The 72089-nt window shown below is 39.2% G+C and overlaps 6 protein-coding genes across 6 annotated transcripts; 2 read left to right on the top strand and 4 right to left on the bottom strand.

The window, feature by feature from the left end:
* Positions 1-665: 665 nt before the first annotated feature.
* LOC135467012 (forkhead box protein A2-like) lies at positions 666-2087 on the bottom strand. The gene is made up of 3 exons (XM_064744765.1): positions 1657-2087; positions 1148-1457; positions 666-986 (listed from the first exon to the last, which is right to left on the bottom strand). Exons 1-3 carry the CDS (start codon positions 2085-2087, stop codon positions 666-668), a joined length of 1062 nt encoding a protein of 353 aa, XP_064600835.1.
* An 8883-nt stretch (positions 2088-10970) lies between these two features.
* On the bottom strand, positions 10971-12395 carry LOC135467013 (forkhead box protein N2-like). Its single transcript, XM_064744766.1, has 2 exons — positions 11965-12395; positions 10971-11763 (listed from the first exon to the last, which is right to left on the bottom strand). Exons 1-2 carry the CDS (start codon positions 12393-12395, stop codon positions 10971-10973), a joined length of 1224 nt encoding a protein of 407 aa, XP_064600836.1.
* Positions 12396-19862: 7467 nt separating this feature from the next.
* Positions 19863-31092, top strand: LOC135467014 (photoreceptor outer segment membrane glycoprotein 2-like). The gene is made up of 4 exons (XM_064744767.1): positions 19863-20425; positions 20897-21125; positions 22192-22474; positions 30929-31092. The coding sequence occupies exons 1-4, from the start codon at positions 19863-19865 to the stop codon at positions 31090-31092; spliced, it is 1239 nt and encodes a 412-aa protein (XP_064600837.1).
* Positions 31093-38026: 6934 nt separating this feature from the next.
* On the bottom strand, positions 38027-39431 carry LOC135467015 (forkhead box protein N4-like). Its single transcript, XM_064744768.1, has 2 exons — positions 39001-39431; positions 38027-38819 (listed from the first exon to the last, which is right to left on the bottom strand). The coding sequence occupies exons 1-2, from the start codon at positions 39429-39431 to the stop codon at positions 38027-38029; spliced, it is 1224 nt and encodes a 407-aa protein (XP_064600838.1).
* A 9204-nt stretch (positions 39432-48635) lies between these two features.
* On the top strand, positions 48636-49375 carry LOC135467016 (forkhead box protein N2-like). Its single transcript, XM_064744769.1, has 2 exons — positions 48636-49024; positions 49300-49375. The coding sequence occupies exons 1-2, from the start codon at positions 48636-48638 to the stop codon at positions 49373-49375; spliced, it is 465 nt and encodes a 154-aa protein (XP_064600839.1).
* Positions 49376-53351: 3976 nt separating this feature from the next.
* Positions 53352-62972, bottom strand: LOC135469222 (uncharacterized). Its single transcript, XM_064747802.1, has 6 exons — positions 62816-62972; positions 59260-59320; positions 58455-58629; positions 56321-56541; positions 55186-55464; positions 53352-54073 (listed from the first exon to the last, which is right to left on the bottom strand). Exons 1-6 carry the CDS (start codon positions 62819-62821, stop codon positions 53721-53723), a joined length of 1095 nt encoding a protein of 364 aa, XP_064603872.1. The 5' UTR covers positions 62822-62972; the 3' UTR covers positions 53352-53720.
* Between the last annotated feature and the right edge of the window lie 9117 nt (positions 62973-72089).

Here is a 72089-nt window from a genome sequence, read left to right on the forward strand (position 1 = left end):
ACGTCATAACATTGTGACGTAAACTGTGACGTTACCACTAATATGGAAAGAATTCACATCGTGGTAAAACAAGGTTCTCTACCCAGCTGTTTGTTTATCGCGTGTCTAGTAACGTTTGTGTTGATAGTATTGTACACGCCATATGAAAACAAAGAATGAGATTTCTAACTGCTTATAATTTTATCAGGACGAATGAGCGAATGTTTCCGTTAGAATAGTTAGGATAAGTTGTGGTTTTTTTGTTTTTTTTTTAGTTTTTACATTAATGTGAAAATGGCCAACAGGGTAATTCTGCATTATACCAGAAATACCTTTACAAACTGTGTGATGATTACCGGATGTTTAGTTATTCCGTTCTGCGACTGTGACCTTTTAATGGACATCAAGCCATTTTAAAGGAAAAAACTTCCACATAAACGCATTGGTCTAAAAGTCTTTAAAGAGCAACAAAATTGACAGGGATATAGAAAACAGTAAAAAAGAAATACAACAATATAGCTAGAAATACAGTAGTGCAGGCAGAGCCACAAAACTCAAACAAATCTTATTTAGAAGAAAAAAAAACACACAAAACTGTCCTGTTGATCAGCATCACCATGGAAGCTCATCTAAAAATAATTTATAGCTATGTAGCACTTTAAAATGTGTTTTAGCACTGATCCTACTTATAAAGACAAATATGAATTCACACTGTTTTCAGAAATGTCCGATGTCCCTGGATGGTTGATGTATGCCATGTCTATCTGGGCACGTTGATGTGGATAAAATGACGGCTCGCTGATGGCGAGGTTATCAGAAAAGGCATGGTTCGTGCATGTGGTGATGTCACTCGGTGCGATGACATCATCAAACGTGAGTCTCAGTGGTGGAATTTCCGGAAGATCAGGAATATTGTACATACACTCCGGAGACAATTCCGGTAGGTCGCTTGAATTCTCATTGGTTCTAAATAGGAGAACCTGGTCTGGTGAATAGGGGGCGTAACTCTACACGACAATTGACTATGCATATGAAAATCGGGACTTAATAATTCTTCTAAAGTGTTGTAACCGCTGCTGTCAGACCCACACACTGAGGTGTCACTTGTGGTGTCACTATACAGACTTGATGAATCTGCAGTCATCGCACATCGAGTTAGAGGACTAACTCTGGCTGAGCTACTGTGCCCGTAGTCCTTCAGCCCAGAATCAGTATTGAAATGAACTGAGGTGTCCTCTAGATTGCACATCTGAAGCTGGAACAGTTTAGCCGGAGACGGACTGGTGTCGGGGATGTTCTGGAAAGCCTCCATTCTGTGAGTCAAGGATAACACACAGCCTTCCCATAATCCATTGGCGTTGACTTGTTGGAATCCTGACCGTAATGCGTTGGATCCGGAGAACTTGTTAGTCGGTCGGTAATCTCCTCGGGCAAAGGTCAGCAAGCTCTTTGGGGTAATGCCCCACAGAAAAGCAGATCTGAAATAAGTCAAGCAATAATCATTAATAAGATGAAAAAAAACACTAGCACGTATTAAACTGAAATTTTTAAAATCAATGTATTATTGTCTACAACTCTAAGACAAATTTGGATTAAATGTTAAAATTACAGTTATTTATTTTTGTTGTCTTTCAATGATCCCCACTTGAACCTTCTGGAAAAAAGCACATATCTTACCTGTTAAGGACACCGTTGCGTGGTTTTTGGTTCTTTCGTCCTATCTTGGTGAAGCACTTGGTTTTGGACAAACTATGGCGGATGGCATTTTTCCAATGTTGTTTACTTGTCGCTTTAAAATAGCAGAAGCCAGTCTCGATGTAGCGGTAGATTTCAGTGATGGGCAGACAGAAGTTGGGAGATCTCATTATCGCCAGGAAGATGAGTTCCGTGTAGGTAAAGTTTGGTTTCCGGCTGCCATCCTGAGTGTCGAGTCCTTCGTAGATTCTGACAAAGTTATCCAGCACACTGCGCAGGTCATCTTGGCTGACAGACGGAACGGGCGTTTTCTGAATAGAGGCTAGTCTAGAGACCTTCCGGTATTTCAGTAAATTCTCCACCATGTCGGTATCTGTGTGGAAACTTTCACTGAACTTTCTCTTGTAAGCCATTATAGCAAGTTTAGTAGTGGAGAGAGAACCGATGCTTTGGGATGGATCTTATTTCCAGCCAGAGATCTGAAATGTACTGAGGTATAAACTGGACCTCGTATATATAGTGCATAACTGTAATCTGAGTGATCCCTTTCTAACATGACAAATGACAGAGACAGTTGTAAGAACATTTCGTCCACTGTCACTCAATGTCACATATTATCAAGCCTCCAGTGAAAGTAGGATTACATTCTTACCCTATGAACCCTGACCTCTAATCCCTCCCTAGTCCCGACTGGATATTTAATCAATCAGTTTACCGGAACTGACAGCCGTATGATTTCGCATAACAAAAGTACGAAGGTATTCCATATAATCATTGCGTTTAAATCACCTGATGTTCAACAAAAAGCCTCATTGATTTCACACTGGACAGTACTACTTTGCTTAATGAAACAAGGACATTAAAAGCATTTATGCTGGGGTGGAGATAATTATTAAAATGTCTCGCTTCTTTTTGACATCCCTTACGTAAGGTGAATGATGTTGGATGAAATTAATAAAACGAAAAAGCGCATATATATGCAAAATACAGAAAAGTGTGTATTATTCATTTCTTTCTTGTGTAACAGAGTAAGCAAACACCCACAATCTGATATCTGAGTATCGACTAATAAAACGAAATAGTCTAGCTGAGTATTAACACAGTCTCTGAGAAGAATTAGAATGGTCTCGGCTTAAGCTGTACCAGCCAAACAATCTTCTATGATTTTGAGCAAGGTTTGTCGACATTTAGATCATCTTTGCAAGTGGGGAGAACGGTGTTAAGTAGTCTATAATTATTGGTGAGGTGTTGAGCAAAAACGGAGGAGATTATAGAGGATTATCACAAAATACCTCATGTGGATGAGCAACAGAAGAATCGTAGAGAAGTTCCGTTTCTAATAACTCATCGGATCATTGTTTTGTTTTGCTCTTCACAAAACAATGTCTAAGCCAGAGTGAGACATGACTGACATGCTTACTCTGTTGTTGAATATCAGCTACTAAAACACGTTTATGCTGTGGAATGTAAATTTTACAAAGTAACTCGTTTTTCTACATCCGTAATGGAAGATTGATGGTGTGTCTTTAAAATCAGTGAACACAAACAACGCATACAACCCATCGTACATATTCAGTAAAATAATACATTCCATTTTCCATTGGATGACAATGTTTTGCATAATGAAAATACGTTACCAATGCCTTGATGTGAAATAGATTATTTTTATAAAAGCGTGTCAGTCTTTTTTTACATCTGCAAAGGAAGAAGGATTGTGTTTTTCTAAAACTGAGGAACATAAATGACGCAATGACGACTGCACACACAAAGCAGTCAGTAAAGGTATAGCCTTAGTACTTTTTTGTATTATTTATCAATTTATAATCTACTTGCTCGTGTATAACATGTCCAACCGTTTACATGTTGATGTCTAACTCCTACCTGAGAGGAAATATTCTGATAGATGTGTGACCACGTGTCTATCTGATCATTTTTAGGAAAATTGACGTTGAAGGATGGAATTTCGCATTACATGAATTGTATACCGCCATCTTTAACTTAAATGATCATTGCTTAAGACGTAAACCAAATGAATGGGACTATTTGACCTCGGCAAACTTTGCCATTTAAGTGATGAGAAAGGGTTAAATGGCCCATCATTGCTAGTAAGGAAAGAGCATGATAGGGGACTATCTCTTACTTATAGAGGGATAACGCCTGACGGCTAAAAGTAACAGAAGGATGGCAGTGAATCATCGTTGGAGATAATTGATCTAATTATTGTACCCTTGTGAACACGCACAGTTGGATTATTCTGTTTTTCTGTTAAATGAAAACCAGGTGTGAACATGTTTGACAAATGAGGTATCGTTTGTTTGAGTTTGACAATGTTGAAGTTCTTGAAGATGGTGATCTTGCTAGTGTCCAGACAGACAAAAGTCCAATGAAATCTCGTCATATATACTTAAATGACTGTTTTATTATCTATATGATCATTTATTATACAGATACTGTCATAAATTGTCTCATGATCATTGATTTTAAAATGTAAAAATGCACTACGATTTGCTCTCAACAGCTGCTAAAGAGAAGTGTAATGTTGGATGTAGTGGCTAGGTTTGGGAAGTTTTAAAAAACAAACAAAAATTATACGTGTTGGCGACTTGAGGGTGGCCCGAGCAATTCCTATCAAGTAAAGTTTTACGTCTAGCTATGGTGCTGTAAAATAGTGTCTTGCTTCATTATTGTAGGATGATATTAATTTTAACTTTCTGGGTTATTCTGGACAAAGTAAAAATGACATTTTTATAGAAAATGTCTTCAATTTAGTCCTTTGTGCACGGATGAAAAGTGACAAAGCCTTAACATCTTAACTGGATACAATATTGTAAAGGTATCTGAGTATTACTGTAAAATTTCGGTTCTAGCTGGGATACAATATGTGCTATACTATCTCGGGTTTAAGCAAATAAAGGGGAATCTCTTTATTTCTGAAATAATGGCCAACTTATAAACTTTCAAAAAATGTCATTCTCAGTATTTTGCAAATTTTTATTTTGACGCAATAAGTTTTAGTTCGATTGGAATTACGAAAGTTAATATATACTCGAAAATAAATGAGCATTGGCAAGTATGCACGTTGAAGGCCGCTCAGCAAAGTTCGTGTAATGTGAACGCTACTTTTCATTCCTTGGTTAAAGAGTCATGAGGATACAGGAAAGCTGAATATGTGTAACAAATGTATGACATCCAGTTGACCTGTTGAATAACTACACTGATTATAATTGTTCATATACGTGTCCTTCAGTGACAGTTCGGAACACGCTCCACCCTAAAATTTATGAAAGAAACGCCGCTTTTCGCTGCTAAGAATTCAGTATGCTATTATGGGTCAAAGGGCCATCCATTTCTTTCTGAAGAAATAAGTATCACGGAAATCAATCCTCTAAACGTGATAAGGTTGAGTGGTCGGAGTAATCATATGCAGAAAAAAGAATCTCGAGCAACAGTGGTAATGACGTCATAATATTGTGACGTTGCCACTAATATAAAAAAAGAACTCTCATCGTGGTAAAACAAGTTCTCTACTCAGTTGTTTGTTTATCGCGTGCGTAATAACGTTTGTGTTGATAGTATTGTACACACCGTATGAAAACAAAGAATGAGAATTCTAACTGCTTATAATTTTATCAGGACGAAAGAGCGAATGTTTCCGTTAGATTAGTAGGGCAAGTTGTTTTTGTTTTTGTTTCTTTTCAGTTTTTACATAATTTAAAAATGGCGGTCATGGTAATTCTGCATTATGCCAGAAATACCTTTACAGACTATTTGATGGTTATTGGATGTGTGGTTATTCCGTTCTGCGACTGTTAGCTTTCAATGGACATCATGCCATTTTAAAGGAAATAGCTTCCATAAAAACGCATTGGCCTTAAAGTCAGGACAGAAAATAGAAAATAAAATGGGTTATGACCTACTAGTTGCTTTAAAGAGCCACAGAATTACAGGGATATAGAAAACAGTAAAAAAGAAATACAACAGTATAGCTAGAAATACAGTAGTGCAGGCAGAGCCACAAAACTCAAACATTTATTATTTAGAAGAAAAAAATCACAAAACTGTCCTGTTGATCAGCATCACCATGGAAGTTCATCTAAAAATAATTTATAGCTATGTAGCACTTTAAAATTTGTTTCAGCACTGATCCTACTTATAAAGACAAATATGAATTCACACTGTCTTCAGAAATGTCCGATGTCCCTGGATGGTTGATGTATGCCATGTCTATCTGGGCACGTTGATGTGGATAAAATGACGGCTCGCTGATGGCGAGCATGCATGTGGTGATGTCACTCGGTGCGATGACATCATCAAACGTGAGTCTCAGTGGTGGAATTTCCGGAAGATCAGGAATATTGTACATACACTCCGGAGACAATTCCGGTAGGTCGCTTGAATTCTCATTGGTTTCTAAATAGGAGAACCTGGTCTGGTGAATAGGGGGCGTAACTCTACACGACAATTGACTATGCATATGAAAATCGGGACTTAATAATTCTCCTAAAGTGTCGTAACCGCTGCTGTCAGACGCACACACCGAGGTGTCACTTGTGGTGTCACTATACGGGCTTGATGAATCTGCAGTCATCGCACACCGAGTTAAAGGACTAACTCTGGCTAAGCTACTGTGCGCGTAGTCCTTCAGCCCAGATTCAGTGTTGAAATGAACTGAGGTGTCCTCTAGATTGCACATCTGAAGCTGGAACAGTTTAGCCGGAGACGGACTGGTGTCGAGGATGTTCTGGAAAGCCTCCATTCTGTGAGTCAAGGATAACACACAGCCTTCCCATAATCCATTGGCGTTGACTTGTTGGAATCCTGACCGTAATGTGTTGGATCCGGAGAACTTGTTAGCCGGTCGGTAATCTCCTCGGGCAAAGGTCAGCAAGCTCTTTGGGGTAATGCCCCACAGAAAAGCAGATCTGAAATAAGTCAAGCAATAATCATTAATAAGATGAAAAAAAACACTAGCACGTATTGAACTGCAATTTTTAAAATCAATGTATTATTGTCTACAACTCTAAGACAAATTTGGATTAAATGTTAAGGTTATAGTTATCTATTTTTGTTCTCTTTCAATGAGCCCCACTTGAACCTTCTGGAAAAAAGCACATATCTTACCTGTTAAGGACACCGTTGCGTGGTTTTTGGTCCTGTAATCCGATCTTGGTGAAGCACTTGGTTTTGGACAAACTATGGCGGATGGCATTTTTCCAATGTTGTTTACCGGTCTCTTTAAAATAGCAGAAGCGAGTCTCGATGTAGCGGTAGATTTCAGTGATGGGCAGACAGAAGTTGGGAGATCTCATTATCGCCAGGAAGATGAGTTCCGTGTAGGTAAAGTTTGGTTTTCGGCTGACATCCTGAAGGTCGAGTCCTTCGTAGGTTCTGACAAAGTTATCTAGCACACTGCGCAGGTCATCTTGGCTGACAGACGGAACGGGCGTTTTCTGAATAGAGGCTAGTCTAGAGACCTTCCGGTATTTCAGTAAATTCTCCACCATGTCGGTATCTGTGTGGAAACTTTGACTGAACTTTCTCTTGTAAGCCATTATAGCAAGTTTAGTAGTGGAGAGAGAACCGATGCTTTGGGATGGATCTTATTTCCAGCCAGAGATCTGAAATGTATTGAGGTATAAACTGGGCCTCAGTATATATACTGCATCACTGTAATCTGAGTGATCCCTTTCTAACATGACAAATGACAGAGACAGTTGTAAGAACATCTCGTCCACTGTGACTCAATGTCACATATTATCAAGCCTCCAGTGAAAGTAGGATTACATTCTTGCCCTATGAACCCTGACCTCTAATCCCTCCCCAGTCCCCACTGGATATTTAATCTATCAGTTTACCGGAACTGACAGCCGTATGATTTCGCATAACAAAAGTACGAAGGTATTCGATATGATCAGGGACGTTTAACTCACCTGATGTTCAACAAAAAGCCTCATTGATTTCACACTGGACAATACTATTTTCCTTAATAAAACAAGGATATTAAAAGCATTTACGCTGTGATGGAGATAATTATTAAAATGTCTCGCTTCTTTTCGTCATCCGTAACGTAAGGTGAATGATGTTGGATGAAATTAATAAAACGAAAAAGCGCATATATATGCAAAATACAGTAAAGTTTTGTCAGAGCTGTGTATTATTCATTTGTTTCTTGTGTAACAGACTAAGCAAACACCCACAATCTGATATCTGAGTATCGACTAATAAAACGAAATAGTCTGGCTGAGTATTAACACAGTCTCTGAGAAGAATTAGAATGGTCTCCGCTTAAGCTGTACCAGCCAAACAATCTTCTATGATTTTGAGCAAGGTTTGTCGACATTTAGATCATCTTTGTAAGTGGGAAGAACGGGGTTAAGTAGCCTATAATTATTGGTGAGGTGTTGAGCAAAAACGGTGGAGATTATAGAGGATTATCACAAAATACCTCATGTGGATGAGCAACAGAAGAATCGTAGAGAAGTTCCGTTTCTAATAACTCATCGGATCATTGTTTTGTTTTGCTCTTCACAAAACAATGTCTGAACCAGAGTGAGACATGAGTGACATGCTTACTCTGTTGTTGAATATCAGCTACTAAAGCACGTTTATGCTGTGGAATGTGAATTTTACAAACTAACTCGTTTTTCGACATCCGTAATGGAAGACTAATGGCGTGTCTTTGAAATCAGTGAACACAAACAACGCATACAACCCATCGTACATATTCAGTAAAATAATACATTCCATTTTCCATTGGATGACAGTGTTTTGCGTAATGAAAATACGTTACCAATATTTCGATGTGAAATAGATTATTTTTTATAAAAGCGTGTCAGTCTTTTTCTACATCTGCAAAGGAAAGAGGATTGTGTTTTTCTAAAACTGAGGAACATAAATGACGCAATGACGACTGCACACACAAAGAAGTCAGTAAAGGTATAGCCTTAGTACTTTCTTGTATTATTTATCACTTTATAATCCACTTACTCGTGTATAACGTGTTCAACCGTTTACATGTTGATGTCTAACTCTTACCTGAGAGGAAATATTCTGATAGATGTGGGATCACGTGTCTATCTGATCATTTTTAGGAAAATTGACGTTAAAGGATGGAATTTCGCATTACATGAATTGTATACCGCCATCTTTAACTTGAATGATCATTGCTTAAGACGTAAACCAAATGAACGGAACTATTTGACCTCGGCAAACTTTGTCACTTAAGTGATGAGAAAGGGTTAAATGGCTCATCATTGCTAGGAAGGAAAGAGCATGATAGGGGATTATCTCTTACTTATAGAGGGATATCGCCTGAATGTTAAAAGTAACAGAAGGATGGCAGTGAATCATCGTTGGAGATAATTGATTTAATTATTGTACCTTTGTCAATACGCACAGTTGGATTATTCTGTTTTTCTGTTAAATGAAAACTAGGTGTGAACATGTATGACAAATGAGGTATCGTTTGTTTGAGTTTGACTATGTTGAAGTTTTGAAGATGGTGATCTTGCCAGTGACCAGACAGACAAAAGTCCAATGAAATCTCGTCAGAGATACTTAAATGACTGTTTTATTATTATATGATCATTTATTATAGAGATACAGTCATAAATTGTCTCATGATCATTGATTTTAAAATGTAAAAATGCACTACGGTTTGCTCTCAATAGCTGTTAAAGAGAAGTGTAATGTTGGATGTAGTGGCTAGGATTGGGAAGTTTTAAAAAACAAACAAAAATTATACGTGTTGGCGACTTGAGGGTGGCCCGAGCAATTCCTATCAAGTAAAATTTTACTTCTAGCTATAGTGTTGTAAAATAGTGTCTTGCTTCATTATTGTAGGATGATATTAATGTTAACTTTCTGGGCTATTCTGGACAAAGTAAAAATGACATTTTTATAGAAAATGTCTTCAATTTAGTCCTTTGTGCACGGATGAAAAGTGACAAAGCTTTAACATCTTAACTCGACACAATATTGTAAAGGTATCTGAGTATTACTGTGAAATTTCGGTTCTAGCTGGGATACAATATGTGCTATACTATCTCGGGTTTAAGCCAATAAAGGGGAATCTCTTTATTTCTGAAATAATGGCCAACTTATAAACTTTCAAAAAATGTCATTCTCAGTATTTTGCAAATTTTTATTTTGATGAAATCAGTTTTAATTCGATTGGAATTACGAAAGTTAATATATACTCGAAAATAAATGAGCACTGGTAAATATGCACGTTGAAGGCCGCTCAGCAATGTTCGTGTAATGTAAACGCTACTTTTCATTCCTTGGGTAAAGAGTCATGATGATACAGGAAAGCTGAATATGTGTAACAAATGTATGACATCCAGTTGACCTGTTTAAAAACTACACTGATTATAATTGGTCATATACGTGTCCTTCAGTGACAGTTCGGAACACGCTCCACCCTAAAGTTTATAAAAGAAACGCCTCTTTTCGCTGCTAAGAATTCAGTATGCTATCATGGGTCAAACGGCCATCCATTTCTTTCTGAAGAAATAAGTATCACGGAAATCAATCCTCTAAACGTGACAAGGTTGAGCGGTCGGAGTAATCATATGCAGAAAAAAGAATCTCGAGCAACTATAGTAATGACGTCATAATATTGTGACGTTGCCACTAATATAAAAAAAGAATTCTCATCGTGGTAAAACAAGTTCTCTACCCAGTTGTTTGTTTATCGCGTGCGTAATAACGTTTGTGTTGATAGTATTGTACACGCCATATGAAAACAAAGAATGAGATTTCTAACTGCTTATAATTTTATCAGGACGAAAGAGCGAATGTTTCCGTTAGATTAGTAGGGCAAGTTGTTTTTGTTTTTTTTAGTTTTTACATTAATTTAAAAATGGCGGTCATGGTAATTCTGCATTATGCCAGAAATACCTTTACAGACTATTTGATGGTTATTGGATGTTTGGTTATTCCGTTCTGCGACTGTTAGCTTTCAATGGACATCATGCCATTTTAAAGGAAAAAGCCTCCACAAAAACGCATCGGTCTTAAAGTAAGGACAGAAAATAGAAAATAAAATGGGTTATGACCTACTAGTTGCTTTAAAGAGCCACAGAATTACAGGTATATAGAAAACAGTAAAAAAGAAATACAACGGTATAGCTAGAAATACAGTAGTGCAGGCAGAGCCACAAAACTCAAACATTTATTATTTAGAAGAAAAAAGACACAAAACTGTCCTGTTGATCAGCATCACCATGGAAGTTCATCGAAAAAAAATTTATAGCTATGTAGCACTTTAAAATGTGTTTTAGCACTGATCCTACTTATAAAGACAAATATGAATTCACACTGTCTTCAGAAATGTCCGATGTCCCTGGATGGTTGATGTATGCCATGTCTATCTGGGCACGTTGATGTGGATAAAATGACGGCTCGCCGATGGCGAGGTTATCAGAAAAGGCATGGTTCGTGCATGTGGTGATGTCACTCCTTGCGATGACGTCATCAAACGTGAGTCTCAGTGGTGGAATTTCCGGAAGATCAGGAATATTGTACATACACTCCGGAGACAATTCCGGTAGGTCGCTTGAATTCTCATTGGTTTCTAAATAGGAGAACCTGGTCTGGTGAATAGGGGGCGTAACTCTACACGACAATTGACTATGCATATGAAAATCGGGACTTAATAATTCTCCTAAAGTGTCGTAACCGCTGCTGTCAGACGCACACACCGAGGTGTCACTTGTGGTGTCACTATACGGGCTTGATGAATCTGCAGTCATCGCACATCGAGTTAGAGGACTAACTCTGGCTGAGCTACTGTGCCCGTAGTCCTTCAGCCCAGGATCAGTGTTGAAATGAACTGAGGTGTCCTCTAGATTGCACATCTGAAGCTGGAACAGTTTAGCCGGAGACGGACTGGTGTCAAGAATGTTCTGGAAAGCCTCCATTCTGTGAGTCAAGGATAACACACAGCCTTCCCATAATCCATTGGCGTTGACTTGTTGGAATCCTGACCGTAATGCTTTGGATCCGGAGAACTTGTTAGTCGGTCGGTAATCTCCTCGGGCAAAGGTTAGCAAGCTCTTTGGGGTAATGCCCCACAGAAAAGCAGATCTGAAATAAGTCAAGCAATAATCATTAATAAGATGGAAAAAAAAACACTAGCACGTATTAAACTGAAATTTTTGAACCCAATGTTTTATTGTCTACAACTCTAAGACAAATTTGGATTAAATGTTAAAGTTATAGTTATCTATTTTTGTTCTCTTTCAATGAGCCCCACTTGAACCTTCTGGAAAAAAGCACATATCTTACCTGTTAAGGACACCGTTGCGTGGTTTTTGGTCCTGTAATCCGATCTTGGTGAAGCACTTGGTTTTGGACAAACTATGGCGGATGGCATTTTTCCAATGTTGTTTACCGGTCTCTTTAAAATAGCAGAAGCGAGTCTCGATGTAGCGGTAGATTTCAGTGATGGGCAGACAGAAGTTGGGAGATCTCATTATCGCCAGGAAGATGAGTTCCGTGTAGGTAAAGTTTGGTTTTCGGCTGACATCCTGAAGGTCGAGTCCTTCGTAGGTTCTGACAAAGTTATCTAGCACACTGCGCAGGTCATCTTGGCTGACAGACGGAACGGGCGTTTTCTTAATAGAGGCTGGTCTAGAGACCTTCCGGTATTTCAGTAAATTCTCCACCATGTCGGTATCTGTGTGGAAACTTTGACTGAACTTTCTCTTGTAAGCCATTATAGCAAGTTTAGTAGTGGAGAGAGAACCGATGCTTTGGGATGGATCTTATTTCCAGCCAGAGATCTGAAATGTATTGAGGTATAAACTGGGCCTCAGTATATATACTGCATCACTGTAATCTGAGTGATCCCTTTCTAACATGACAAATGACAGAGACAGTTGTAAGAACATCTCGTCCACTGTGACTCAATGTCACATATTATCAAGCCTCCAGTGAAAGTAGGATTACATTCTTGCCCTATGAACCCTGACCTCTAATCCCTCTCCAGTCCCCACTGGATATTTAATCTATCAGTTTACCGGAACTGAGAGCCGTATGATTTCGAATAACAAAAGTACGAAGGTATTCGATATGATCAGGGACGTTTAACTCACCTGATGTTCAACAAAAACCCTCATTGATTTCACATTGGACAGTACTACTTTGCTTAATGAAACAAGGACATTAAAAGCATTTACGCTGTGATGGAGATAATTATTAAAATATCTCGCTTCTTTTCGACATCCGTAACGTAAGGTGAATGATGTTTGATGAAATTAATAAAAATAAACAGCGCATACATATATGTAAAATACAACAAAGTTTTGTCAGAGCTGTGTATTATTCATTTGTTTCTTGTGTAACAGACTAAGCAAACACCCACAATCTGATATCTGAGTATCGACTAATAAAACGAAATAGTCTGGCTGAGTATGAACACAGTCTCTGAGAAGCATTAGAGTGGTCTCCGCTTATGCTGTACCAGCCAAACAATTTTCTATGATTTTGAGCAAGGTTTGTCGACATTTGGGTCGTCTTTGCCAGTGGGGAGAACGAGGTTAAGTAGCGTATAATTATTGGTGAGGTGTTGAGCAAAAACGGAGGAGATTATAGAGGATTATCACAAAATACCTCATGTGGATGAGCAACAGAAGAATCGTAGAGAAGTTCCGTTTCTAATAACTCATCGGATCATTGTTTTGTTTTGCTCTTCACAAAACAATGTTTAAGCCAGAGTGAGATATGAGTGACATGCTTACTCTGTTGTTGAATATCAGCTACTAAAACACTTTTATGCTGTGGAATGTGAATTTTACAAACTAACTCGTTTTTCGACATCCGTAATGGAAGATTGATGGTGTGTCTTTAAAATCAGTGAACACAAACAACGCATACAACCCATCGTACACATTCAGTAAAATAATACATTCCATTTTCCATTGGATGACAGTGTTTTGCGTAATGAAAATACGTTACCAAAGCTTTGATGTGAAATAGATTATTTTTATAAAAGCGTGTCAGTCTTTTTCTACATCTGCAAAGGAAGAAGGGTGGTGTTTTTCTAAAACTGAGGAACATAAATGACGCATTGACGACTGCACACACAAAGCAGTCAGTAAAGGTATTGCCTTAGAACATTTTTGTATTATTTATCAATTTATAATCTACTTACTCGTGTATAACATGTCCAACCGTTTACATGTTGATGTCTAACTCTTACCTGAGAAGAAATATTCTGATAGATGTGTGACCACGTGTCTATCTAATCATTTTTAGGAAAATTGACGTTGAAAGATGGAATTTTGCATTACATGAAGTGTATACCGCCATCTTTAACTTGAATGATCGATGCTTAAGACGTAAACCAAATGAACGGGACTATTTGACCTCGGCAAACTTTGCCATTTAAGTGATGAGAAAGGGTTAAATGGCCCATCATTGCTAGTAAAGAAAGGGCATGATAGGGGATTATCTCTTATTTATAGAGGGATAACGCCTGACGGCTAAAAGTAACAGAAGGATGGCAGTGAATCATCGTTGGAGATAATTGATCTAAATATTGTACCCTTGTGAACACGCACAGTTGGATTATTCTGTTTTTCTGTTAAATGAAAATCAGGTGTGAACATGTTTGACAAATGAGGCATCGTTTTTTTCAGTTTGACTATACTGAAGTTCTTGAAGATGGTGATCTTGCTAGTGATCAGACAGACAAAAGTCCAATGAAATTTCGTCAAAGATACTTAAATGACTGTTTTATTATCTATATGATCATTTATTATACAGATACTGTCATAAATTGTCTCATGATCATTGATTTTAAAATGTAAAAATGCACTACGATTTGCTCTCAACAGCTGCTAAAGAGAAGTGTAATGTTGGATGTAGTGGCTAGGTTTGGGAAGTTTTAAAAAACAAACAAAAATTATACGTGTTGGCGACTTGAGGGTGGCATCAGCAGTTCCTGTCTAGGGTTTTTTTTGCAGAAAAGTTTTACTTCTAGTTATGGTGCTGTAAAATAGCGTCTTGCTTCATTATTGTAAGATGATATTAATTTTAACTTTCTGGGTTATTCTGGACAAAGTAAAAATGACATTTTTATAGAAAATGTCTTCAATTTAGTCCTTTTTGCACGGAAGAAAAGTGACAAAGCTTTTTAACATCTTAACTCGACACAATATTGTAAAGGTATCTGAGTATTATTGTAAATTTTCGGTTTTAGCTGGGATGTGCTATACTATCTCGGGTTTAAGTTAATAAAGCGGAATTTCCGTGTTTTTGGAATAATGGCCAACTTATAAACTTTCAGAGAATGCCATTCTCAGCATTTTGCAAATTTCTGTTTTGACGCAATAATACATTGATTTTAATTCGATCCGAATTACGAGAGTTAATATATGCTCGAAAACAAATGAGCACTGGTAAATATGCACGTTGAAGGCCGCTCAGCAAAGTTCGTGTAATGTGAACGCTTACTTCTTATTCCTTGGTTAAAGCAAGTGTGGAGTCATGATGATACAGGAAAGTTGAATATGTGTAAAAAATGTGTGACATCCAGTTGTCAGTCAGAGTCAGTCACAGTCCATTCTAAATGGACATTCTAAAGTGACAATTCAGAGTCAGACACAGTCCATTCTAAAGTTTACGGCTCATCTGATGACATCACATTATCATAGTGCATATCGCACAAAAGTTCAGAGAAAGGCCGCTCTTCACTCATGAGGTTTCGGTATGATATTACGGGTCAAAGGGCCACCCATTTCTTTCTCAAGAAATAAGTATCACGGAAATCAATCCTCTAAACGTGACAAGGTTGAGCGATCGGAGTAATCATATGCAGAAAAACAATCTCGAGCAACTATGGTAATGACGTCATAACATTGTGACGTAAACTGTGACGTTACCACTAACATGGAAAGAATTCACATCGTGGTAAAACAAGGTTCTTTAAGGTTCTAACTGCTTATAATTTTATCAGGACAAAAGAGCAAATGTTTCCGTTAGATTAGTTAGGATAAGTTGTGTTTTTTTTAGTTTTTACATTAATGTGAAAATGGCCAACAGGGTAATTCTGCATTATGCCAGAAATACCTTTACAAACTGTGTGATGATTATCGGATGTTTGGTTAATCCGTTCTGCGACTGTGACCTTTTAATGGACATCAAGCCATTTCAAAGGAAAAAACTTTCACATAAACGCATTGGTCTTAAATCTTTAAAGAGCAACAAAATTGACAGGGATATAGAAAACAGTAAAAAAGAAATATAAAAATATAGCTAGAAATACAGTAGTGCAGGCAGAGCCACAAAACTCAAACATTTATTATTTAGAAGAAAAAAAACACAAAACTGTCCTGTTGATCAGCATCATCATGGAAGTTCATCTAAAAATAATTTATAGCTATGTAGCACTTTAAAATGTGCTTTAGCACTGATCCTACTTATAAAGACAAATATGAATTCACACTGTTTTTAGAGATGTCCGATGTCCCTGGATGGTTGTTGTATATCATGTCTATTTGGGCACGTTGATGTGGATAAAATGACGGCTCGCTGATGGCGAGGTTATCAGAAAAGGCATGGTTCGTGCATGTGGTGATGTCACTCGGTGCGATGACGTCATCAAACGTGAGTCTCAGTGGTGGAATTTCCGGAAGATCCGGAACATACATTCTGGAGACAATTCCGTTAGGTCGGTTGAATTCTCATTGGTCTCTAAATAGAGGACCTAGTCTGGTGAATAGGGGGCGTAACTCTACACGACAATTGACTATGCATATGAAAATCGGGACTTAATAATTCTTCTAAAGTGTCGTAACCGCTGCTGTCAGACGCACACACTGAGGTGTCACTTGTGGTGTCACTATACAGACTTGATGAATCTACTGTCATCGCACACCGAGTTACAGGACTAACACTGGCTGGGCTAATGTGTCCGTAATCCTTTAGCCCAGAATCAGTGTTGGGATAAATTGATGTGTCCTCTAGATTGCACATCTGAAGCTGGAACAGTTTAGCCGGAGACGGACTAGTGTCGAGGATGTTTTGGAAAGCCTCCATTCTGTGAGTCAAGGATAGCACACAGTCTTCGCATCATCCATTGGCGTTGACTTGTTGGAATCCTGACCGTAATGCTTTGGATCCGGAGAACTTGTTAGTCGGTCGGTAATCTCCTCGGGCAAAGGTCAGCAAGCTCTTTGGGATAATGGTCCACCACAGAAAAGCAGACCTGAAATGCATCAAGCAAGCATCATTAATAAGATGAAATCAAAAGGTTGAACATGTGTAAAATTGCAATTTTTTTTAATACATGCATTATTATCTATAATTCTAATATAAATTTGAATGGGATATTAAAGTTATAGTTAAACATTTTTGTTGTCTTTCAATGAGTCCTACTTGAACACTCTGGAAGAAAGCACATGTCTTACCTGTTAAGGACACCGTTGCGTGGTTTTTGGTTCTTTCGTTCTATCTTGGTGAAGCACTTGGTTTTGGCCAAACTCCGGCGGATTGCATTTTTCCAGTGTTGTTTACGTGTCGCTTAAAATAACTGTAAGGCGTCTCAATGTAACGGTAGATTTTACTGATGAGCAGACAGAAGTTGAGAGACAGATTATATAGATTAGGTTTAGCAATGGTCACAACAGGCTAAATGATCCGTAGGGATAGAAGTAAGGGATTAACGGAGGATTATCTGTTAAATATAGAAGACTAATATCTCATGTGAATAAACAATCGAGGAATCTGAGGGAAACAATGATTGGGAAATATTAATGTTATCAGTGTGCCTTTGTATACAATTTCATGCGCGCGGTCGGATTGTTATGTTTTCCTTTTAACTAAACAACAGTTAAACAGTGATGAGAAATGAGTGTCCTGGCATGTCTCTTGTTATGAAATCTCACCAGAGAGACTGAAATCACTGGGCGATGAAGAGACTTATACTCGTAATTATCTTATATATAGATATAAAGATACTGACATCTTTCTAGGTCATGAGCTATAATCACCCATCAATTTCAACACGGAAGAAAGGCCCATGATCGGCTGCCAAATGCTAAAGAAGAGGCACGAGGATCAATGTCGTAGGACGATTAAAGTTTTAATTATAGTTTTGACGGCTGGGTAAAAGTAAACGTATATTTTCAGATGTAGGCCAATATGGACTGACAATTACATGTTCAACGATAGATGTACAGATGCTGGTAATTACTACACATAACAATAGTGATGCTGTAAAATTGTGTCATGTTTCAAAGTATGGAGCAACATTATTACACTAAATGTTTTCAATTTGAGTTTTTGTAGACTGAACAAACATGCCCCAGCTTGAACATCGTTTCGTGACACAGTCCATGACCGGATTGAATTGATTAATGACATTGAGTAGGTTTTTAATGTCCAGTCACTTCTCAAATAACAAGACATGGCGCATGGATAAAAACGCCGTTATTGGTTATAAAGTTATCCACACCTAAACTTCTCATCGTCAATTCAGTAGATCTGTTCCTAAATGCGCCTGAAGAAAGCCATAGCTACCTCTGTCATTTGAAAATACATTATAAAACAACGACGTCTTAGGGAAGGCCATTTCCTTGGAATAAGACCATCTCCAAAACACGAGCAATCAGAATGTCTCATCAGCAGAAACAACGAGGACTGATTTCACTTTGATCCTTTGTGCACTGAAAATAAGTAACAGAGCCTTTACGTGACAAAATGACAAAATTTGTAAATCGCATTTAAGTGGGTTTTAAATGTGGCCTTACGTTACTTTGGAAGGAACAAGGCATAAAGAACTGTTCTTTTTAAAGTACATATTAATACAAAATGATGGAACAAGACAAATGTGTAGAATGAACTTCACTGTTTATTGTTAAATTATCAACATATAAATTTCTGGTCTTTCACACAATAGCTTCCTTCATATATGCTCCTGAAGGAAGCGAGAGTTCCCTCTGTCAACAACCTCCATCACTTTGTGAAAAAACTATCTAATGGAATCACCTGTGGAATCAAACAAGGAGCGGGGATTGTCAGCGTGCAGATCATTTCTGCTGGGTGTAAGTGTGGACGGATTACATGGAGACACAAGGTGACACAAGGTGACACTAGGTGATAATATGATACTCATGTCGGAGAGATTATAAAAGGATTATTTACAAAAGGATTGATTCTTTTTGAGAGTTTATAAGTGGATTATACAATATTCACGGTGACAGATTATAAGGGGAGTATGGGATACCCATGATGGAGGGATGGTATGAGGACTGTATAATACGTACGGTAGGGTTATTGTGCAATGCTCATGGTGGGGTGATTATAAGGGGTTTGTTTAATACTCACGGTGGGAAGAGGGGGTGTATAAGAGGAGTGCGGGACACTCATGATGGGGAGTGTAAGAGAACTGTGTGATACTCAGGATCAAAAAATCTCACACTGAAAAGCCTCAGAAGATTCAGTGCTTGACTTATATAAATTACTGATTTTATCTTTATTTACATTCTGTTCTAGAAACTCTGTTCCAAGCCTTTTGACTTGTGTACCTGCAGGAATAAACAATAGTTTGGTAGATCTAAAAGTACAAGGAAAGTCTTACATACTTAATTTATTTGTGCATTTGAATGGTGTTTTACGCCGTGCTCAAGAATATTTCACTTTATATACAACGGCGGTCAGCATTATAGTGGGAAGAAACCGGACAGAGCCCGAGGGAAACCCACGACCATATATACTTAAAAGTTACATGTACTTCATTCCTCAATCGGTCTCAGGTACCTACTTCTCAAGAAATATGACTCCAAACTAAGAAACAGAAGCCAAACTTCTAACGTGACACGAAGAGGGTGAAAGGCTACCAAAGATGGACGGACGTTACACAACAATAGCAATTACGTGTCACTATTGTGACGTGAAATGTGACGTAAACTGTGATGTTAAAATAATTCGCTCCCTGACGCGACGGGCCATTTGTGACGTCCCCACTTTGTTTGTTTATAGCGTGCCTAGTAACGTGTTGATAACAGTGTCCATGCCACATGGAAACACACAATAGGTGACAAACAAGATGACGACTTCTGACCGCTCATGAGTATACCAGGAGGAAAGAGCAAATGATCCTTTTACATCTCACGACAGGTTCCGCTCGGTCGGTTGTTTCTACTCTTAACATGACGAACGTTTGAAGGTGCAAGCAGACGATGACGCCTTCGTGTTTAATACGGGAAGACGGGCGGGAAAAACTGGGGTTGACACTGGCTGGCATTAGCAGCATTCTGAGCGTTTTAGGTGTTGTGACGATCTGCGCCTCTGTTTACATGAAAGTGAAAATCGACGACAGGATCATTCTGTTGGGCTCCTATACCGGAAGCGCTTTTACAGACTACGTAATAGCAACTGGTGTTCTAGTTTTCCTTATCAACGGCTTTATCACCAAGGTGGCCCTAGACTGTTCAGATCAAGACACCCGTGACACTTTTCAAGGCATCCTCGCTTTCATGGTTGTGGTTCTTTTCCTGCTATCCATCTTAGTGCTTGTGGCAGCCATATTGTGCTACAGACATCACAATGACATTGACGAAGCTTTAGAAAGCGGATTCTTGACGGCCATGATGAAATACAAAAGTGAAGCAGCCCTGAAAACAGAGCTCGATATGTTACAGATGGAGTTCCGGTGCTGTGGAGCAGACTCGTACGTTGATTGGTTTCACGTGAGCTGGATACACAGAAACTACATTAACACGAGCGATTCCAGAATTAAACTGTAAGGAATGCTATTTCAGAAAGATGGCCATCAGAAGCATTCTGACTGTATATGTATTTCAGATTTAATCACGTGATACAGATATATATATAAGTATGAAGTTTAGCCTTTGACAGGGAAATTGGAAATCTTACACAGACCTAAATCTGCGCTTGTTACGTCCATTCTGCAATGCAGGAAATGTGAATGATGTGCGAAAAGCAAAAGGTTTTTGTCTGTGACTTACATAAAAAAGATAATCCTAAACGTGAGACTCGCTGAAACTTTTGTGTAACATACCTCGGACATTTTGATTCATGATTGGGCAGTTATCAAGTATTTTACTCTATTTCGTAGATAGTAAAAATTTATTACATCAGTATTTTGTCGCCATTTCCTAGGTGAAGGAATTGAGAAATCATTGACTAATTTTTGCTACCAGTACATCAACTTTTTAAATCACTGCACATATTTCATATTGAATGTTTGTAGTAAGCTGAAGGAGAATGGCTACCTGACAGACGACGTGCCGTTCAGCTGCTGTGACATCGGAGCATTACGACCTTGTATACATCACTCCATGACACATGCCAGCAAGCACCCCAGCTTTGATCGAGAGACAATCCACACCATAGGTTGTAATGCGGCACTCAGGACGTACTATCAGGAAAGCGTTTTCTTACCGGCTGGTTGCGTGGCTATAGCGGCATTTTCACTGCAGGTGAGAGCTCGTTTATTCAGCTGGAAAATGAACCTGTTGTGCATACATGACTAACCCCAGCACGCAACATCTTTAACGTCGTGCACAAAACATTCATGACGTCGAAGATTTTGTTTTCAAGTTATCCAAAGTTATAATGCCTAACTGTACAGGCGTAAGGCACTACGCGTTGATTAGAGGTGAATATCATTAGTTATCTTCACTTAAATACACAAAACTGCCTGGGGGCCTCCGTGGCTCAGTCGGTTTAAGCGCTAGCGCAGCGTAATGACCCAGGAGTGTCTCACCAATGCGGTCGCTGTGAGCTCAAGTCCAGCTCATGCTGGCGGCCGTACGTGAGAAGGTCTGCCAGCAACCTGCGGATGGTCGTGGGTTTCCCCCGGGCTCTGCCCTGTTTCCACCCACCATAATGCTGGCCGCCGTCGTATAAGTGAAATATTCTTGAGTAAGGCGTAAAACACCAATCAAAAAAAAAAAAAAAAAAAAAAATCAAAACTGCCTGCGAAGATTCTCACGTTCGAAATTCAGAAACATTTTGGATATCGCGAGACTCGGAGGTTTTTGCAACATCGAAGCGTTGATCATATCCACCATATAGTGCTTTTTTTTAAAATGTGTGTTCATTGTGCGTTGTGTTTCGTCCGGTAAAAGCAACATGATCAAACAAAGGAACTGAATACAAACAATAGATATTGTTTTATTTGGACAAATCGCGCACTCATTCACTGGTAAGGTTGGAAATTCTTTTCTGGCGTAATGGCAAGCTCAGTTCACCATGGTTTTCTTGTAATACGAGAGGAGTACCAGTTTGCTCACAAAACGTCACTGGAAAAGGCAGAAATGAACCCCAGACAACTTAAGACCGAATACTTCAGGTGGTAAATTTGACTGATTTGGTGTAAGTATAATATACTCGGAATATACAACTACCGACAAATAGTTTTTCAGGCGAGCATTTAATTGCATTTACACAAGTTACCCAATATTACTGGAGAAGTGCTCAACAACTGAGGCAAAATCCATGTTTTCGGCCCCGGCAGACGATGACTTGTTTTTATGGTTTCAGCTCCTCGCCACTATTCTGCTAAGGTTACTTCAGACATCGATAAAGTCCGCTTTAGAGTACGGAGATCCGGAAGGCCCGGGGGATGCTTACATCATTAAATCCCTACCGTGTAGGAGTGATGGCTCATGGAGTTTCGGCGAGTACGGAGAGGGAGGAGGTGGGGGAGGGGGAGGAGGTGGGGGTGGGAAAGAGAAGAAAGACAAAGGCAAAAAGAAGGAAAAGAATAAAAATCAGAAAAAGAAAGATTCAAAAAAGAAGAGTTCGGGCAAAAGTAAACCCTCTAGTAAGGCACCAAAAAGGGGCAAAAAGTAGATTTCTGAGAGCTACACTTTGGTCTTCTCGCTTCAAACACTTTTCGTACAGTAAGCGGCGTATTACAGTAATACATGTATTTACTGACGGATACTACATTACCTAAATTTACCTAAATATTATATTAATATATGCTTTGATAATGGTATTGTTCTAGTCATTCGACATTGTTACAAATGAAAATAAATTCGTAATTGCTCTCTGACGATTTAGAATTGTTTAAATGCCATTATTCATTTCATCTTACTTTTGGGTTTATTTAAGTCATTTACAAACAGTTGCCATCCCGTTACAATAAGGCAAATGTATTTTTGAGTGGTGCTTTAGTTGTCATTTAAGCACATATATGCTACAACATTGAAGACAGCCCTGAATTCAGCTCAGTTCCATTTTTTAAAAAAATTATATATACGTTTTTATCTTGGAACTATACAAAAGATCAAGAAACGTAACAAGCGCCACAATGATTAATTGAAGATGAACGACATATGCGGAAGTGTGCCTGACTGCCACTGGTTACAAGGCTAACATGGATTTGATATATTTATTTGATTGTTTTTTTACGCCGTACTCAAGAATATTTCACTTATACGACGGCGACGAGCATTATAGTGGCTGGAAACCGGGCAGAGCCCGGGGGAAACCCACGACCATCCGCAGGTTGCTGCAAGACCTTCCCACTTACGACCGAAGAGGAAGTCAGCATGAGCTGGACTTGAACTCACAGCTACCGCATTGGTGAGAGACTCCTGGGTCATTACGGCATTATTTTTACTTTGTGGAAGACTCTAGGACGGGCAACACAGACGGTCCAAATGACAGTAGAACGCAACGTTTTCCTCTGTGGCGTTTGAGCGTGTGTGCACTTCATATATGTTTTATGAGCACACATACACCGATAACTGTGACGTAATAAAGGAAAAAAAAACAAATGAGTTCACAGTTTTGGATCGTCTTGAAACAGGCGGAAGAAGTTTTACTAGGGTCCTGTAAACTGCTAATATTTGTGCATTTAAATGAACGGTGAGAATAAAACCCAGACTGAGGTAAACTGGCAAGGGACGGCACTTCATCAGTTACATGTGGCCATTTGCCAGCTATCACAACCTTTACGCTAAACGTCTTTGATTATATTCACTAGACCAGTCCGCATTGACACACTGCCACTTTTTGTACCTTAACTAGACCAGTCTGTAATGACACATCGTCAGTGTTCGTGCCTTCAATAAACCAGTCCGTATTGACACACTGACACTTTTTTGTGCCTTGACTAGATCAGTCAGTATTGACACACCGTCACTGTTTGTACCTTCACTCAACCACTCTGTATTAAGACACCGTCACTATTTGTACCTTCACTCAACCAGTCAGTATTGATACACGGTCTCTGTTTGTTCCTTCAATAAACCAATCCGTGTTTACACGCTGTGACTGTAAATACCTTCACACTCTCGTCAATGACCGGTGCCTGTCACCAAGGCTCCACAAATTGTGGATAAGTTACTTTCTTTTCCAAGATCCACTTTGAAACCATTCCTCGTGTGTTATAAAAACAGGAAACAAAATCTTAAACACTTGGCAGCACTTCATGAACTTTATCTAAACAACAAGCGATGTGAATCATCTTACGGTGATCTTGATAATGTTTATGCCATTTTCAACACTTTCTGGTTCCAAAAACCTTCAATACTGAGAATCTAGACATATCAGTTTCCAACTAAGCAGTAATAGCACTAAAAATGTGCAGAGCACTATGGTTTATATATAAAAATATGACGGTGCATTACTATTTTCAGTCAATCTGCACAAAACATTTTCCACGGAGGAAATACTTGGGTACAACATATTGTTCAGAGTTGGATCAATAATCGTCCCAGACGTCGTGACGTAACTAAATCCGTCATTACACCCAGAGTCATGTTCTTCAAAGACATCATCAAACGTCAGTCTCAGCGGAGGGATATCAGGAAGGGCGGGAACATTATAAATACACTCAGGTGTCACTTCCGGCAAACTGTCTGAGCTACCACTGCCTCCCTCCTGATATGTTAATGACCACGCAATGTCTTGACAATCGGGCGTTACTCTTGACAGCGCTTCGTTGCGCACAGCAAATTCCGGACTTGAGAACTCTACCAAAGAGTCGTAACCGCTGCTGTCAGACACACAAACTGAGGTGTCACTTCTGGTGTCACTGCCAGAACTCACAGACTGCCTTGTCCGCATACAGGGATTATCACATAGTGATATTGGACTAAAACTTTGACTCAATGGACTCCTATGTACAACCTCCGATACCCTGGGGTCGTAATTAGACTGGACTTCGTGATGATCCTCCAAATTACACATCTGAAGCTGGAACAGTTTAGCCGGAGATGGACTGGTGTCAAGGATGTTCTGGAAAGCCTCCATCCTGTGAGTCAAGGATAACACACAACCTTCCCATAATCCATTGGCGTTGACTTGTTGGAATCCAGACCGTAATGCGTTGGATCCAGAGAACTTGTTAGTCGGTCGGTAATCTCCTCGGGCAAAGGTCAGCAGGTTCTTTGGGATAATGGTCCACAGAAAAGCAGATCTGAAATATATCCAATAAGAATTGTCAGTATAAGACGTAAATAAAATATTGTATAAATTTGCCAAATATCTTCATAATAAAATAATAATAATTATATTTGGCCCTCTTTAATGACGTCAAAAGGTATTGCAATGATGCAGAAATATGAATTTATCTTACCTGTTAAAGACGCCGTTACGTGGTTTTTGGTTCTTTAGCCCAACCTTGGTAAAGCATTTGGTTTTGGACAAACTGTGGCGGATGGCGTTTTTCCAGTGATGTTTACCTGTCTCTTTAAAATAGCAGAAGCGAGTCTCGATGTAACGGTAGATTTCAGTGATGGGTAGACAGAAATTCGGAGATCTCATTATTGACAGGAAGATGAGTTCCGTGTAGGTAAAGTTTGGTTTCCGGCTGCCATCCTGAGTGTCGAGTCGTTCGTAGATTCTGACAAAGTTATTCAGCACGCTGTGCAGGTCATCTTGGCTGACGGGCTGAACGGGTGTTTTCTTAATAGAAGCTGGTCTAGAGACCTTCCGGTATTTCAGTAAATTCTCCACCATGTCGGTATCTGTGTGGAAACTTTCACTGAACTTTCTCTTGTAAGCCATTATAGCAAGTTTAGTAGTGGAGAGAGAACCGAAGTTATGACGAGTATTTCCTGAGCCACGTTATAGTTAATTGTATAACGGACAGAATATATAAAGGAATTGGACATGATGTGAGTGATGCCTTTCTAACATGACAACTTGGCATAAGTAAAAAAATCATCTCAACTGCAAATGAGTTATAAGGTTTATGTCCCTTTGTAATCCCGATTTAAGATCAAGTGTGATATACCATAAGTAAAAGATTTCATCTTCACTCTGTTTCTGATCTCAAAGCCGCGGGGTGCTCCCCTGGGGAGAAATCCTTTGCTAGAAATGATTGATCTATTTTCACTTATTTTCATAGAGTTACGGATAACTGATCTCTCCGTTTTATCAAAGGTGTATGGAGTCCGGGCGGTTATGGGGTTGGTAGTTCTTTTCTAAATGTGAGATATTTCTCAAAAGTTTTTTAGAGTAAATATCTAATCTATCTTTGGCCCACGTTTTGGTGGCGAAATGTGAGACTGTTGGGAGTGTAAGTAATGCAAAATGATAGTGGTATTGTGATTTGGGAAAATCATCGTATGAACCGTAGCCATGTGTAAAACAAACGGTTCACCATGTTTCTCCATGTTTATAAGAATAATGAAAACAATATTTCCGGGCACTCTTCTTTCCATAACCCATAACATACAGCCCGACATAGGACAGGCGAACATTTCTTGAAATAGGTGTTAATCAGCAAAATGAATGTAAACCAAGGGTTGATTACTGTTTTTTATGATTGCTTCCTTCTTGGCCATAAAATATCATCTGACAGCAAAAAAAGGTCTTGTCTTGAGAATTATTGTCATGTGAGTGATCCCTTTCTAATGTGACAACTTGGCCTAAGTACAAATCATCTCGACCGCAAATGTGCCATAAGGTATTTCCCTTAGTAATCTGGATTTAAGATTAAGTCTAATATATCATAAGTAACAGGTATCGTCTTCACTCTGTTATTTTGGACTCTGTGCTGCCCTGAGGAGAAATCCTTTTTCTACAAATGATCGATTATTACGACTTTTTAATAGCGCTGAAGTAAACACTAGTCTCTGTTTTGGTAAAGGATTTGGGGGTCGGGGCGGCGATGAGATTCTTTTCTTACGTTAAAGTTCATTATTGTAAACATTTCATCAATACATAGCCGAACAATTTATGGTGCAACTGGAGAGTATTTGGAAAGTAAATGATGCATAAATATTGGTATACCTATTTGCCAGTTAAACTATATTTTCGACCAGAACTCACCACAAGCTTATTTTGTCGATTTTATGTTCTCTCTAGACTTTTCTGTTTTCATCGCCCATAATATACTGTCGCAATAGTACAAGTGAACACTTCTTTCTGAATACAGAAATACCGAAGTAATTCAAATTTCTGTTCGTTTTTATAATGAGTACTCTTAGGTCATAACATTTTATCCTATAACAAAAAGGTCTCGTCTTGAGAATTTTTTACGTGTTAGCAGAATAAATGTATCTATCAGAACCTTTTTTACTGACTCGTTGAAATAATTTGTTCATCTTACAAATAAAATGAATATTTTGTGTCCAGTTTAAATGAACATTTAAATGTGAAAAGCTGACGTTTTGATTAAAATATCATTGTGGATATGTCGCGTGTCTATGTTGTTTGGAACGTATTCATAGCATAAAACCTAAAACTGTTCTCAGAAAGGGCTGAAATGTCATCTCCTGTAAGTTCAAGGATGTCAGTTGCCGGCAGAGAGATTATGTATTACAAAGATCATGGACGTTTGGGTGGACTTAGTAATCTCATAGCTATTAGCCACATGCTGAGATGAGCTGTCATCTATATCATGGGACAACTTCACGTACTTGCTTATTGAAAGGCAATGTAAATGTATTGCGTTCACAGAACATTCTCTTGTAAGCTATACGTAATATCACATTTAGTACAACAAAAAGAAAAAAAAAAACAAAACCGACATGTTTTGGATATCCCAATTTAAATTCAGATATGATGTAGCATGCTTTGGCCAGGAGTGATCAATTTTTATGAGGTGATGTGATAGACACACATAAGTAAAAGCTCAACTCGTATCAACTGTATCAGATATCATATCCTATGCACATCTGGCTATCAAATTTTATTCAATGCATTATATGTAAAAAATTTAAGTTGCACTCAGTGACCACGGGGAACACACCTAGGGGAATAATCAGGTACTGACGACCTCCTATTCAATACCTATATGATAACTAATAAGCCTTTCTTATTGGGTGGTAACATATGTTGACATCATTTAAAAAAGGACAACATGTATGTGTTCTGAAAGGTCAAAGATAACGTTTTCCAACAGATCTGTAAAGCTACCAAACATACATATAATATCTGCACACAGTATTTCATTTATTGGCCGCGTTCCGAAAAAAAAACGTGGAATGCGGTAGCGTCGATTTACAAAGTATGTTTTGAATCAGTTTCTAAATTGAGCAATTTCACTACACGTGGTTTTAGCTTTGGAGTAAAAATTTCGAACACGTAACGTTTGTACTGAGAGGAATCAATCAGAATTCCATCTAATGTGATATTAAACAAACCATTTTAGTTAAGGTATATGGAAATTTCAGATGTGAATATTTCATTTCCGTGTATACATTTAGCTAAATTCTCAGTCCTGATCTATTTAAAATCAAAGTAGAATATCTCATACTCTTTCTCAGTTATCGGATGGGATTTTCATTTGTGTTTTGCGTGTACATAACTTTAAACAAAATTCACTCACAACTGTTACATGAATGCTTGATCAACTGAATTATAAAATAACTGAATATATGCGGAATAAATATTATAAAACATTTAAGTATTAAATCATTGACATAAATGAATGAAATTGCCTCATTCAGAAGATGATGAGTTATCCTCCGGGTAGGGTGGGGGGGGGGGGTATCTCTGGTGCAATCAGGTCAAAATACTGAGATAAGTAATCGCCAACCTCAATATTCAGTTTGCTGAATTAAAAGTGTAAACGGTTTTGATCTGTAAACATCAGGCTGATAAATTAAGTGTATCCCCATTTTCCTCTAGTTCATTATTCTGGAGAATTGCTTCACAAAACCTCGGTCTGTCAGCCACGTCTTTTTGACGAAATAAACAACAAATTTGACTAGACAACAAATGAGAAATAAAACGTCCTTTTGTGATGTATTTATTTATTTATTTGATTGGTGTTTTACGCCGTATTCAAGAATATTTCACTTATACGACGGCGGCCAGCATTATGGTGGGAGGAAACTGGGCAGCGCCCGGGGGAAACCCACGACCATCCGCAGGTTACTGCCAGACATTACCACCTACGGCCGGAGAGGAAACCAGCATGAACTGGACTTGAACTCCCAGCGACCGCATTGGTGAGAGACTCCTGGGTCATTACTCTACGGTAGCGCGCTAACCAACTGAGCCGCGGAGGTCCCTTCGTGATGTAACTTGACTGGCTAATAAACCTTTCACAAATGTGTCCCCTTGTTAGAATTTCACGAAGTTAAACTTCATTCCGTTTAGAACTGGGCTCTTCAGTCTCCATTTGTCTCTAAGATATGGTCTTACACTAAAAAAAAAAACAAAATAGGAGTCAAGATAATGTAATATCAGGTGCGTTTATTGTTTTTCACACTACACTGCGGCAAAGCAGTGCGATAGTGAAACTTTTCTTAATGACAGGACGTACCCATAGCACTATGAGAAAGCCTTCAGCACTATGTACATATATGACGATAAAACGATTAACGGCTCATGGCATTCAAACATAATCCGTCCGTTGAGCTATAACTTTGGCAGTACAAAGTCTCAAACATCCGATCAGACAACATGTAAGGCATATAGACATTATTGAAGACACCATAAGGCTCGGAATCATGTTCTACATCTACGTCATCATCAAAGGTCAGTTTTAGTGGAGGGATATCAGGAAGGGCAGGTAAATTAAAAATACACTCAGGAGTCACTTCCGGTAAACTGTCTGAACTACCAGTGGCTCCGTTATATGCTGATGACCATGTTTCGAGGTAACACTGGGACGTAACTCTACATGCAACTTCGTCACCCATATTAAATTCGGGACTTGAGAACTCTTCCAAAGAGCCGTAACCGCTGCTGTCAGACACACACACTGAGGTGTCACTTCTGGTGTCACTGTCAGAGGTCACTGACTCTTCCGACCACATACAGGGGATATCACACGGCGGTATAGGACTGAAATTTTGACTCAGTGGGCTCCCATGCACAATGTCCGACACTTTGTGGTGAAAGTTAGATTGGACTTCGTTATGATCCTCCAAATTACACATCTGGAGCTGGAACAGTTTAGTCGGAGACGGACTGGTGTCGAGGATGTTCTGGAAAGCCTCCATTCTGTGAGTCAAGGATAACACACAACCTTCCCATAATCCATTGGCGTTGACTTGTTGGAATCCTGACCGTAATGCGTTGGATACAGAGAACTTATTAGTCGGTCGGTAATCTCCTCGGGCAAAGGTCAGCAGGCTCTTTGGGATAATGCTCCACAGAAAAGCCGACCTGAAACACATCAAATAAGAATTGTCAGTGTGAGACGGAAATAAAACATTGTATGAATTTGCAAAATATCTTCAGTCAATATATAACTTTAAGTAATTCAAACGTAAATAATTATATGTGTCCCTCTTTAATGACGTCAATGACGGTATTTTAATGATGCAGAAATATGAATTTATCTTACCTATTAAGGACACCGTTGCGTGGTTTTTGGTTCTTTAGTCCGATCTTGGTAAAGCATTTGGTTTTGGACAAACTATGGCGGATGGCGTTTTTCCAGAGTTGTTTACCGCTGTCTTTAAAATAACGGTAACGCGTCTCAATGTAACGGTAGATTTCAGTGATGGGCAGGCAGAAATTGGGAGACCTCATTATCGCCAGGAAGATGAGTTCCGTGTAGGTAAAGTTTGGTTTCCGGCTGCCATCCTGAGCGTCGAGTCGTTCGTAGATTCTCACAAAGTTATCCAGCACACTGCACAGGTCATCTTGGCTGACGGGCGGAACGTGCGTTCTCTTGATGGAGACCGGTCTACAGACCTTCCGGTATTTCAGTAAATTTTCCACCATGTTGGTATCTGTGTGGAAACTTTCACTGAACTTTCTCTTGTAAGCCATTATAGCAAGTTTAGTAGTGGACAGAGAACCGAAGTTATGACGAGTATGTGCTGAGCCACGTTATAGTGAATATTGTATAACGGAGAGGGAGGAGGTGGGGGAGGGGGAGGAGGTGGGGGTGGGAAAGAGAAGAAAGACAAAGGCAAAAAGAAGGAAAAGAATAAAAATCAGAAAAAGAAAGATTCAAAAAAGAAGAGTTCGGGCAAAAGTAAACCCTCTAGTAAGGCACCAAAAAGGGGCAAAAAGTAGATTTCTGAGAGCTACACTTTGGTCTTCTCGCTTCAAACACTTTTCGTACAGTAAGCGGCGTATTACAGTAATACATGTATTTACTGACGGATACTACATTACCTAAATTTACCTAAATATTATATTAATATATGCTTTGATAATGGTATTGTTCTAGTCATTCGACATTGTTACAAATGAAAATAAATTCGTAATTGCTCTCTGACGATTTAGAATTGTTTAAATGCCATTATTCATTTCATCTTACTTTTGGGTTTATTTAAGTCATTTACAAACAGTTGCCATCCCGTTACAATAAGGCAAATGTATTTTTGAGTGGTGCTTTAGTTGTCATTTAAGCACATATATGCTACAACATTGAAGACAGCCCTGAATTCAGCTCAGTTCCATTTTTTAAAAAAATTATATATACGTTTTTATCTTGGAACTATACAAAAGATCAAGAAACGTAACAAGCGCCACAATGATTAATTGAAGATGAACGACATATGCGGAAGTGTGCCTGACTGCCACTGGTTACAAGGCTAACATGGATTTGATATATTTATTTGATTGTTTTTTTACGCCGTACTCAAGAATATTTCACTTATACGACGGCGACGAGCATTATAGTGGCTGGAAACCGGGCAGAGCCCGGGGGAAACCCACGACCATCCGCAGGTTGCTGCAAGACCTTCCCACTTACGACCGAAGAGGAAGTCAGCATGAGCTGGACTTGAACTCACAGCTACCGCATTGGTGAGAGACTCCTGGGTCATTACGGCATTATTTTTACTTTGTGGAAGACTCTAGGACGGGCAACACAGACGGTCCAAATGACAGTAGAACGCAACGTTTTCCTCTGTGGCGTTTGAGCGTGTGTGCACTTCATATATGTTTTATGAGCACACATACACCGATAACTGTGACGTAATAAAGGAAAAAAAAACAAATGAGTTCACAGTTTTGGATCGTCTTGAAACAGGCGGAAGAAGTTTTACTAGGGTCCTGTAAACTGCTAATATTTGTGCATTTAAATGAACGGTGAGAATAAAACCCAGACTGAGGTAAACTGGCAAGGGACGGCACTTCATCAGTTACATGTGGCCATTTGCCAGCTATCACAACCTTTACGCTAAACGTCTTTGATTATATTCACTAGACCAGTCCGCATTGACACACTGCCACTTTTTGTACCTTAACTAGACCAGTCTGTAATGACACATCGTCAGTGTTCGTGCCTTCAATAAACCAGTCCGTATTGACACACTGACACTTTTTTGTGCCTTGACTAGATCAGTCAGTATTGACACACCGTCACTGTTTGTACCTTCACTCAACCACTCTGTATTAAGACACCGTCACTATTTGTACCTTCACTCAACCAGTCAGTATTGATACACGGTCTCTGTTTGTTCCTTCAATAAACCAATCCGTGTTTACACGCTGTGACTGTAAATACCTTCACACTCTCGTCAATGACCGGTGCCTGTCACCAAGGCTCCACAAATTGTGGATAAGTTACTTTCTTTTCCAAGATCCACTTTGAAACCATTCCTCGTGTGTTATAAAAACAGGAAACAAAATCTTAAACACTTGGCAGCACTTCATGAACTTTATCTAAACAACAAGCGATGTGAATCATCTTACGGTGATCTTGATAATGTTTATGCCATTTTCAACACTTTCTGGTTCCAAAAACCTTCAATACTGAGAATCTAGACATATCAGTTTCCAACTAAGCAGTAATAGCACTAAAAATGTGCAGAGCACTATGGTTTATATATAAAAATATGACGGTGCATTACTATTTTCAGTCAATCTGCACAAAACATTTTCCACGGAGGAAATACTTGGGTACAACATATTGTTCAGAGTTGGATCAATAATCGTCCCAGACGTCGTGACGTAACTAAATCCGTCATTACACCCAGAGTCATGTTCTTCAAAGACATCATCAAACGTCAGTCTCAGCGGAGGGATATCAGGAAGGGCGGGAACATTATAAATACACTCAGGTGTCACTTCCGGCAAACTGTCTGAGCTACCACTGCCTCCCTCCTGATATGTTAATGACCACGCAATGTCTTGACAATCGGGCGTTACTCTTGACAGCGCTTCGTTGCGCACAGCAAATTCCGGACTTGAGAACTCTACCAAAGAGTCGTAACCGCTGCTGTCAGACACACAAACTGAGGTGTCACTTCTGGTGTCACTGCCAGAACTCACAGACTGCCTTGTCCGCATACAGGGATTATCACATAGTGATATTGGACTAAAACTTTGACTCAATGGACTCCTATGTACAACCTCCGATACCCTGGGGTCGTAATTAGACTGGACTTCGTGATGATCCTCCAAATTACACATCTGAAGCTGGAACAGTTTAGCCGGAGATGGACTGGTGTCAAGGATGTTCTGGAAAGCCTCCATCCTGTGAGTCAAGGATAACACACAACCTTCCCATAATCCATTGGCGTTGACTTGTTGGAATCCAGACCGTAATGCGTTGGATCCAGAGAACTTGTTAGTCGGTCGGTAATCTCCTCGGGCAAAGGTCAGCAGGTTCTTTGGGATAATGGTCCACAGAAAAGCAGATCTGAAATATATCCAATAAGAATTGTCAGTATAAGACGTAAATAAAATATTGTATAAATTTGCCAAATATCTTCATAATAAAATAATAATAATTATATTTGGCCCTCTTTAATGACGTCAAAAGGTATTGCAATGATGCAGAAATATGAATTTATCTTACCTGTTAAAGACGCCGTTACGTGGTTTTTGGTTCTTTAGCCCAACCTTGGTAAAGCATTTGGTTTTGGACAAACTGTGGCGGATGGCGTTTTTCCAGTGATGTTTACCTGTCTCTTTAAAATAGCAGAAGCGAGTCTCGATGTAACGGTAGATTTCAGTGATGGGTAGACAGAAATTCGGAGATCTCATTATTGACAGGAAGATGAGTTCCGTGTAGGTAAAGTTTGGTTTCCGGCTGCCATCCTGAGTGTCGAGTCGTTCGTAGATTCTGACAAAGTTATTCAGCACGCTGTGCAGGTCATCTTGGCTGACGGGCTGAACGGGTGTTTTCTTAATAGAAGCTGGTCTAGAGACCTTCCGGTATTTCAGTAAATTCTCCACCATGTCGGTATCTGTGTGGAAACTTTCACTGAACTTTCTCTTGTAAGCCATTATAGCAAGTTTAGTAGTGGAGAGAGAACCGAAGTTATGACGAGTATTTCCTGAGCCACGTTATAGTTAATTGTATAACGGACAGAATATATAAAGGAATTGGACATGATGTGAGTGATGCCTTTCTAACATGACAACTTGGCATAAGTAAAAAAATCATCTCAACTGCAAATGAGTTATAAGGTTTATGTCCCTTTGTAATCCCGATTTAAGATCAAGTGTGATATACCATAAGTAAAAGATTTCATCTTCACTCTGTTTCTGATCTCAAAGCCGCGGGGTGCTCCCCTGGGGAGAAATCCTTTGCTAGAAATGATTGATCTATTTTCACTTATTTTCATAGAGTTACGGATAACTGATCTCTCCGTTTTATCAAAGGTGTATGGAGTCCGGGCGGTTATGGGGTTGGTAGTTCTTTTCTAAATGTGAGATATTTCTCAAAAGTTTTTTAGAGTAAATATCTAATCTATCTTTGGCCCACGTTTTGGTGGCGAAATGTGAGACTGTTGGGAGTGTAAGTAATGCAAAATGATAGTGGTATTGTGATTTGGGAAAATCATCGTATGAACCGTAGCCATGTGTAAAACAAACGGTTCACCATGTTTCTCCATGTTTATAAGAATAATGAAAACAATATTTCCGGGCACTCTTCTTTCCATAACCCATAACATACAGCCCGACATAGGACAGGCGAACATTTCTTGAAATAGGTGTTAATCAGCAAAATGAATGTAAACCAAGGGTTGATTACTGTTTTTTATGATTGCTTCCTTCTTGGCCATAAAATATCATCTGACAGCAAAAAAAGGTCTTGTCTTGAGAATTATTGTCATGTGAGTGATCCCTTTCTAATGTGACAACTTGGCCTAAGTACAAATCATCTCGACCGCAAATGTGCCATAAGGTATTTCCCTTAGTAATCTGGATTTAAGATTAAGTCTAATATATCATAAGTAACAGGTATCGTCTTCACTCTGTTATTTTGGACTCTGTGCTGCCCTGAGGAGAAATCCTTTTTCTACAAATGATCGATTATTACGACTTTTTAATAGCGCTGAAGTAAACACTAGTCTCTGTTTTGGTAAAGGATTTGGGGGTCGGGGCGGCGATGAGATTCTTTTCTTACGTTAAAGTTCATTATTGTAAACATTTCATCAATACATAGCCGAACAATTTATGGTGCAACTGGAGAGTATTTGGAAAGTAAATGATGCATAAATATTGGTATACCTATTTGCCAGTTAAACTATATTTTCGACCAGAACTCACCACAAGCTTATTTTGTCGATTTTATGTTCTCTCTAGACTTTTCTGTTTTCATCGCCCATAATATACTGTCGCAATAGTACAAGTGAACACTTCTTTCTGAATACAGAAATACCGAAGTAATTCAAATTTCTGTTCGTTTTTATAATGAGTACTCTTAGGTCATAACATTTTATCCTATAACAAAAAGGTCTCGTCTTGAGAATTTTTTACGTGTTAGCAGAATAAATGTATCTATCAGAACCTTTTTTACTGACTCGTTGAAATAATTTGTTCATCTTACAAATAAAATGAATATTTTGTGTCCAGTTTAAATGAACATTTAAATGTGAAAAGCTGACGTTTTGATTAAAATATCATTGTGGATATGTCGCGTGTCTATGTTGTTTGGAACGTATTCATAGCATAAAACCTAAAACTGTTCTCAGAAAGGGCTGAAATGTCATCTCCTGTAAGTTCAAGGATGTCAGTTGCCGGCAGAGAGATTATGTATTACAAAGATCATGGACGTTTGGGTGGACTTAGTAATCTCATAGCTATTAGCCACATGCTGAGATGAGCTGTCATCTATATCATGGGACAACTTCACGTACTTGCTTATTGAAAGGCAATGTAAATGTATTGCGTTCACAGAACATTCTCTTGTAAGCTATACGTAATATCACATTTAGTACAACAAAAAGAAAAAAAAAAACAAAACCGACATGTTTTGGATATCCCAATTTAAATTCAGATATGATGTAGCATGCTTTGGCCAGGAGTGATCAATTTTTATGAGGTGATGTGATAGACACACATAAGTAAAAGCTCAACTCGTATCAACTGTATCAGATATCATATCCTATGCACATCTGGCTATCAAATTTTATTCAATGCATTATATGTAAAAAATTTAAGTTGCACTCAGTGACCACGGGGAACACACCTAGGGGAATAATCAGGTACTGACGACCTCCTATTCAATACCTATATGATAACTAATAAGCCTTTCTTATTGGGTGGTAACATATGTTGACATCATTTAAAAAAGGACAACATGTATGTGTTCTGAAAGGTCAAAGATAACGTTTTCCAACAGATCTGTAAAGCTACCAAACATACATATAATATCTGCACACAGTATTTCATTTATTGGCCGCGTTCCGAAAAAAAAACGTGGAATGCGGTAGCGTCGATTTACAAAGTATGTTTTGAATCAGTTTCTAAATTGAGCAATTTCACTACACGTGGTTTTAGCTTTGGAGTAAAAATTTCGAACACGTAACGTTTGTACTGAGAGGAATCAATCAGAATTCCATCTAATGTGATATTAAACAAACCATTTTAGTTAAGGTATATGGAAATTTCAGATGTGAATATTTCATTTCCGTGTATACATTTAGCTAAATTCTCAGTCCTGATCTATTTAAAATCAAAGTAGAATATCTCATACTCTTTCTCAGTTATCGGATGGGATTTTCATTTGTGTTTTGCGTGTACATAACTTTAAACAAAATTCACTCACAACTGTTACATGAATGCTTGATCAACTGAATTATAAAATAACTGAATATATGCGGAATAAATATTATAAAACATTTAAGTATTAAATCATTGACATAAATGAATGAAATTGCCTCATTCAGAAGATGATGAGTTATCCTCCGGGTAGGGTGGGGGGGGGGGTATCTCTGGTGCAATCAGGTCAAAATACTGAGATAAGTAATCGCCAACCTCAATATTCAGTTTGCTGAATTAAAAGTGTAAACGGTTTTGATCTGTAAACATCAGGCTGATAAATTAAGTGTATCCCCATTTTCCTCTAGTTCATTATTCTGGAGAATTGCTTCACAAAACCTCGGTCTGTCAGCCACGTCTTTTTGACGAAATAAACAACAAATTTGACTAGACAACAAATGAGAAATAAAACGTCCTTTTGTGATGTATTTATTTATTTATTTGATTGGTGTTTTACGCCGTATTCAAGAATATTTCACTTATACGACGGCGGCCAGCATTATGGTGGGAGGAAACTGGGCAGCGCCCGGGGGAAACCCACGACCATCCGCAGGTTACTGCCAGACATTACCACCTACGGCCGGAGAGGAAACCAGCATGAACTGGACTTGAACTCCCAGCGACCGCATTGGTGAGAGACTCCTGGGTCATTACTCTACGGTAGCGCGCTAACCAACTGAGCCGCGGAGGTCCCTTCGTGATGTAACTTGACTGGCTAATAAACCTTTCACAAATGTGTCCCCTTGTTAGAATTTCACGAAGTTAAACTTCATTCCGTTTAGAACTGGGCTCTTCAGTCTCCATTTGTCTCTAAGATATGGTCTTACACTAAAAAAAAAAACAAAATAGGAGTCAAGATAATGTAATATCAGGTGCGTTTATTGTTTTTCACACTACACTGCGGCAAAGCAGTGCGATAGTGAAACTTTTCTTAATGACAGGACGTACCCATAGCACTATGAGAAAGCCTTCAGCACTATGTACATATATGACGATAAAACGATTAACGGCTCATGGCATTCAAACATAATCCGTCCGTTGAGCTATAACTTTGGCAGTACAAAGTCTCAAACATCCGATCAGACAACATGTAAGGCATATAGACATTATTGAAGACACCATAAGGCTCGGAATCATGTTCTACATCTACGTCATCATCAAAGGTCAGTTTTAGTGGAGGGATATCAGGAAGGGCAGGTAAATTAAAAATACACTCAGGAGTCACTTCCGGTAAACTGTCTGAACTACCAGTGGCTCCGTTATATGCTGATGACCATGTTTCGAGGTAACACTGGGACGTAACTCTACATGCAACTTCGTCACCCATATTAAATTCGGGACTTGAGAACTCTTCCAAAGAGCCGTAACCGCTGCTGTCAGACACACACACTGAGGTGTCACTTCTGGTGTCACTGTCAGAGGTCACTGACTCTTCCGACCACATACAGGGGATATCACACGGCGGTATAGGACTGAAATTTTGACTCAGTGGGCTCCCATGCACAATGTCCGACACTTTGTGGTGAAAGTTAGATTGGACTTCGTTATGATCCTCCAAATTACACATCTGGAGCTGGAACAGTTTAGTCGGAGACGGACTGGTGTCGAGGATGTTCTGGAAAGCCTCCATTCTGTGAGTCAAGGATAACACACAACCTTCCCATAATCCATTGGCGTTGACTTGTTGGAATCCTGACCGTAATGCGTTGGATACAGAGAACTTATTAGTCGGTCGGTAATCTCCTCGGGCAAAGGTCAGCAGGCTCTTTGGGATAATGCTCCACAGAAAAGCCGACCTGAAACACATCAAATAAGAATTGTCAGTGTGAGACGGAAATAAAACATTGTATGAATTTGCAAAATATCTTCAGTCAATATATAACTTTAAGTAATTCAAACGTAAATAATTATATGTGTCCCTCTTTAATGACGTCAATGACGGTATTTTAATGATGCAGAAATATGAATTTATCTTACCTATTAAGGACACCGTTGCGTGGTTTTTGGTTCTTTAGTCCGATCTTGGTAAAGCATTTGGTTTTGGACAAACTATGGCGGATGGCGTTTTTCCAGAGTTGTTTACCGCTGTCTTTAAAATAACGGTAACGCGTCTCAATGTAACGGTAGATTTCAGTGATGGGCAGGCAGAAATTGGGAGACCTCATTATCGCCAGGAAGATGAGTTCCGTGTAGGTAAAGTTTGGTTTCCGGCTGCCATCCTGAGCGTCGAGTCGTTCGTAGATTCTCACAAAGTTATCCAGCACACTGCACAGGTCATCTTGGCTGACGGGCGGAACGTGCGTTCTCTTGATGGAGACCGGTCTACAGACCTTCCGGTATTTCAGTAAATTTTCCACCATGTTGGTATCTGTGTGGAAACTTTCACTGAACTTTCTCTTGTAAGCCATTATAGCAAGTTTAGTAGTGGACAGAGAACCGAAGTTATGACGAGTATGTGCTGAGCCACGTTATAGTGAATATTGTATAACGGACAGAATATATAAAGGAATTGGACATGATATGAGTGATGCCTTTCTAACATGACAACTTGGCATAAGTAAAAAATATCATCTCAACTGCAAATGAGTCATAAGGTTTATGCCCTTTTTTAATCCCGATTTAAGATCAAGTGTGATATACCATAAGTAAAAGATTTCATCTTCACCCTGTTTTTTGATCTCAAAACCTCGGGCTGCTCCCCTGGGGAGAAATCCTTTGCTAAAAATTAATCTATTTTTCACTTATTTTCATAGAGTTACGGATAAATGATCTCTCCGTTGTATCAAAGGTGTATGGGGTCCGGGTGGTGATGGGGTTGATATTTTTTTTCTAAATGTGAAATATTTCTCAAAAGTTTTTTAGAGTAAATATCTAATCTGTCCGTGGCCCACGTTTTGGTATCGAAATGTGAGACTGTTGGGAGTGTAAATAATGCAAAATGATGGTGCCCCTATTTGCTACTTACACGATACGTTTTGGGAAATGATCCGATGAAGTTTTTTGTCTGGACTCTTAGCATATTTTAATGTGACAACACTCACGGGTGTAAAACAGGCGGATCACTTCTCCAATGTTTCTACGAATTATTAAAACTCTTCTTTCCATGACCCATAATATACAGCCCGGCATAGCACAGGTGAGCATTTATTTAGATAAATGTGAATCAGCAAAATGAAAGTAAATCAAAGGCAGATTGCGGTTTTTTATGACCATAAAATCTCATCTGGCAGCAAAAGGTCTCCCCTTGAGAATTATTGTGATATAAGCGATCCCTTTATAACGTGACAACTTGGACTTCGTCAAAATCATGATAAAATTTCATCTTATACTAAAAAGGGTCTCGTCCTGAGAATTTTCGAGTGTTAGCAGAAAATTGTATGTATCAAGAAGCTTCTTTACCTAATTGTTCTAATAATTTGTTCATTTTATAAATAAAATGAATATTTTGTGTCCAGTGTAACTGAACATCTAAATGTGAACAGCTAACGTTCGGATTAAAATATCAGTTTGGATATATATCGTGTCTATGTTGTTTGGAACATATTCATAGTATAATACCTAAAAATGTAGTCTAAAAGGGCTTAAATGTCATCTTCTTTAAGTTTAAGTATGTCATTTGTCGGCAGAGAGATTACGTATTACAGAGATCATGGACGTTTGGGACGACTTAGTAATCTCTGGCAATTAGCCACATGCCGAGATGAGTCGCCATGTATATCATGGGACAGCTTTACGTACTTGCTTATGAAAAGGAAACGTGAAAGTATGGCGTTCACAGAATATTTTCCTGTACGCTATACGTAATATCACATTTAGTACTACAAAAAAAAACAAAACAAAACACAAAAGAACAAAAAAACAACCGAGATACTTTGGATATCCCAAGTTAAGTTCAGCTGTGTTGTATTTTCGGCCATGCATATAATATATGTCTTGGTTAGGAGTGATAAATTTTTATGGGGTTTTGTGGTAGAGAAACCTGGTAAAAACTGAGCTCGTGTCAACTGTATGAGATATTATGTCATATACATATCTGCCTTTCAAATTTTATTCAATATATTAAATATAAAAGATTCAATTTGCACCCAGTGACCCCGGAGAGCACGCCTATGGGCTTTTATGAATTGTGTGCTCTGATTTTGAAAGACATCTCTACGTGCACCAGTTGTACAGTGTTTATTACCGATGTATCCATGAGTGGACGATATTGATTTACAATATGTATATGTTTGCCAACAATGGCTTAGCCTTTCTCTTGGGGAGGTAAACATATGTTGACATCATTTAAAGAAGGACAGCATGATGTGTTCTGAAAAGTCAAGAAAAAGTTGACAGATCTGTAAAGCTACCAAATATACATATGATATCTGCACACAGTATTTCATTTATTGGTCGCGTTTATTTTTTAACAAGCAATATGTATGGAAGTCGTTCAGTTGAAGAAGGCGTGTGTCTGCAAATATATCGTAGACTGCAGCAATGTCGAATTACAAAGTATGTTTTGAATTAATTTTTAAATTGAGCAATTTCACTACACGTGATTTTAGCTTTGGAATAAACATTTCGAACACGTAACGTTTGTACTGAGAGGAATCAATCAGAATTCCATCTACTGTGATATTAGGCAAACCATTCTAGTTAAAGTAGATGAAAATTTCAGATGTGAATATTTCATTTCCGTGTATACATTTAGCTATTTTCTGGGTCCTGATCTATTTAAAATCAAAGTAGAATATCTCATACTCTTTCTCAGTTATCGGATGGGATTTTCATTTGAGTTTTGTGTGTACATAACTTCGCTCACAACAGTGAATGCTTGATCAACTGAATTATAAAATAACTAAATATATGCGGAATAAATATTATAAAACATTTCAGTATTAAATCATTGACATAAATGAATTCAATTGCCTCATTCAGAAGATGATGAGTTATCCTCCGGGTTGGGGGGGGGGGGTATCTCTGGTGCAACCAGGTCAAAATACTGAGATAAGTAATCGCCAACCTCAATATTCAGTTTGCTGAATTAAAAGTGTAAACGGTTTTGATCTGTAAACATCGGGCTGATAAATCAAGTGTGTCCTCATTTTCCTCTAGTTCATTATTCTAGAGAATTGGTTCACAAAACCTCGGCCTGTCAGCCACGTCTGTTTGACGAAATAAACAACAAATTTGACAACCAAAGAAATGAGAAATAAAACGTCCTTTCGTGATGTATTTATTTACTTATTTGATTGGTGTTTTACGCCGTACTCAAGAATATTTCACTTATACGACGGCGGCCAGCATTATGGTGGGAGGAAACCGGGCAGAGCCCGGGGGAAACCCACGACCATCCGCAGGTTAGTGCCAGACCTTCCCACCTACGGTCTTAGAGGAAACCAGCATGAGCTGGACTTGAACTCCCAGCGACCGCATTGGTGAGAGACTCCTGGGTCATTACGCTGCGGTAGCGCGCTAACCAACTGAGCCACGGAAGCCCCTTCGTGATGTAAGTGAGTGAGTGAGTGCTTGGGGTTTAACGTCGTACTCAACAATTTTTCAGTCATGTGACGACGAAGGAATCATTAGGGTGCATGTACGTGTAATGTGCCTCCTTGTTGCAGGACGGACTTCCACCACTCTTTTATTTAGTGCTGCTTCACTGAGACGACTTACCGAAGGCAAGTAAGCCGCCCCGCCCGAGCCATTATACTGATACGGGTCAACCAGTCGTTGCACTATCCCCTTCATGCTGAACGCCAAGCGAGGAAGCCTTCGTGATGTAACTTGACTGGCTAATAAACCTTTCACAAATGTGTCCCCTTGTTAGAATTTCACGAAGTTAAACTTCATTCCGTTTTGAACTGGGCTCTTCAGTCTCCAGTTGTCTCTAAGATATAGTCTTACACTAAATAAAAAGACACAACAGGAGTCAAGATAAAGTAATATCAGGTGCGTTTATTGTATTTCACACTACCCTGCGGCAAAGCAGTGCGATAGTGAAACTTTTCTTAATGACAGGACGTACCCATAGCACTATGAGAAAGCCTTCAGCACTATGTACATATATGACGATAACGCGATTAACCGCTCAGGGCATTCGAACATAATCCGTCCGTTGAGCTATAACTTTGGCAGTACAAAGTCTTTAACATCGGATCAGACAACATGTAAGGCATATAGACATTATTGAAGACACCATAAGGCTCGGAATCATGTTCTACATCTACGTCATCATCAAAGGTCAGTTTTAGTGGAGGGATATCAGGAAGGGCAGGTAAATTAAAAATACACTCAGGAGTCACTTCCGGTAAACTGTCTGAACTACCAGTGACTCCGTTATATGCTGATGACCATGTTTCGAGGTAACACTGGGACGTAACTCTACATGCAACTTCGTTACCCATATTAAATTCGGGACTTGAGAACTCTTCCAAAGAGCCGTAACCGCTGCTGTCAGACACACACACTGAGGTGTCACTTCTGGTGTCAGTATCAAGGGTCACTGACTCTTCCGACCACATACATGGGTTATCACACGGCGGTATAGGACTGAAATTTTGACTCAGTGGGCTCCCATGCACAATGTCCGACACTTTGTGTTGAGAGTTAGATTGGACTTCGTTATGATCCTCCAAATTACACATCTGGAGCTGGAACAGTTTAGCCGGAGATGGACTGGTGTCGAGGATGTTCTGGAAAGCCTCCATTCTGTGAGTCAAGGATAACACACAACCTTCCCATAATCCATTGGCGTTGACTTGTTGGAATCCTGACCGTAATGCGTTGGATCCAGAGAACTTATTAGTCGGTCGGTAATCTCCTCGGGCAAAGGTCAGCAGGCTCTTTGGGATAATGCTCCACAGAAAAGCAGACCTGAAACACATCAAATAAGAATTGTCAGTGTGAGACGGAAATAAAACATTGTATGAATTTGCAAAATATCTTCAGTCAATATATACCTTTAAGTAATTCAAAGGTAAATAATTATATATGTCCCTCTTTAATGACGTCAATGACGGTATTTTAATGATGCAGAAATATGAATTTATCTTACCTATTAAGGACACCGTTGCGTGGTTTTTGGTTCTTTAGTCCGATCTTGGTAAAGCATTTGGTTTTGGACAAACTATGGCGGATGGCATTTTTCCAGTGTTGTTTACCGCTGTCTTTAAAATAACGGTAACGCGTCTCAATGTAACGGTAGATTTCAGTGATGGGCAGACAGAAATTCGGAGACCTCATTATCGCCAGGAAGATGAGTTCCGTGTAGGTGAAGGTTGGTTTCCGATTGCCATTCTGAGTGTCGAGTCCCTCGTAGATTCTGACAAAGTTATCCAGCACACTGCACAGGTCATCTTGGCTGACGGGCGGAACGGGCGTTTTCTTGATGGAGACCGGTCTACAGACCTTCCGGTATTTCAGTAAATTTTCCACCATGTCGGTATCTGTGTGGAAACTTTCACTGAACTTTCTCTTGTAAGCCATTATAGCAAGTTTAGTAGTGGAGAGAGAACCGAAGTTTTGACGAGTATGTCCTCAGCCACGTTATAGTGAATTGTATAACGGACAGAATATATAAAGGAATTGGACATGATGTGAGTGATGCCTTTCTAACATGACAACTTGGCATAAGTAAAAATATCATCTCAACTGCAAATGAGTCATAAGGTTTTTGTCTCTTTGTAATCTGGATTTAAGATCAAGTGCGATATATCATAAGTAAAAGATTTCATCTTCACTGTGTTTCTGATCTTAAAACCGCGGGGTGCTCCCCTGGGGAGAAATCCTTTGCTAGTACTGATTTTACTTGTTTTCGAAATGGAAGACTGTTTGTCAGTGTAAATAGTACAAAATGGTGTTGTCCCAATTTGCTATTTACAGAATATTTTTGAGGAAATGATCCCAAAGAGCTTTTTTGAGCCTGAATTATTAGCATGTTTTTAATGTGACAACACTCACTTCTGTAAAAAAAACAAAACAAAAAAACGGTTCACCTCTCCATGTTTATAAGAAAATCAAATTGTTTTATTAAAACAAATTTTCCGGGCACTCCTGTTTTTTCATCACCTATAACATACAGCCCGCCATAGGACAAGGGGAACATTTCTTGAAATAGTGTGAATCAGCAAACTGAAAGTTAATTAAAGGTAGTTAGCTGTTTTTTTTGTGATTGCTTCTTCTTTGGGCATAAAATTTCATCTGACAGCAAAAAGGTCTCGTGTTGAGAATTGTCGTGGTGTGAGTCATCCCTTTACATGCCCCTTACTAATCTGGATTTAAGATTAGGCTTGGTACAAGTAAAAGGTGCTCCCCTGTGGCGAAATCCTTAGAGAAATGATTGATCTATTTGACTGATATGTCTTTTGTCACAAAGGGGTAGGGAAGGGTAGTTCTTATCTAAATTGGATATGTTTTCTTATGAATATAAGTGTTTTAGTGTAGATATCTTATCTATCCATGGCCCAAGTTTCAGGGTGGAAATTGAAGATTGTTGGGATGCTATATATATATATATATTTTTGCATAAATGTTGGTATAAATAGTTGCTACTCAAACAATATCTTTGTCAGAAATCATCCTTAACTTATGTTTTATATCCTTAGAATGTTTTCTAAAATAAGTACATTCACGTTTGCAAAACTAACAATCCGCCTCTCCATGTTTCTAAGAATTGTCAAAACAATATTTCCGGGCACTTCTGTTCCCACCATCCATAACATACAACCCGCCACAGGACAAGTGAATATTCCTTGAAAGTAAATTAAAAGTAGATAACGGTTGTTTATGACTGATCCATGGACATAAAATCCTGTCTGTTAGAAAAAAGGTATGGTCCAGAGAATTTTTGGCTGTTAATAGAAAGTGCATATATCAAGAAGTTTTTTAACTAAATCGTCGAAATCAATTGTTCATCTTGTAAGTGAAATGAATATTTTGCTTCCAATGAAACTGAGAAACTAAATGTAAATAGCTAACGTTTGAACGAAAATATCAATTTGGTTGAGTCACGCGTCTATGTTTTTGGCACATACTTATAGTTGAAAACCTAACAATGTTCTTATAATGGGCTTAAATATCATCTTCCTTAAGTTTAAGAATATCATTTGTCGGCATAGAGATTAATACTACAGATATTATAAATCGTTTGGCTATTAATCCCCATGCTGAGATAAGCCGTCACCTATACCATGGGTCAATTTTACGTATTTGCTTATTTTGGAAAGGAGCCATTGTCTAGCAAGACATGTATAATATCGCATTTAGTACTACAAAATATAACAGAGATGTTTTAGATATCCGAATTTAAATTGCATATTTGGCCAAGTATATAGTAAATGCCTTCGCTATAAGTTGAGTGATATTTTTTATGGGGTGATGTGAAAGAGAAGTATATGTAAAAACTGAGTTTATCTCAACTCTGTTATATATTATTTCCTATGGTAATCTGACTTATGCAAGGGACAGTAAACGAAAGATTAAATCTGCTCCCAGTCACCCCGGAGAGCACCCATAGGGGAACAATCATCGATGACCATTTATTCATTACCACTCTATATTAACCGGTGTGATCCGAAATCTCAGGTTTGATGAAGAATAGTTCATTTGTGGAAATTTATACCAGATAGTTTCGCAGGTATTCAGTCTCATGTTGTATAAGCGTTATTAACACAAGAGTAGAACAACGAGTATCTATCGGTTTCTAGGCGATATTGATTACCTACATGTAACCTTGTTTTCGACTACCAGTTGGCAGATAATGGAACAACACTTAAACATATGTTTACCACCAATTTATACTTTTCTCTTTGGAAGGTAACGGTATGTTTATATTAATTAAAAAGGACCAGCATGGATATGTTCATAGCGCATTATTGGAAGATCTGTCAGCAAAAGTACCAGATGTATATGTAATATGTGTTCACAAGATTACGTGTAATGGTTGCGTTTGTTTTGTAGACAAGCAAAATAGGGTCATACGTGATACAAACATATCACGTATGACCCTAGTGTACATTTACAATGACACCTTTGACATATGCAATATATATTAAACATGATTTTAGACTGGAGTAAACATTTGGAACAGGTAACAAGATTTATATAGATATACTGTGGCATGCAGCTATATTTGTTTTAACTTGAGTTTTGCGTGTACATATCTTTAAAATGTTTCATTTAAACAGTTACATAGATACTTTTCAAACTAATTTGTACACATACAAATATACTGAATAATGCTAAAAAAATTAATTGAATATATGTGAAATTAATATTATAAAGGGCAAGTATCGTTCTTTCAGGTAAGTCATTGACAGATTGATCTGCGCTGAGTTAATCTCCTCCATTCAGAATCTGAGGGATTATCCACCTACGGGATTAGCTCTGGCGCATCCAGTAGACGTTATCATTGAAGCGACATGCTGAAAATCGTCATCTGCCATTGAGGTCAGTCATTGCTCAATTAAAAGTGTGAATCGTTTTCATCTATAAACAATAGGGAGATAAACCAGTTATGTCAGCAGTTTGCTCTATTTTGCTATCCTACAACATTGCTTCATGAAACTCAAATGTGTCAACCTTTCTTATTCGACCAAATGCAAAACGAAATTTACAAACGAAGGGATGAATTAATACCAATGCATGCGTAGAAATTTACATGCATATCAGAAGAAGCTACTTTGCGCTGGACGTTAACTCGCTAGTAACGCTATCTTGACGTGTTTGTTTACACGTTACAATTTGGAGAGCTCAAATTTAAGTGAAAGTTCTTCCCCCCAATGATATAGTTTGTATTATCTTCAACCAAAAAAAGTGTGATTACCAGAATCAAAAATTTTTTTGTTTTTGTCTGACATAAAACGGCTGCAGAAAAATTGTTCAAAGGGTAATTAAGAAAGGGTATTGACATACTGCTGAATAGGTCGTTCCAAATATATTTTATAAGAAATTGACCTAACTGAAATCAATATATGTAAAGGAAAATAAACATATTTGTGTCTTGTTTAATATTAAATATTACAAAATTGATACAATAGTGTGGTTTTGATATTATTTTCATAATTAAAAACTGTTATTGGAATATCTTCTAGTGTTTGCCACTACAAGAAATGGAAGAAGGGCTAAGGACGCTACTGGGTTATGAATTAGGTGCGGGATGTGGAGTAGACAAATGTACGGGTGGAATTAGGCCGCTGAGTGAGGTGTGGTTGCTTATCAGCTGGGGATGGGTGTGAGAAAAGAATGAGCGCGAGTGAAGAGCGGGTGGGGTGGGGGTGGGTGCTACCTCGGGTTTAATTGTCTTTGAGATAATTAACTCAAGGATTAAATCACCCATTTCCTGTGAGGCATCTCCCTTTGCTGCCTGAAGTCTGACTTGACATCGAGTAAGTCAGATGATTACAATGTATTAAAATGAGTACCTGACATACCAACTCAGCATAGTTTACTCAAGATCAGTAAATCATATAAATAATAAGTTCTTGCGGAGTAGGTCACCATCATTGCTCTGTGACCCATTACCAGTAAAACAACACATCAGCGCTAACAGTGCAAGTTTTCCGGGATTAACTACTATTCCAATATGTCTAACAAGAGAAAATTCAGCGAGAGTTTCCAGAACGACACAGATGTGGTACAGGAGTTTGCTCAAGTACCGAGCGTCATCTGCTCCCAGTCGCCAGGCCATGACCACTCCGTGTGCAACAGTCAGCCAAGACCATCTCCGGAACACCATCGATCAGTTTATCAGCATTTATGAGGGACTTGACCATGCCGACGAGACTCGAAAACCCAACTTTTCCTACACCGAACTCATCTTCCTGTCTATCATGCGATCTCCGAATTTCTGTCTTCCTATCAGTGAGATTTACCGTTACATTCAAACGCAGTATGCGTTCTTCCACAATTCTAGCAAAGAACACTGGAAAAATGCTATTCGTCATAGCCTGTCTAAAACCAAATGTTTCACCAAGATTGGCCTGGAAAACCAGAAACCCCGAAACGGCGTTCTAAACAGGTATGTTATCTCTACTACTAATGCGAGCAGTTTGCTCAAGTTCAGAGCCATTTTCCGGATCTGACTGAAATGCTGCGAATGTATCCTTAACATCAATCATTTATTCATTCGTTTGCAAGTTTAATCACCGTTAAAATATTCCACCATGCTCTATGGCAATAACTGGTCTCTTCTTTCTTTGATATCCTTTTGTAATCCTACATGTGACAGAACATTTACAGTGAATAACTTACCAATGCTTAATTATAGCATGTTTATGTTTATTTCTTTTATAGATCGGCTTTCCTGTGGACAATAATGCCTAAAAGTCTACTGAACTTTGCCCGAGGGGATTACCGCCCCGACCAGTAAAGGAATGGCACCGAACGCCTTACGAAAGAACTTCGACGAAGTGAGTACCACTGGTCTGTGGGAAGGATGCGTCTACACGCTAACCAGTAGGATTGAAGCCTTCAGAAACATCTTAAACACCAGTTCTAGTCCCGCTAAGATATTCCAGCTACAAGTGTGTCATTTTACAGATACAAACCAGTTTACTGTCACCAGCTTTTCACCAACTTCTGTTTCCACCGCTCCAATCTCTCTCCCTACCTCTCGCCCGGGTAACGCAGACGGAAACCATCTTCCAGTGCTCAGTCCACGTAATTTAAGTGCTATCCCCTCTCTCCCCACCCCACCTGCGTCTGACCCGGCTAGCCCTAATAGTGAATCCAGCAGTGATTCTTTCTACTCGTCCAGTCCATCTGACAGTAGCGGCTACGACACTATTGGCGACATATCCAGCCCTGAGCACGGAAACAATGACCTTGACAGAAGAGGAGTTACCTCCCCTCATAGCCTCGATGTGGAGTTCAGCGGGCTTTTCCAATCCAATCAAAATACACATGTGATACCGGAAGTTGCGCCATCTTGCATTGAGAACATTCCTTTTGTACCTCAATTCCCTTCCGTCAATGAGACACTGGCTGCTTATTCGCCGAGCGTGTCTCTGCCGTGTTTTGTCGAAATGTCTGTGGTGGATCAAGACTTCAACTTACCCTGTCTTTATGAGTCGTGCCTGTCGACAGATTTCACACCAGATATCACGATATCGCAAGAAGAAAGGTCTATTTTACTAGAGTTCTTGACCTTTTTGATCAGTATGGTGCAGTTTGTTATGTTTTTGCGTTGTTTCAAGACTCTTAACGCAGAGTTTGCTCACATGATCATGTTTAGAAATGTCATATATTCGTACTTGTATTGCTTGTATGTATGAAGTGCTCTCAACATTTATGTGCCTGTCTTTAGTAGATAAGATATTCTACTTAGTATCTTACTCTTTGTTAATATTGCTTAAAACCAAAGTTTGGTTTCGAACAGATTTCTTAGTGACGTCATGAGTTAACAATAAGGTGAAAGAAATGCAAACCTGGGAATAAATGCCAATCAAAACAAACATATTACTGTTTTCTTTATTCTTTTGGTCGACTTGCTCTAAATATACATGTACCTCACTACTTCAGCAGTGAAATAAATGAAGCTTGATTTATTAATGGGAGATAGCCTTGTAGGCATACTGTGTCTCTTTTGCTCTGCATTCTATGAATGTAAAAGCAAACAACTGCTTCTAAGTATGCAAACGAGTTGGTAGTTTGAAATCAACGTAGAAGTGATTCTGAACAGCATTGCTTGTTTCTGGAAGTGGCTTACACAGATTTATATAATGATTTCGTGAAACATTTATTTACATACATTGGATCAATCACATGACATAAATATGTACACATTTGGACAATAATCATGGAATCAAACACGATCGAAAGTACGATTCGTAAAGGTAAACTAGTAGTAGTTCTATAACACGCATCGTTCAGCAAAAACAATTTGAGGGAAAACTGGGTAATGTATAAAACATTTCCTAGAGCTCAATATGTAAACTATTTGGGGACGACATGAGATGCGCAGACGCAGAGGTTTACCTAGCAACTAATATGCAGACTGAGCTATGTGATGAAGACAAACCTAACTGATTCACTTTAAATATTTCAACAACATGTATGGTACACGTTGTACATGATACCAAGTGCTGCAAAAAGGGAATCCGTTATGTGTCTGGGTCTTAAACGTTCCTTGAGTTTAGAATTTATGAATGTGTATATATTCTGGATATCCATTTCTTTAATTGGCCACCGCTCCGCCCCCTTCAGAGATTTTTTTATCTACTCGGTAATTTCTACTTTCTGCAAAGTTCAAACATTGAGAAATCTCTTCTGTGTAAATTTTCTATTGTTCATTTTCAAAGTTAGATCTTTGAAAATGTTTTCAATCCAGAGAGTCTTTCTAATTATCTTACTTTCAAGATATACATCGCATTAATAATAAACATCCTAGCATACCTCCAAAAACTTTAATACTGAAAGCAAGGGTGAGCGTAGTGTGCTCAAATTGATAATCAATACACAGTTGCCGTGCTCGTCATGGACGCTGGGACGGTTCCATTTCGCTAATAAAATAGGAGGGGCTGTGTTGTGCAGCCAGAACGTCTGTTTTTTTCCAAATTTGACTGCTCACATTTTCCGAGGACAAAGGCAAAATGAATTTACATATTACTGGTCAGGAGGTCCAGTTTAAAGATGAATCACTTACCGTTACCGACATCATGTGGCCAATAGGCACTTACCTCACGTATGTAAAGAGGTGGTATCAAACAACAAGCATCTAGGTACTATATCTGGATAAGCATGAGCAACGATACCTTTTTTCAACGTTCTCTTACTTGTAACCCCTCCAAGAGCGGCGGATTGCTGGTATTGTTGCAAGCAAGCGATGGGAGAGAACAACTTGTGCTCGATGATGGCAGACACTTCCCGTGATGCAGAACTCAGTCGGTAGTACACAAACTACTGTCTCTGCGCCACTGCAGTCACTGTTCTGAGCCACGCTGGTGTTGGAAAACACCAATGTCTGTAAATGTCCATTAGGAAGAGTGCAGCCTGAAGAGTTACATACAAATGGAGACCGTATGAAGAACCACGCCGCTCTTTCAGCAGTGTTTTACACTCAACCGTTTTTTCTTCCCAGCCGTCGGATCCCTGGCTCCATACCTACCTCACCCAGACACAGAGTGTGAGCCGACTTGAAGAAGTTAGCCTGCCGAAATCTGCTCCACATGGTCATCAAATTCTCGACAACGCTACCATCTCAGGAAGCACTTTCCACTTACACTTCTACTGCATCTATAAGTTTCTCCAGGAAATAAATCATTTACTTCTGACAGTTTTTTTTTAATTAGTTTGACCTAAAATCGTCATTTCTCTATCGTCGCAATCCTGTAATGTTCAAATTTAGAGCTCTAACTGACATGGAGCGGTGGTCAATAACTGTCACGCGCAACGCTCTGATTGGAAGATTTATTACCTACCATTTCCACCCGAATGAACGTGTCCAAAATCATAACAAAACAACCTAGACCGTTACATTTTAACAAAAAGGGGAGAGCGGTTGTTTTAAGTGTTATTTTTTCCCTCTAATGGCTCCATTATTCCATAATGGTATATTAGAATAGAAAAAAAAACGCAGTTGTACATGATACCAAGTGCTGCAAAAAGGGAATCCGTTAGGTGTCTGGGTCTCAATGTTTGAGAACTCGAGAGGCCTTCGCCCCCTCGTTTTGAAACAGTGGACAACTCCCGTCTGCTGTGTATTATCTTGGTGATGTGAGCATGGCAAACTACGTTTTATTCGTTAACTGTGCATACGAATGTACTTTGAACTAAATTCATCTTTAAGACAAAATACCTGGATAATCAGTTATATTTTTTGATAAATTTGAAAGTGAACTTTTGCAATGCCTCTTTTTATGCATAAAGACTCAAGACTTGCTTAAGGTGTCGGTGAACACAACTTTTTCCTTGTAGGCCTACCGTACACATAATTCAGTGGTTTAACATATATTTAACATGTATGTACTACATTGACATGTAACGAGCGGGTAAACATTGCAAGCGTATGTATTTGATTTGTAATTCAGATCAATTTATTAAGTTATTTGTACAAATTCGTACGTGTATTCTCATTATCTCACAATCACACCACGTGACGATGTCACATATCACAGTTATATCTTGTTTTACTAATATCAGCCCATAAACCAATTCAGTAATAGGATCAGGCTAGGGAAAAGACAAAGGAATGAGACCAATCATAAAATGCAGACATATATAGACTACGTTGAACGTACATAAAGCGGGACCACACAAAGAATATATACACACACATACCATAGAGAATTGAGCAAATAGTTACAACCGTTCGATACCGTCACTATATTTGACTTATATATGTAACAGTTCATCTGAAACTCCAAAATTTACCTGTAATTTAGGACATCGGCTGCATGAGTTTGGTTGATAAACATCATATATATTTAGGATAATCTGCCAGACATTATTCCGAGAGAGATTCTGAGCAAAGCTGTATAGTGACATCATTACGCATTCTGAACGTGCGCGATGAGACATTTCTCGCCTCTAGCAGTTGGTTCCTGCTCTGCAAATAGACATCATTTCCTCGTCTTACACCGCAGCTCTTGTGAATTACCTAAGAGCAATATGCGTGGACACACTTGTTTCAGGCGGACAATGTTCCCCGCCTCAAGGGTTTTAAATATCAGGTAACTTTTACAAAACAAAAATTGGTTTTGTCTTCTGAGCTAGTTTTACCCCTTGAAAACTGCACTTCGTCCCCGAATGAGGACGTCGACGTCAGAGAGAATGATCAGCAGTAATGTGATGACGATGAAGATGACGCCACTGTAACCCAGCCCCAGGGTCACGACGTCATTCTCGACGACGCTGTAGTACTTCCGCCGAACGGAGGAGAGATTTGATATGTTGATGGTCAGAGAAGAGAGTATGTCCCCGATGAAAGCCTGTCGTTCCGCCTCTGTTAGCGTCTGACAAGGGCACTCGCATTCCCCCTCGGACATAAACCAAAAGGTGTTTGTATCGCATTTGTACTCGTTCCACTCTCCCCCCGCCGACACGAGTTTCACGGATGGTCGCTCCACACCTATTGACAAACAAAATTGATTTAAGTTGGATATCGTCGGCAAGGAACTTTTGGACAAATGTGATGGCAAAGATCTGTTTCAATGGGGTTTAATGTTAACCAGAAGTTCCTGGTCATTCGTTCGTTCAGTTCATCTGCCCACAGAAAGAAAAAAATAACTGGTACCGCGATTAGTGTGCTTTCCCTTCAGTTTGCCAAGGTACCGCCACTGGGATTAGTGTGTTTTTCTATTCAGTTTACTTAGGTACTGTCACTGGGCTTTAGTGTGCCTTTCCCTTCGGCTTAAATAGGAACTGTCACTAGGATTATTTTCGTTCCCCTTAAATTTGCTTAAGTACTATCACTGTGATGAGTATGCCTTACCCTTCAGTTTGCCTAGGTACTGTCACTGCTTTTCCCTTAATTTTGATTAGGTCCTGTCAGTGGTATTGGTGTGCTTTTCCCTTGAGCTTGCTTAGGTCCTGTCAGTGGTATTGTCAGTGCTTTTCCCTTGAGCTTGCTTAGGTCCTGTCAGTGGTATTGGTGTGCTTTCCCCTTGAGCTTGCTTAGGTCCTGTCAGTGGTATTGGTGTGCTTTTCCCTTCAGTTTACATATGTACTGTCACTGGGATTAGTATAATCTTCTGTTCAGGTTGCTTAGGTATATATTTAAGAGTCTTAAATTGTTGGTAAAAATTCTAATCGTTATAACAATGGTGTTTGGGATTACAATTTACGCCTGTCAGACACTTACATAACTACTGCTGCAAAGCACATTGGTTTTACCATGATACTTAACGATAGGTATCGTTATGTGAAGGTATATCCTCAAAAGACAATGCTCATTTGCATGATAACTAGTTCTAGTCTTAGTGTACTGAACCCATATCCCAACCGCAATCATCCTCTACCAGTATCGCTACTCCCACTAGCACCACTATACCCTATACCTCACCATAACCCGTTCCCTACCCCATCAGTACGCGAGTACATGTTTGATAAAGCCCCACCATCACCCCCACCCCAAACCTTGCCCCTGTCCCAATCTCAATCAGCACCCGTACCCCAAACCGTATCCACGACTAACACCCCAATACATACAACTACTAATGAGGCCTACATGTGTTCGTGTACCTTGTAGGCATTTCTTGAACCACAGGGTCGATCCAGGTGTATTTACCATGTGGGCGTAGTCTTGGACAGCCTGGATGCTTTGGTGTCGGTACAGCTTGCATACACCCGTACTCACTAAGCTTGAAAAACTTGCTGCCCAGCATTCATTGCCGCTTAAATCATCATCGCTACACAGGTTCTGGCACTCGGTGGATGATTTCGCCGTGACATTTTCTGCTAATAGTGTGACCGGAATATCCAAGTCCGTTTCCTCATGTGCTTCGTACATGCACGGTTTCTCTGGGAAAAGAACATTTTACAAACCAATGGCAGGGTGTCTTAATTCATTGGTTCATTCATGTTTAACGCCGTAATCCAGAATTTTTCACTTCACGGGTTTATGGGTTGAGGAAGCCTTAGCGCCTGGGGTAAACCATCGCCCGTTGCTAGGTACCCGCAAACCTTTAAAGATTTATAGTAGTAGTCGAAAATGCCAGAGCTGGATTCGAACATGTGACTTTATTGTCCACGGGTCTGATAGTAGCAACAAGACAGCAAGGCCCCGTTTGTCCGTTAAGCAAATAAGAATAAAACGGCAGTTTAAAGAGAGAAAACAGTGAAGGAAACAGTGCTCTGCAAAGTTCCGATATATTCATTATATCAGTTCAGCTAGTTTGAGAATGAAGGAAACTTTCTCCCCAGTCGTCATATACGCACAATTCAGCAGAGAATTTGTGTTCCCACAAAGCGATACTATAGTCTAGCGTTACGGATTGTTGGTCTGTAATTATAATCTTCTTTGTATTGGAGAGAAATATGGCTGCAAAGCTTACAGATTAAGTACGTCTATAAAAATGTTGAGGTTTCTGGGACTGAGATTTTAAGACCAAAAATGTTTCATAACATAATAGAACGTAAATTAAGATCGTCAAGTGTTCAAAGATATTTTAATTTGGACAAAACAGTTCGAATGATCCAAACAATAGGACTACATCAGGTCTACATGATCCTCTGTTAGTAATCCAAGGCTCATTTCTTTCAACTCCACAAAATTGGGATATAAAACATGTCAGATTTAGCTTATTTGTTATTTTATTAGACATTTTGACTGCATTCGATTCAATTTTATTTCAAGTGCCTAGCTTTCAAAACTTACTGCTGCTGTGTTCGCAGAAAATCTCGGCGCTGGATCCACACCGAGCCGTTTCCCACGTCTGGGAAGACATCTCCACCCTGACACATTGCTCCGAGTTGTCGTTCGAGGGCTGCCCATATCCCCAGTTGTTATAGGTCACTGGAGTGCACGTGTTTGTCCAAATGAACTCGGTGGTGTCTAAGGTAGGCCGTATCTGCCCTAACCAGATATGATCAATAGTTCTGGGGAAAGCAAATAAAAGTTACGTTCATTAAAGCCAGAAAAACCTTAATGGTATCTAATGTGGGTAGTATCTGCCCAAACCACGTATGGTTAGGGCAACTGTAAGGGACGTAAATATGACACACGCTCCTGAAACCTCGGTGGTATCTGATGTGGGTAGAATATGTCCTTACTGCACATGGTTCACAGTTCTAGGAGAGATACATATGAGGTACTCTGCTTAAAAGGGTAACATATAATGTGGGTAATATCTACCCTAACCACACAGTGCCCACAATTCTTTTAGGGATACATATGAGATAAGCTCCTGAAACCCCGGTAGCATATAATGTGGGTAGTATCTGCTCTTACCGCATATAGCCCACAGATCTAGGGGAGATACACATGAGAGACGCTCCTGAAACCTCGGTAGCATATTATGTGGGTAGTATCTGCTCTTACCACATATGGACCACAGATCTAGGGGAGATACATATGAGATACACTCCTGAAACCTCGGTAGCATATAATGTGAGTTGTATCTGCCCTAACCACATATGGTCCACGGTTCTAGGGGAGATACACGAGATACACTCCTGAAACCTCGGTAGCATATAATGTGGGTTGTATCTGCTAACAACACATGGTCAACGGCCTTAGTTGAGGCAACTAGTAGTTACGCTCTGGACAGCTCAGTGGCATTTAATGTAGGTCGTATCATTTCTAACCACACATGGTTAACGGTTTTAAGGGAAGTAAACAAAAATCATTAAAACCGGATGCCGAATATATTTAGATGTAGTAGATTACGATATAAAAACGTCAATATAGAAAGTAAGACCAGAGCAGTGACAGCAGTGTGGAAGTTGGCAAATGGTCATACGTATTACTTGTGGAATTCGGCCTTTTATCAATTTACCCTATCCCGGGTTTTATTCCGACTGTTCATCTATATGCTTAAAAGGCAGTAACGTACAACCCCTCCCTATCACCTTGCCTTAAGCCAAATTAAGTAAAAGTAATGCAGTTATGTTAGTTGTAATTTACTAAACGTCACTAGCCTGGAATGCTCACAGTCAAAAGTGCCAAAAATGACAAGTAAGGCGCGTCTGTCTTTATAATTTATTTATTGAATCCTTACGCCATGTTTGTTTTGATATTTCGGTTTATTGGACAAAATTACAGACATGTTTGGTTTGTCTTTTATGGGAATTTTGATTTCGGTGGATTACGTTAAATTATACAACAAGAAACATAGCACAACAAAGATTTACAAGAACTATTTTAATGAAGCACAACATGTTTCCCCTTTTTCGTTCAAATCAAATCCAGAGCTGTTCTATTTTAAAGCTATAAACATTTCGTTCATTTGAAATATGCTCGGATTGTTCGTACTTCCAGGTAATTACTAAAAAATAGGTTGACTTGCTTCTTTCTGTTCCATATGCAAGGAATTGTATAAATTGGCGCGATACAAGAATACGACGCAGTTCGTGTGCAAACCTTGTGGAGTTTATTGGGGTCACATTAAGGCTCTATGTCATAGCTGCATTCGGAACTTTGTAACAGTTCCCATGCCATATACTGTTCGCCGCTAACGCGATACAAACGAGGATCTACGAGACTATACAATGTTTATCAAAGTTTGTTATTGTATTTACCAGTCGCCATGGAAACACATCACATCATCAAAACTGAAAAAACGTGTCGTTTTAACAACTTAAAGCTTTAGTAATGCTGGTAATGTTAAAGCCAGAGAGAGAGAAGTATTGATTTACTTTAAGCCCACTGGTTTCAACACGAATGATTTGATATCGCCCATCTTAAGATTCCATGCCTCGGACAGGATTTACAGGTCCATTGTCCCTTAACAATGGTTATTAACAGATATATCGAACTTAAGAGAATTAACGAGAATATTTCCAACACATACTTGTTTGTCAGCTGCTGAATGGTTGCCATGACGACCGCGTGTTTGTTATCGTCTTCGATGTGCACTAAGTATCCACCAAATCGACCGCATGCCTCAGTGGCCTCATCCCACGTGGCAGTTTGATTGTAGTACACCAAAGTCGTTAAGTTAGATTGAGCAGCGGAGCCGCCGGGAGCTGTGAAAACAAAATACTGATATTGCGATAGTTGCAAACACTCTAATCTTAAATCTAATCTTACAAAAAGAGGGCACCTCAGACATTTTTCTGTGGTTTCAAGACAAAACCGCAGAATGGAACCGGTACCGATAACATTACCATTACCAATTCAAATGCAATTTGACTATATTACCAGCTTTTTCTTTCACAGCTTTTTGGTGTAATCGCACTTTACATTTTTTAACATGCATGTCATATGCTGGTTCAATATATAAGAATGCCATACAATTCTTAAGTCTTCCGTCTATATTCTAGCCACCGGTGCGTACAATACACAATGATGACTGGTAGAGGAACCTGTCTCACTCCTCTGTTTGAACTACCGAGACTTTAACATCGGTAATCATGAGACTGCCTCGCTTTGCATTAAGCATTAGAGAAATGGATCAAGCGCTGGTCGACCCCGTGTTATTATACAATGACTGGCTTGGGGCTCGTGTCTGGTGTTTTCGGCATGGCGAAGTGGCAGCACTTACAATATGTCAGTATTGGATACCGCTTGCTACAAGGAGGCACAGTCGTGATATGACCGAAATGATTTTGAAATTGACGTTAAACTTCAATCAAACTAGCAAATATTGAACATACCTGGTGGACCGACTATTGCCAGTAAAACTGCCACCAAAATCATTTCAATGGCGGCAGACATCTGAAAAAAATATATAATTTCTTCAAATCGACAGCTAGATGGATACATTGATTGACTTATTATAGAAATCTCAAGTTATTAAGTATATAAAAAATACATGTAATTTCAAAACGTTTCAAAACCACAAATTATAACATTTAAGCTTACTAAACATGTCCAGGTAGCAATTTTTTCTTCTCGAGCTAAGGTTTCACAAAAGTTGTTCCAGACATAAGTAAAAACTTGCGACCTTTAGTCCTTGGTACTAGAAGTTGACATTTGGAAACATTTGTCTTACGATAACAATGATTAGGTGGACAAATTTGTAAATTTCTAATTATCAAAAATAAGCTTTAAGATCGTATTCCAAATTTTTACTTTAGTCAGAAATATCATCGTGGAATCTGCTTCAGTTTCGTCTTGCTTAAGTGACGACGTAAGACGGACCGTCTCGTGATTATCGTGATTTTGGTGATCATTATCGTTGTAAACATATCATTATTAGCCTCGATAGGTACCGAATGAATGTTATTATTTTTTATTGCTCACTGTATGGCTCGAAAGAGAGGTCTCGTTGCGAGACAAATAAATAATGACTTGTGACTGTTGAACAGAAAATCCCAGAAATGACTAGAAATCCGGGTTTCTGTGCTCATCAATCTGTTAAATATTCAAAGCTACAAATGAACTAAATAGAAATTCCGACCTACTTGTTTGCAATCTCTAAAACAACAATTCAGCAATAAGGATCAATTTTCGCAGCCAATTTTCATTAAAACCCAGTGGCTCCATGCAATCCATCGGTATGGCCAAAGTACCTAAGAGATTTATTATCTAATGGGCACGGAGGTGACCATATCGCCTGACACGTAATTAGGTACGCGTCAACTGAACCTAGTCACTATACCCCACAGATTGGATTCATCAGTCTGATCAAGTGTTTGTAGGACCCATTGAAGCCAGTGTAACAGTATGGGATTTCCCAGGCGTGTAGAAGCCAATGGTTTAGAATTAAGTTGTTGTTTAGGGAAATTACTCAGTCATCTGGAATTTTGTCTAACCTTTATTGAAGACGAAATCAACAGTATTCTGTAATGTTGTTAAACCAGTAATGTAGATGAACCAATCAGTAATAGGGCTTTTTGTGAAATTAGTATTGCAGAAGTGCACGTTCTACTGAAGAATCAATCAGTAATCTGACATTTTGGTTTCACCTGTACTGTTGAAGAATCAATCAGTGATCTGACATTTCTTGCACCTGTACTATTAAAGAATCAATCAGTAATGTGACATTTCGTTTCATCTGTATTGTTGAAGAATCAATCAGTGATCTGACATTTTGTTTCATCCGAACTGTTGGAGAATCAATCCGTAATGTAGCATTTTGTTTCACATGTACAGTTGAAGAATAAATCAGAAATCATTTTAATTAACGTGTACTGTTTAATAATGAATGAGTAATCTAGCATTTTTTTTTCAACTGTATTATTGGGGAATCAATCAGTGATTTGGCATTTTGTTTCACCTGTACTGTTGAAGAAATAATCAATAATCTGAAATTTTGTTTCATCTGTACTCTTGAAGAATTAAGCTGTAACCTAGAACTTTGCTTCACCTGTACAGTTGAGAAATAATCAGTAATCTGATAAATTGTTTCACCTTTACTGTTGAAGAACCAATCAGAAATCTATTATTTTGTTTAACCTGTACTGTTGAAGAATCAGTCAGTAATATGACATTTTGTTTCATCTGTACTGTTGAAGAATCAATCAGAAATCTTACATTTCGTTTCATCTGTAATGTTGAAGAATTCACGAGTAATCAAGCATTTTGTTTCACTTTTACTGTTGAAGAATTTTCAGTAATCTGATATTTTGTTTCACTTTTAGTGTGGAAGAATCAGTGAGTAGTCTGGTATCATTAAAAATCTTAAATTTCTCATAACATAAAGTAACAAAACCGATAAAAAAATAAATGAATACATTTCATGCGTGATATAAATCCATGCACAGTATAAATCCTGAAAAGAAAACAGAAATGCAATATATCCTGAATTTAAAGGACACATATATCCTGAGGACATTTTTTCAAATTGTCAAATTACTACACAAAAGATTTATCAATTTATGCATCTATTTTATTTGTTTGGATGACATTTAAATCCCGTACATAGGAATATTTAACGTATACGGCGGCGGTGACCGTTATGGGTGACAAAAGTCACAGGGCCCAGAATAAAAAAACAGAGTTTAGCATGTATCTGACGAACTTTATCACATGTCCCACAGCTTTTCTTCCATCGTTTGTTCAACTTCAACTCAGTCTCATACTAGGCCTTACGATTTTAGTATTTCAAGACTAAAGTCATAAGCTAAAAGCATGCACAAGTTGTATACGGTAAATAATACAACGTGCTGGATATACCTGCTGACGCACCATTGTCGTGCCATTTGCTCCCATGTAGACAAGTCAGTGTTTCCCATCGAAAAGACGTCCACAGTGGATCTTAACTCACATGATTTCACGCCGTCTTCACCTGGATGAATTAGATAACGCAGGTGAATCTGACCGCTTACTGGTGGATTTCACAGGGCGCCCCATACCCGAAATGAGTGATTGATCGACTTTGATCGATTGAACGTCGCCACACGCTGGATGACTGGGTAACTGTGATGGGCTCCACCACACATTGCTATAGCCTGGATGACTGGGTAACTGTGATGGGCTCCACCACACGTCGTTATACCCTGGATGACTGGGTAACTGTGATTACCCAGTTGCCATACCATGGATGACTGGGTAACTGTGATGGGCTCCACCACACGTCGTCATGCCCTGGATGACTGGGTAACCGTAATGGGCTCCACCACACGTCGTCATGCCCTGGATGACTGGGTAACCGTGAGGGGCTCCACCATACGTCGTCATGCCCTGGATGACTGGGTAACCGTGAGGGACTCCACCACATGTTACCATAACCTGGATGGCTGGGTAACTGTGATGGACTCCACCACAAGTTGCCATATACTTGATGAAGGTAATTGTGATTCGCTCCACCACACGTCGTCATAGTCTGGATGACTGGGTATCGACGATGGGTTCCACCACAGGTCGAGTTAAATAACGTATCTTCACACTTTAACCAAACTGTGAAACAGTGTTGAATTCCTCCACTTGTCTTGAAACTTTTGGCAAATTATGGCTTGAATAAAATAGTGCGGATTTTCCCCTTGAAAAATAATTAGGAGCTCCGTGGCCGAGTGGTTTGCATGCTAGCGTGGCATAATGATTTCGTAGTTTCTCACCAATGCGTTCTGTGTGTTTTCTCTCAGGTCGTACGAGTGAAACAACCATCAACAGCCATGGTCATGGTTTCCCCGGGCTTTCCCCAGTGTCCTCTCACCTTTATTCTGAGCGCCGTCGTATAAGTGAATTATTTCAATTATAATGTAGGTAGGGAGTAAAACAGCAATGAAATAAATAAAGAAATAAAATAATTGTAGTTAACGGTCTTACCTGCATAACTACGTCGCAGCGACCGTTAATTTAGTAGGGAGAGAAGCTGCACAGCGTTCCCCTGGGTCTTCTGGCGCTGATGATGGCGGCCCTTTTTGGTTTGTAATGACACAAAACACACATCCGCACAAAACCCAAATCGATCAAGATAAGCTATTGGATTTACTGCTGTTATGAAAATCATTTCACTGATTGCTCAATCTGCTGATCAGCTTTGTACACCCATTTCTTAACAAAGCCTTGTTATATCCCTTAAAGTGGGTGTGGTGGATATCACAAAGGCAGGGGTGTGTTTGGAAATCAAGTCATACGACGACCCCAGGGTTTAAAGGCTTGTATCGCCCATGCTTCAGCATAAGCAACTCGACACTTCACGCAGCCCCAATGTCATTCGCTAAATCCTAATCGATAAATCTCTCACTAATAAATCAATACGCCAGTAAACCCGTGGAATGGTTACTCCAACCTTTTGTTCGTACAATACCAATAGATTATGCCGAAGAAACGGCTAATGTTTATAACGATTAGGAGGCCATAATTGATTCCGTGCAGACGCCAAATGAAATCCAGAGGTCGTCATGTACTGACAGATTCTTGCTCCGATCCTATGCCGACAGGAAGCTTTGCAGAAAAAGAACCGTTATCTGGCGTCCGTGGACATATTACCCCCGATGTTACTAGGTTACGTAAACACGAGCTGAGCACCGGCATAAATAACTATATCCATCTTAATGTCAATCATATGCAGGAGAAGCCAGCAATTCTAGCTGTATACTGTACATGGTTTTCGGTTTAATGCAAGTTAAAGCCTTTCGAATCCAATTTTTGATCATTTATTTATTTGATTGGTCGACGGCTGGTGGCCTTTTGGTCGCCGATCAAAAATCTGGGTGGAGGACAATAAGCATAGGGCTCAACTCATCACGAATTGTTCAAATTACTGCCTCTTAGTAAATAAACAGATTCGTACACACACTATTTATAGTGTTAAAATGATTTTAAAGCTTGAAAATTTTAGGAAATTTATTACTCATTCTGAACGGTACTTTTTGAAAGGCAATCAGGTGGGCTATTCTAAAATAAAGACAAAAATTCGATTGGATTTACGCTGATCGATTTTTTCCCCAAAATCTCAGGTATTGTATTTAAAAGAGAGGGCCTCCGAGAGGGCGGCATGGACTCGTGGCAGAGTGGTTAGTGTGCTAGCGCAGGATAATGACTCAAGTACAGATCATGCTGGCTTCCTCTACGGTCGCACGTGGGAAGGTCTTCCAGCAACCTGAGGAATTGTGGCATGATACTTTATGTTATATATCGGGTGGGCATAAAAAAATGAGGCGTACCTTGACACTCAATATCTGCGAAACCCTATTACGTCAGTTTCTAAAAATTTAAACACTCAAAAGCCATTATGTCCTAAGTATATAGACCAAAGTTCAATTTCCTTTAAGATTTCTGTTCATGGGACCCAAAGCAAAATTTCCGGACATTTCAAAATGATGTTCTACCTCCTCTTACTTGAAAAGGTGATCAATTCCTTGTCCGCCGCAGAGAAAACCATCTTGATTCAGCAAAACTTGTGCTTATCCGGCAGAAGGGTTTCTATGACACTTTTCCAGACAATTTTTCCAGACGATATTTGATTGACACGTGTCAAACAGGTGCAGTTCGCCCTCTACTCATGACACCTGACAGGTGATGCAATGTGTTTCACCAGAACTTGCGTTTTTGAGGCTATGTTTTCATTTTAACCCTGTGTACAGACTACTCAAGCTATAACCTTGAAAATTGGTCAGTATATTAACAAAATCATGCTATTTGAATGTCTAAAGTTTAAAAGGTTTTAAACAAAGGATATTGGAGCAATGCAGCATTAAAATATTCTTTATGCCCACCCGATATATGAAATACCCTTGATTACAGCATAAAACATCAATGAAATAAATAAATAAATAAATACAGGTATAAAATTTAATCGGGAGGGGAAACTGATAAATCTTCCTACATTAAAATCACTTTACCTCAATAAAAAGGCTATCTGTACGCACAGAAAAAGAGGCAAAAGACTTCACCAATTATGTTAATACTCTTACCATAAACGATGTTAGCGTATTAATAGAGTTGTAATCCACACACCCTGAGCTTTCATCTCGGCTATGCTCAGCGTAGCCGACTCGAGTCTAGCGCCGGAATCATGTTCGAGTGCTGTCCCACTGGAAATGTTGTCGGTTACATCTTACTTATTTGCGACTGTATATTGTATGGTTTTATCGTTTACAGATAACAAGAGGATATGTATTCAGAATTGTGTCAACATCAATGGAAATCTGTTTCTTTGGAATTGCCCTCGATGACTGCAGCGCATGCGACAGGGACTTGTTCCAGGCTAGTGAATGGAAGAGTGCATAGCTATTCCAGTGAGACCAAAGCTGGGCTGGGACAAATGAAACAGATCTCAGAGATCTGGCATGTGGGTAATGTGAGGTTGTCAGATTGAGCTATTCTACTGTCTACTTGCAGTTAACAAGGTTCAATTCATCGATACATTATGTACATTCAGTTAACTATATTTACTACGCATGCGTGAAAGCCAAAACGTAGTTCGATATTCGTGATGTCAGATCCCAAGCAAGCGGACTATAAACCATGTAAAAACGTAGGAATCAGTGGCCAAATCTGAATAGAGGCAAATATTGGGGTTGGCTCTAAGCGCATTAACGATTCGGGTGCCGATATGTTTAAACTCAGACGATCTTCCTCACCTGGTTTCTATGCAGGTACAAACTCAAACCTACTTACTCTTTTGTTTTTTATCCAGGTTCAAACTCCAACTTGCTTCCTCGCTTGTTTTCTATGTAGGTTCTTGTTTTTTCTGCTGGTGCAAACTCGGTCATACCTCCTCACTAGTTTCCTGTGTAGGTGCAAACTCAGACCTTTTCGTCACTTATTTTCAACGCAGGTTCAGATCCACATCATCTTCCTTGCTTCTGTGCAGGTGAAAACTCAATGTGCTTCCTGTCTAACGACCATTCGCGCATGTGCCAATTTTGGGACCTGCTTCACGTCATTCGTGTGCCACTTGGAATTTGCTCTCTGGAATCTGTTTTATCTCCTAAGACCATTCTGAAACTGGAATCTATTTCCTGACTGATGACTGTCCGAATACAAATTAGAACTTTAAACCCGTTTTCCGACTGATGACCCTTCGGACGCAAACTGGAACATGCTTTCAATCTAATGACGAATCTTATGATAATTAGGGTACACATTAGAAGTGGAAATTATACATATACCGGTATTCTTTGGACTGATTCGGCAATAACTGTTCAGCTACTGTACAGTTTTACACACAAAATAATTATTTGATCAAGAAATTATTTTGTTTTATTCTATTCTCGGTCATTATAATACACTAAATGTGGCAAAGCTTAAATTTTAGAGCGGTGCACCAAAAACTTTTATTATATTTTTTAGTAGCTTTAATTTCACGTAGAATGCGTGAAATAATATACTGTGCTCAGACAGATACCGAACAAGAAATAGATTACTCTGCATCTGAGCATTTGTTGGCACGCTCGTAAATACAGCTGCATTCACGGACAGTCGACATACTAAGTTCTCTGTGACAAAGCAGTTACAAAATGCATTTATTTATTTATTTGATTGGGATTTAACGACAGGATTAAGAACCAATAACGCATTGAGATATATATGAAGTTCTAAATAGGGACCTCCAAGAAGTAAATCGTAAGCATTTTCCGTAAGTAGCAGAATTATCATCATTAAACAGACGGGACAAAGCATTTGGAAGGTTTAATTCTCAGATAGCATACTTCTCTTTATTAATATACTTCTGGTGCTACCCATAAAGCCCGTGGTTACTTGGCTACATATAGTCACTCATCGACCAGACAGAATGTGCAGTTATGTCTGGCCCATTCTGAGTTTCCTGGTGTCACTTAGTCATCATCTGATCAGATTTCAACAGAAACCAATGCATTATCCGAAAAATCAATTGTGTTAAAAGTAGCACAAGTGATTAATCAATAAAATGCAAGATCAACGTATTGTTCAGTCGAGTATCCAGGGATAATGTGGTTTCTATGCGGAGATTAAATTACAAATGTTGGACAGTGTTATACAGCACTACTGTAGCTACTGGTTGCCGTATTGAAACCATCATGGGCTTACACATATGAAATATCTCACTTGTAATTGTATAATAGGCCCTCCTAAACGCCCATATTCATCTTTAAAAGGAATATTAAATCCTTTTGGTTTAATGATTTAATTTGATTTAATTTAATTACATTGAATAAACGTGTATACTTTGCTATCTTTACTTTGCCAATAAATTCAGGAATAAAATTCATACAAATGTTCACCATTGTATTTGCTCATTATGTAATTTTGTCAAAACAGTTGTGAAAACCCTGTACATTGATTGATTTGCTAAAAAGACAGCTTGAGCTTGCTCTGCATTTGGTTGTTTGCGTATTTTTTCTGCTTTAAGAACACACGTAAGGGTGTTTTTCTGTCACTTTTTGGGTAGATGTCACGAAGTGATTGACATTGTTTGGCTGATTTGCTTGTTGGCTGGATGTACATAATGCCCAGTAGTTTATAAATAGACTTAGTTGACCTTGAAAATATTCCGAGATTCTTTCGCTCTCACTGTTCGTGAGGCTTTTGAATCGTGACAATTGATGTGATCGCCTGCGCAGTCTTACGTTCCTTCCAGACTACTTTTCTTCCACCTGTAGCCTATAGTGTGCATATCTGTAGGTCACATGTTTGAATGTTCGTCAGAAACTTGTCAAAGGTCGGTGGGTTTACAACTGGCACTATGTTTACATGTTGTAGTTCCGTCCATTATATCTATAGATTTCACTTCACCGAGTACAACCGAAGCGGATAGCACAGTTGGTAGAGCGTCCGCTTCGGGAGCGGTAGACCCAGGATCAATCTTTGACCGAGTCACACCTAAGACTTTAACGGCGTTGACCCGTATCAGTATAATGGCTCGGGCGGGGCGGCTTACTTGCCTTCTCAGTGAAGCAGCACTAAATTAAAGAGCGGTGGAAATCCTCCTGCATCAAGGAGGCACATTACACGTACATGCACCCTAATGATTCCGTCGTCGTCATATGACTGAAAAACTGTTGAGTACGACGTTAAACCCCAAGCACTCACTCACTCTCCGAGTACAAGGCCGACGGTGAGACCTCTTAACTTCAACACCCATTGTTTCAGAAAGATCATAGTCACAATCTCGCGTTTATTTCAGCTCGAGCGAGCATATTCACACGGAAACACCACAACTCGCTAGCTACCTGGGGAGGAAGAGGACACGTGGGTGGTAGTATGCTGGCTTCCCGGAGCGTAGAAAGTATAAGGGGAGATAACTAACTGCAAAATACCGCACCGCCTTAACATGACGTAGATAAGTTATCTCCCTAACGTTAACCCGTTACAAGCCCACGTACGCTATTCACTAATTTGTAACTAAAATTGACTCGTCGGACATGGTCGGGCATACTTGGCGTGTCTTTATGGTAAAATCGGTGAATCGGGGAAGCCGTCTACATAGCTGATGGTTGCACCAAATTGTCACTCCTGCTTGACAAAGTATCTGTTGCCTTTAACGGTTACCATAGAGATCCAAAGACAATCTGTCAGATTGATGTGGTTTAGACTCAAGTGTTGTCCAGTAATAAAACAAAGTGAACCAGGAACGGTGTCTTCTCCATGAATAGCCCTGGAATTGGTCCTCTGAATGATTGCCAGAAAGTTGATCAAAATGGAAAATGGTTAAGTGGTCTAATGCATACCTAGCGCATGTAAAAATGTTCACCAAAACACACACAAAATGGATACGGTTCCTAAAACCAGCAATAAATGCACCAGTTCCAGAAAAAGCGCTCAAAATCGGGGCTTTCTCATGCAAGTAGTTTTCTCCTCTTAGGTCATATCACCGTCTCTATATGCACTATTGCATAATTGTATATAATTAAGTTGTACAGCATGGAGATAAAAATCAGAGCAGCGACGACAGTGTGATAGCTGGCAAATGGCCACACGTAACCGGTGAAATACAGCCTCTTGTCAGTTTACCTCAGGGTTTTATTCTAACTGTTCATGTAAATGTATAAATGTTTGCAAATTACACGCCCCCTAGCACCACGGATTAGGTAGAATTATGTAGAAATATGCAGAGATGTTGCAATTGATTAGACGTCACTGGCCTTATATTACTCAAAATACTGTGTTGTCATCACATTTAACATGCAATAACATTAAATATATAGTCCGATGATATATTTCCTTTGTCTAAATTTTCCAAAAACTTATATAACTAGTTTTTCTTTTATGTTTAGCTGCAGATAAGCAGCTCGATAAGTAAGTCTGCTGATCTGTCAAATGCACGACAGGCCAACCAAACAGCGCTTATTTTCTAAGGCCATATCGGTTAGACTGATTTCTGATGTTTATGAAATAAACCAAGTTTAGCAATCCGCGTTTTGCCTACATCTAATTATTTAATATTTTCTGTGTAGTGAACTGTTACCACATTATTTGACTAACTGGTATATTTACGTTTTAAATTTGTGTTTCAACTAGGCTGACGATTATCTGCCAAATGATTAGCCATGTAAGTCTTTCATTTACAACGGTAAAGTTCAGGTAAGTAATTTAACGTTCACGTTATTTCCTTCGTGGTGATCAAGACGTGTGAGAACTACATTGTCAGTGCAAACCTTAGATGAAATATTTTTGCTTCCAATCGATAATAACTGTAAGTACCACCTATCACCACGACTAAGATTTCTACATTGTATCGTGATAGACCGCTTAGGGGGTCTAATGATTAAATAGTCCGCCCCGAAGTCGAAAGACCCGAGATCAAACCCGGGTCGAGTCATACCAAAGACTTTAAAAAACATTTACTTAACTGTTGCTGACAGAGCAATGAAATAGTGCAGGCAACAGAGCAAGGAAACATGACTGGTTGGCCCGGTGTCAGTATTATATGACTGGGTCGAGTGTCATGTCTCCTGTCCTCGGTATGATAGTTCAGTGGCGGCAGTGCTTTGGCGGCATGGACTCGCTCTGACACAGCTATATTCATACACCTAATGACTTATCGTCTCCATATGACTGAAAAATTGCTAAGTACTACGTTAAACCCCAAGCGTTCATTCATTCATTCATAACGTGATAGCCCTCCCAGAGTGTAGCGCTCAACTTTGAAGTTAAAGACAACACCAACGTGAAGGCTATGTCAGATGAAATGCCATTAACCACTGACCAGGGAAATAGTTCGGCTGATGTTTTAGAACATAGTAAAATTATTCACATACTGGATATAATAGGGGCCTTTTCTTCTGAGTACATTGTGACCACTGCAGTTGTGTCACAAGAGGTTTTCGCCATCTGATACACGAAGAGTGCTACAGCATATTACATTCAAATAGGTAGACATACATGTATAGCGTTGTGAATGCCCCAATGAACATTGAAACAATATATTTGCGGATAGATAAATGGGGTGTTGATAAGGACAGAGCTCTGGCAAAGGAAGCAGTCACACGTCATTCATTAGCGTGTCCTTGGTGTCGCTCGGTGTTAGTTCATAATAAAACCAGTGCAACAGTAATAAGTTCCACTCAAAACGTCGTTGAATGAGACTTCAGACATATGCCTGATGGAGGTTTCGCACACACATTATACCAGTACTCAAGTCAACAAAAAAGTGTTTAGGAGTTCTCCTGTAAATACAGTTGTGCTCTAACGTACAAAAACGAAGGAGACTCTTACCCAATGTGTTCGGCTTGATGCAGATGACAACATACATAGAACAGCAATCCAAACTTGAAGGACGAATCCTTGCCCAACTCCGCACAGACATCGTTGCTACGAAGGAACTTTTCCACAAACTATACACTCAACACAAAGAGACAAGGAGAGAGGCAGAAATAGTGCAGGAAATAAACAGAAACAAACTGAAAGAGAATAGGAAAACGCATAAGGAACAGACTCCCTCCAAATTCAAAATTACTGCCCTTGACAGGTTTTACACGTAGGATTGATATGTCCACGGACTCTCTTTACATTGCCCAATTCAAAACGTCCATGTAATAGCATTTTCAGGAGTTGGAGAATAAGTTTGGTGGATCACTTCACTTTGTTTGGGATCAGAAGACAGAGCCTCTCGTCTAACCAGACAGTCTGTCAGTAGATGACCTTGTCAAATAATTCTGAATCAGAATGACCTGCAAGAACCATTGACTGTTAAATCTCACGATTCATAACCAAAGCAGCCACACAATAGATCTGCTCTGAAGTACCTCCTTTACTACCCAACAGCGACTACAACGTAACGCGAGACTAGTTTTAAGGAGTGATACTACGAGAAATGGGGCATCGCCTATTAAAACATACAGTAAACCATATGTAGGTTATGTCACGACAAAGACAAATATTTTCTAAGCAACAAAATGTGAAAAACAAGAGCCACATGATATCGACTGTTGAGAGTCGCAGATGTCGAAATATCCAACTTGAAGTCCATATTTAGCAGCTTAAAAGAGTTTGGCGAAGCTGTCTATTGTATTCAGTCAGGGTCAGGATTTTAAATTTACCTACGAATTGATTAAAAAAAATGCATGACATTTTCCTAGGCTTTCCAACTAAGTTTACAAAATTTAAATCTGTTTTAAAGCTAGATCTTCACATAGTGTATCCCGCTTTAACTCCGAAACTTCTCATCAGTAATATAATACTGACACCCTAGCTGGAATCAGGGCCCTATTAGCACTTTCGTTTCTCGGGAAATTACAAAATGTAATTCTGTTGTATTTTAGGGATGTAAAGTATTTTTTCGCTGCCAGCCGTCCATTTTTGGCGTACCGGTACATGCTTGGGATCAAACTGATTAAAATTGTTAAAGTTTTAGGCAAGAATGAGTTTTAATGAGGAAAGTTTGAAATTCTGGGCAAGAGGACACAAGAATACAGGTGGTGATGAGGCTGCGAGGGACCAGCTGTCGGCATGGAGAGGTGCAGATTTTTACGGTCAACCTATGTCAAGATTTTTATGGCTGCTTTCCGAAAGGCTAAGCCTGCAATGTGGCTTGCATTGAGATGGAACTTGGTTGAGCAGTTTTAAAGCTTTTTAGTACTATATTTTCCCCACATATCTCGTTTTTTTCTAAAATCGGCTGAACGCTACATGGTTTAGGGTAGTACAAGTGTATGAGCAGGCGGGAACAACC

This window comes from Liolophura sinensis, chromosome 6, assembly GCF_032854445.1.
Source record: "Liolophura sinensis isolate JHLJ2023 chromosome 6, CUHK_Ljap_v2, whole genome shotgun sequence".
NCBI classification, from domain to species: domain Eukaryota; kingdom Metazoa; phylum Mollusca; class Polyplacophora; order Chitonida; family Chitonidae; genus Liolophura; species Liolophura sinensis.

Excerpts from the sequence above, each read along its gene's own strand:
- LOC135467012 (XM_064744765.1), bottom strand. The coding sequence starts at position 2,087 with ATGGCTTACAAGAGAAAGTTCAGTGAAAGTTTCCACACAGATACCGAC. Across the intron at positions 1,458-1,656 it reads CGCAACGGTGTCCTTAACAG|ATCTGCTTTTCTGTGGGGCA; the intron begins GTAAGATATGTG and ends GACTTATTTCAG. Across the intron at positions 987-1,147 it reads GGCACAGTAGCTCAGCCAGA|AGTTACGCCCCCTATTCACC; the intron begins GTTAGTCCTCTA and ends ATTGTCGTGTAG.
- LOC135467013 (XM_064744766.1), bottom strand. The coding sequence starts at position 12,395 with ATGGCTTACAAGAGAAAGTTCAGTCAAAGTTTCCACACAGATACCGAC. Across the intron at positions 11,764-11,964 it reads CGCAACGGTGTCCTTAACAG|ATCTGCTTTTCTGTGGGGCA; the intron begins GTAAGATATGTG and ends GACTTATTTCAG.
- LOC135467014 (XM_064744767.1), top strand. The coding sequence starts at position 19,863 with ATGACGCCTTCGTGTTTAATACGGGAAGACGGGCGGGAAAAACTGGGG. Across the intron at positions 20,426-20,896 it reads AGCGATTCCAGAATTAAACT|TAAGCTGAAGGAGAATGGCT; the intron begins GTAAGGAATGCT and ends GAATGTTTGTAG. Across the intron at positions 21,126-22,191 it reads TAGCGGCATTTTCACTGCAG|CTCCTCGCCACTATTCTGCT; the intron begins GTGAGAGCTCGT and ends TTATGGTTTCAG.
- LOC135467015 (XM_064744768.1), bottom strand. The coding sequence starts at position 39,431 with ATGGCTTACAAGAGAAAGTTCAGTGAAAGTTTCCACACAGATACCAAC. Across the intron at positions 38,820-39,000 it reads CGCAACGGTGTCCTTAATAG|GTCGGCTTTTCTGTGGAGCA; the intron begins GTAAGATAAATT and ends GATGTGTTTCAG.
- LOC135467016 (XM_064744769.1), top strand. The coding sequence starts at position 48,636 with ATGTGGTACAGGAGTTTGCTCAAGTACCGAGCGTCATCTGCTCCCAGT. Across the intron at positions 49,025-49,299 it reads CGAAACGGCGTTCTAAACAG|ATCGGCTTTCCTGTGGACAA; the intron begins GTATGTTATCTC and ends TTTCTTTTATAG.
- LOC135469222 (XM_064747802.1), bottom strand. Across the intron at positions 56,542-58,454 it reads ATTCAGCAGCTGACAAACAA|AACTATTGATCATATCTGGT; the intron begins GTATGTGTTGGA and ends TGCTTTCCCCAG. Across the intron at positions 54,074-55,185 it reads GTTCAAGAAATGCCTACAAG|GTGTGGAGCGACCATCCGTG; the intron begins GTACACGAACAC and ends GTTTGTCAATAG.